Raw genomic sequence first — 72,089 nt, forward strand, 5'->3', positions numbered from 1 at the left:
TTGCCAGGAACTTGGATGGAAGAGAAGATTGAAGCCAGGTTGAAGACTGAATGAGGTTCTTTAGAATGGTGAAAATATTCAGTGTGGCACTACAATGGTGGATATATGACTATGAATTTGTCAAAACCTATAGAACTTCACAGCACAAAGCATGAACTATTATGTATGCAAATCTAAAAAAAATCATTTAGGAGGTCTGAGATCCCAGGAATGCAATACAGATTGTGAAAAAAAAATCTAACTCTAGCTCTAACTCTATTATAAATGTATGAAGGGGATGGAGAAGACACTTTAGAAATGTGTGGAGGGGTGCCCAGGTGGCTGAGTTGACTGAATGTCCAACTCTTGGTTTCAGCTCAGGTCATGATCTCAGGGTTGTGGGATCAAACCCCTCATAGAGCCCTGCACTCACTGTGAAGTCTGCTTGAGATTCTCTCTCTCCCTCTTCCCCTCCCTATGACATCTCAAAAGTAAATAAATAAAATCTTAAAAGAAAAAAAAAAAAAGAAATGAGTGGTCTATAAGGCCAAAAGCAAAGGCAACTGTACATGTGTGCTATACTCTGGCTGATAAAGTTATTTCCCATGTGATACTGGTTAATAACTCTGAAACTATTCTACATATATTCTGGAATTATACAATGAAGCAAATGGATGACGGAGGGTAGAAATCAGACAAGAGGTACAGACATGTTAGAGGAGACTAGAATGATCCATGTAGCAATGGACTGGAGCCAATATGAGCTCCTCTTTAGCTTAATACAGATTGCAATGGATACATATTTATAGATATGTGTATATACCTAAATATATGCATATGCATATTCTTGCTCTGTCAGCTGGGAGGGCCTAGAAGCAACAAAACCCAGTAAGAACAAGCACACCTAAGCAACCCAGATCTAGTACCGTTCTCCAGTAAAAGACACCAAGGATCCCCGAAGAAATGGCTGATTCTAGGACTAAGACAGAAAACACATAGCATGTGCCAAAAAGTAATTCTCAAAAAAAACAAACAAAAAATGTTGACATAGGGATCCCTGGTGGCACAGCGGTTTGGCGCCTGCCTTTGGCCCAGGGCGCGATCCTGGAGACCCGGGATCGAATCCCACATCGGACTCCCGGTGCATGGAGCCTGCTTCTCCCTCTGCCTATGTCTCTGCCTCTCTCTCTGTGTGACTATCATAAAAAAAAAAAATGTCGACATACAGGAGCCAATTGAAAGAGCTTCCGGGATCCCTGGGTGGCGCAGCGGTTTGGCGCCTGCCTTTGGCCCAGGGCGTGATCCTGGAGACCCGGGATCGAATCCCACGTCGGGCTCCCGGTGCATAGAGCCTGCTTCTCCCTCTGCCTGTGTCTCTGCCTCTCTCTCTCTCTCTGTGACTATCATAAATAAATAAAAATTTAAAAAAATAAAAAAATAAAAAAAAAAAAAGAAAGAGCTTCCAACAGCCAAAGTCATGGCACTTTGAGCAACAAAATAAGTAACATAGTATTGGATTACAATCCAAAGTACAAGGTAACTATTCATGAGACCCTACTGACATAAATACATGATTGAATTAATTAAATGATTGATTAATGAGGGAAGAATAGACAAAATTTCCTATGTGAAAGGATTCCAAATAATCCAGGCAGCTATTCCCCACTGCAGCATGTTCACACAGCATAACTCCCATTTCTTTTTGTAAGATTTTATTTGAGAGAGAGAGAGAGAGTGTGTGTGTGTGTGTGTGTGTGTGTGTGTGCATGAGTGGAGGGAGGGGCAGAAGGAGAGGGAGACAGAGAATCCCAAGTAGACCCTGCACACAGTGCTGCATACAGAGCCAGATGTGGGGGGTCAATTCCACAGCCCATGAGATCATGACCTGAATCAAAACCAAGAGGCTGCTGCTCAACCGACTGTGCTACCCAGGTGCCCCTCATAATTCCCCACTTCTTAAGTGTTTGCTGAACATTGTGACTTCCTTCCCAAGAGGACAGTATGCACAGGGGAAAACAGAGTAACTTTACAGTAACCTAATAGACACTACCCCAGCCAAGAGATCAAGGTCAACATTAATATTGGTATGTCATCTTGACAGCATGTACCCTTGATCTGATGTGATGAGAATGTCACCTCTATCTCTGTGGTCTTCCTCTCAAACACCCATCACCCCACCTAGTTATGAGACAAACACCATACAAATCCCAGTTGAAGTCTACAAAAATATCTGACTAGTACTCTTTCAAACTGTCAAGGTCACCAAAACAAGAAATGTCTGGCGAATTATCACAGCCAAGAGAAGCCTAAGGAGACATGACTGAATGTAATATGGTATTTTGGATGGGATCCTAGAACAGAAAAAGGACATGGGTAAAAAGTAAGGAAATCCAAATAAAATACAGATTTTGAACAATGTATGAACATTAGTTCAACAGTGTTGATAAATGCACCCAATGCATCAGTGTTAACAATGCACCAAAATGGTAACAGTAGGAGAACCTCAGGATGGGGAAGTATACGTGTGGCTTAAGAGCAAGAAAAGGAAATCTTGTAAGAGAAGTGGAAAAGAAATCCACAGTAGTGCACAGGAGCTGACGACGTGCGCCCAAAGTGATGCCCAGGATTGACCACAGCAGTCAGTGTGCCTTAGGAATACCAACCACAAGGAGCCAGAACTGGGCTCCCCACGTGACCTGGAACTCAGAAATTATAAGTTCATAAATAAAAACACAGATACCCTTATCCTTCAGAGTGGAAATCAGCTTCTTGCCTTAGGTAATGATGTGAAATGGGTCACTTGTGTGAGCTCAGATCGCTAAGGCTATGTGTGACCAGATGCAGAGCCTAAATTTGAACTCTCAGTGCAACTAAGCCCATGAAAACATACTTGCCTAAAAATTGACGTGGAGCCAGTGAGATCCACAACAGATCTTACCAAGAACAGGCAAGGCTGAAAAAAACACATTAGGAGCTCCTCATATCCCAAGGTGCAAGGTCCCAGGTGAACCCACAATCAAAAATGACAAAGCTTGTGAGAAAGCTCAGTATCATGACGTAGCCAGAATCAACCAGTGGGGGAATTCGCATTTTAGGAGTTACAGATAATGGAACAATGTAAACGGGACTCAAATGGTGAGTGTTTAAAACTGTCCTACGGAAGGAATGTCATCTGCAAACCAAGAACAGCGGTTATGAAATAAATCTAGTGTATTAAAAAAAAAAGAATTAGAAATCTTGGGTGTGAGAAATAAAACCAAGAAAAAAATAAAAAAAAATTTAAAAAAAGTTTTCCTTGATGGTTTTTAACTCTGGTTACAAATCATAATCACCCTCAGGCTTTAAAAAAATACTGATGTCCATGTCCTGACCCACACCAATTAAACTAGTAACTCTGGGAGCAGGACCAGGCATTGACATATTTTTTAATCCTCAGGATGATTATAAGATGATTCAATACTCAGAAGTACTTTGTTAAATACTTTACTAGAAACAGCTGAAGAGAGAAATAACTAATGATAATAACAAAAACTCTAGAAGACACAGCTGGAAACAGAGAAGTAGAAAAAGAAGAGAGGATGAAATAGTTAAGTCTCCACGAGGAGTTAAGGAGTTAATAGTTAGGTCTTCCTTCCAGTTAAGGAACACGAGGGCATAATGAGAGAAGTCCCGTGTGTATCTCCTAAGTGTGCCCGAAGGAGAGACAGGAGAGGACGGTGGAGACGAAAGGGTCGACCAGAAAGTGGTTAAATATTTTCTCCAAAGAGGAAGTATTTGAAAAGCCTTCTTGGGTGAGTAGATAAACAAAAAGAACCCAGACCTAGACACATCACAGGGAAAGGTACAGGGAAAATGCCAGAAGTGGATGTGGGCGGAGGGGAATGACACATCCCTAGCGCTGTTGTGTTTGTTATAAGAAAAAGTTTAAATGCCTGTTCCTGGTATGGTTGTGCTCAAACAAATACAAGGTCACTGACCTGCGATGCTGTCCTCGGACTGGCAGGCAGTGGGAGGAACAAGGCACCGTGAAAGAGCCCCAGGGAAGAGGCGACAGGCACCTGCTGGCGCCGCTGCGGTCGCTGTTGGGTAGTTTCAATAGTGCCGGGCTCCTTGTATCTGTGCCTTTTGTCTTGTCACTTTATAGGTCTTTTTAGAGTCCACTGGGGAATAGATTTATTTCCTTAAAATCAGGGTGACCTTGAGGCTTTCCTTGGCCACTAGAATTCACTGGACCTGAGGGTGGGCCGGTTCTAAGCCTAGGCCTCAGGAGGCCGAGCTTTCCTCCTGCATTTGTGCCTCTACTTTGCTAAAACACCCAGGCCACCGTGCTGGGGGTGAAGAGGTGCGGGGGGCAGAGCTGGCCACCCCAGCCAAGACTGAGAGTGACCCCAGCAGCGCTGACCCCTCTAGAGGCAGGAGGCGGTCAGGCCTGTAGGCCGCACAGGTGCCTTCCTGCTGGGACAGAGGCGGCCCACGGGGGCAGGACAGCTCCAAGCTCCAGAGCTCTCTCCTGTACCCTAGGAACCCGCTTGCTGCGCTGCCCGGAGCTCCAGAGGGTTCCTGTGGCAACCGCGTTGGTGGCACAAGCCGGGCAGGGTGGCGCAGCTGAAATCTCTTGCCCTTGAATAGTTGTCAGCTGCAGACTGAGCAGCGAAGGCCGCGAAGCCCGCCTCGCCCGCGGCCCAAGGGCGCGGCTCCTAAGCCAAGGGCGCACCCACGGCCCGGGCGGCTGCGGTGGCGGCTGAGGTGGCGGCTGCGGTGGCGGCTGCGGTGGCGGCGCCCCTAGGGGCCGGGCATCCCGCGTTCGCAGGCCCCCAGGAGCGTCCTGCAAAGGCGAGCTCGGGGTGCAGCCCCCGCGGGGTGCAGGGGGCCCGGGGCTTCCCGGGGCTTGAGGCCGCGCAGGTGAATCGCCCCCCGCCCTCGCCCTCGCACCGGGGCTTCGGGAGAGCAGAGCAAGGAAGGGCTCCGCAGGCCGCTCCCCGGGTGGGGGGGCCGTGGTTTGGGGTGCCCGGCGGCGGGGCCAGTCCTCACTGCGCAACGGGGCGGGGGCGCCCCGGGGAGCAGGTCGCGGGGCCGGTGGGGGGGTCAGTGGGCTGGGGGAAAGGGGGGTCGGGTGAGTGGGGGGGAGGTGGAGGGGTGGGGGGATTTAGGGGTAGGAGGTTTAGGAGTGGAGGGGTGGGGGGTGGAGGGTGGAGGGGGGGTTAGGGGTAGGGGGGTGGGGGGTGGAGGGCTGGAAGGGGTAGAGAAGGTGGAGGGGTAGGGGGGGTAGAGGGGTGGAGGGGTGGAGGGCTGGAAGGGGTAGAGAAGGTGGAAGGGTAGGGGGGTGGAGGGGGTGGACAAGGTGGAGGGGTGGGGGGCTTTCGGAGTGAGGGGTGGAGGGGTGGGGGGTTTAGGGGTAGGGGCTTAGGGGTGGAGGAGTGGAGGGGTGGGGGGTGGAGGGGTGGGGGGTTTAGGGGTAGGGGGGTGGAGGGATAGGGTGGGGGGTGAAGGGGTGGGGGGTTTAGGGGTGGGGGGTGGAGTGGAGAAGGTGGAGGGGTGGAGGAGTAGAGGGGTGGGGGGGGTGGGGGGTGGGGGGGGGGTGGAGTGGAGAAGGTGGAGGGGTGGAGGGGTAGAGGGGTGGGGGGTGAAGGGATGGAGGAGTGGAGGGGTGGGGGGGTGGGGGTGGGGGTTTAGGGGTAGAGGGGTTTACGGGCGGAGGGGACCCCGCATTCCCCCGGCCAGGGGTGGCCCGTGTGCTCTCCCAGGACCGACCCTCCCGACGGGACGGGCTCCCCGGACCGGCTGCCCCCGAAGCCCCGGGGTGGGGTGGGGGGCGCCCCGAGGGCCGCCCTTCGTGGAAAGGGCGCTGGCGCCTGGGCCCCGGGCCGGCCCGCGGAGCCCGCACGGCCGCGTGTCCCCCCCCGCGCAGGGCCGGGCGCCGGGCCAGGTAGGTCCCCTGTGGCCGCGCCCGCGCATCCTGGCCTCCGCGGGCCCCGACGCCACGCATCGGCTCCCCTGCTGCTCGGCGTCCCCCGAGCTGCTCTCGGGCACCTGCGGGGACCAGGTGCGGGTGCAGGTGCGCGGGGCTTGCCCCCCGGGGAACCGCCCAGGTGCGTCCCCAGCGCCCACCCACCTGGGCGCCTGCAGCTCACTCGCAGGCGAGGTTAACAGAACACAGTTCCTGGTGCGACACGGTCCCACTTCTCCCTAAGATGCCCCAAGACCCTGCAGGGAAGGCTCCCATTGTGTTAAGGCGCTGACAGCCCGAGCGGGCCCTGGGCCTGCAGGTGGGACGCTGCTGCCGCTCCCCGCCCTTGGGCGCTCCGGGCCGCAGTTTTCCCACCCAGGCAATGGGACTATTCATACTCCTTGCCTTCGCAGTACCTGCTTTTCCTTTAAAAACATAATAATAATAATCCAGATTAAGTCCTTAGCTCAAGGCTTGGCACATAATATATAGTCAATGTTGGTCAGCTATTTTTGTGATTATTTCTCCTATAAATAGCAAGGCAAGTATTACAGTCTTTGAGTTAAGTCTTAATTGGGCTACACAAAACCTTTTCAGAAGTAAAGTGTCTTCTAAGCAGAGCCTTTTGGTTTTCCGATTTCCTATCCAGAGTCCCGGGTTTTCCCTATTTTCCTGGGGAAATACAAGAGAACCTGACAAAGACAAACTGATGAATTAAAGCAAAGATACTCAGTAACAGAAAAACAAAGGCAGGATGATCAATTTTAATGTCAAAGAGATGGCACAGATATTAAGGGAAGACACAGTCCTTTTTGTGTTCATTAAAGACAACATCTAAATTGAAGTGTAACAGTAGGAAACAGAGATGCTAACAATTTTAGGTTCCTAGTTTTGTAGGCGTTTTCTTAAAAGTGACTCTCAAAATTGTACAAAATTCCAGCCTCACAGACCAGAGTGTGTCCCTGAAAACATATAAAGTAAAAACGGTTACAAGTATAAGGAAATTAAATAAACTAAGCTTTCGTATATTTGACTACAAATAGGTGTGAGCGAATATTTAACAACACAGGAAGACGGTCATGATACAGGACAAGGAAGAAAGAACAAAAACAAAACAAAAACACAGTTTCTAACAGAAGGGTATGTCCTGAGGTCAAATAAATTTGAAAAACACTCAAACCAGTTCCCCTTGGACATTCACTTTTAAAATCTTAATAACCATATTAAATAAAGGCTCTGAGAAACCCAAACCCAATCTAGTGTTTTCCACCACTTTTATTTGAGCATGGAATACTCCTCTTATCACCCATATTAAATTTCTATCGAACAATCTTTTATAGACACATTTCGGGATATGCTAACCTAAAAGTATTCCCATTAAAATCAGATAAACGAAAAAGGAAGGATAATATCAGCCACAGAATATACATTCCATATCTATGTAGATAGTATGTAAAAGGCTACTGGAAAGAACATCAAGTATTTTCACAGATGGCATTTTCCTTTTTAGATTACTAAAGAGAATCATTGGAAAAAATTTGAACTATGTAATATTTTAGCATCTATTAAAATATATTAAAAATCAACATTTCATATGATGTCTATAACATTTTAGAAAATATCATGAATGGGGATGCCTGAGTGGCTCAGTGGTTGAGCATCTGCCTTCGGCTCAGGCCATGATTCTGGAGTCCCGGGATGGAGTCCCACAGGGAGCCTGCTTCTCCTCCCTCTGCCTATGTCTCTTCCTCTCTCTGTGTCTCTTGTGAATAAATAAATAAAATCTTTTTTTAAAAAAAAATATTATGAATAAAAATATTTCATTCACAGTAATGAAAGACTTCACTATTTAAAAAATGACCTACCTTTCCACTTGGTTCACACTACCTCCTCTGGAAGACTTTGCCTGACCTGCTTTTCCCTGTCCCCCTGTCACCTTCCATGCTGTTCCTCTCTCTCTCTAACAGGACTCACCTCACTGGACCACAGTTATCTATCTGCTTGTCGCTTCCCCCTACCCCCACACACATACCTCAGCCCTGCCTGAACAGGGAATATGTTTATTAATTTAGCGTCACTGATCTAGAGCCCAGTGGCTGGTTAAGAGGTGCTCAACAGATGTTAATCTATTTAATTCATGAGCCAATTACTTGAGCCTCACAAAAAATGTAAATATCCATGTCTTTCAGGTCAATGTCTTTGACAATCTTTTTATCTGTTACCTGTCTACACTGCTCAGATTTTTACATTTAAATGTCTCCCCCATGGGGCACCTGGGTGGCTCAGTGGGTTAAGCTGTTAAGTGTCTGCCTTCGGTTCAGGTCATGATTCCAGGGTTCTGGAATCGAGCCCCATGTGGAACTCTAGGCTCAGAGGAGTGTGTTTCTCCCTCTGCTCCTCCCCCTGCTCATGCTTTCTCTCTCTCTCTCAAATAAAATCTTTAAAAAAATTAAAAAATAATAAAATCTCCTCCTCCAAAGCCATGAAGGGTTGGATTTTAGATTGAATGGAAATTACCACCTTATTTCTTGAAAGTTAGAAACTAAAAAATCAAAGAATCAGCAGTGTGAATGTATCTGGTAAGACGAGCATCCCTCAAAATTGTATGCATCACAGCGGAGCAGGGCTCAGCCAGGTTGCCTGGAAATGCCCCGGTCTCCTGGTCTACCAGGGGAAGGGCTGCATCAGTTCAGTTTCCATCAGGCCTTGGGTCTTTCAGGGCTCCAGGCTTGGTCTGTTGGCATTTCTCAGCCTCCCCTGAAGCTGCTGGCATATGGATTCAGACGGCCTGATGTCCGGGCCCCAGTGTTAATCTCCTGCCCCCCCCACCCAGGTCATGCCCACGGTCATTCTAATTCAAAGAGAAAGCAGCCAGGGAAGCTGGGTCCCTCTTCTGAAACAGAGCCCCAGGGGCTGGAACCCACACACCTGATGACAGGGATGTGTGACCTGCTTGGGCCTTCAGCCTGAGTCCCAGCCTGTCCAAGTGACCCTGTCTGGTTCTGCCATAGGCTTTGGCTCAACAGGCACAAACTATCAGCAGACCTGTGTCTGTTGGTTGCTGATGGAGTGGTACTCTGAAAATAAGTTAATTTTAATTCAGCAAAATTGTTTACATTATTTAATAGATGAGGCTATCCCCTCAAAAATTAAACTTTGCTTCTGAGGTATACTGAACTCAAAGGTTTGTCTTGTTTTGCTTTATTTTGTTTTGGGGGATAGGTATTTTGCACTAATTGTGTTTTATCTGAGAATTTAAAAGGGCTTTAAAAATGATGGAAACCATATTGTTCCCATTTTGTAGAAGGGAAAGTAGACTCGCTTCGGGGCACTGAGTTCAGACATTAATCACCATTAACTAAGCTAGATGCCTCTCTGTTGTGCATTCTTTTTTTTTTTAAATAAATTTATTTTTATTGGTGTTCAATTTGCCAACATACAGAATAACACCCAGTGCTCATCCTGTTAAGTGCCCCCTCAGTGTCCGTCACCCATTCACCCCCACCCCCCGCCCTCCTCCCCTTCCACCACCCCTAGTTCGTTTCCCAGAGTTAGGAGTCTTTATGTTCTGTCTGCCTTCCTGATATTTCCCACACATTTCTTCTCCCTTCCCTTCTATTCCCTTTCACTATTATTTATATTCCCCAAATGAATGAGAACATATAATGTTTGTCCTTCTCCAACTGACTTACTTCACTCAGCATAATACCCTCCAGTTCCATCCACATTGAAGCAAATGGTGGGTATTTGCCGTTTCTAATGGCTGAGGAATATTCCATTGTATACATAAACCACATCTTCTTTATCCATCATCTTTCGATGGACACCGAGGCTCCTTCCACAGTTTGGCTATTGTGGACATTGCTGCTAGAAACATCGGGGTGCAGGTGTCCCGGTGTTTCATTGCATCTGTATCTTTGAGGTACATCCCCAGCAGTGCAGTTGCTGGGTCGTAGGGCAGGTCTATTTTTAACTCTTTGAGGAACCTCCACACAGTTTTCCAGAGTGGCTGCACCAGTTCACATTCCCACCAACAGTGCAGGAGGGTTCCCCTTTCTCCGCAACTTCTCCAACATTTGTGGTTTCCTGCCTTGTTAATTTTCCCCATTCTCACTGGTGTGCATTCTATAGTCTCTCTTGTAATTTGCTTCGTAGGTGAACAAGGTGCAGAGCACTAGGCCAGAGTCTCCCTTGATAAATCACTGAGTGGACAATATTAAGAAATTATCTTTCTCCCAAAGGTAATGCCTTGTATTCTTACGATGAGCATCAATCTATAATAAATATACAATTAAAGGCAAAAAAAATTTAAGGTTTTTTGAAAGGCTTTTTTTGTGGGATAATTCACTCACAGGTAGTCATTTCTTAAGCACCATGTTTAGGAAGCTCATATATTCATTTTGACTCTAAGTAATTTAGAACTAGTTTGCTTATTCATGTGAATTCAGTGATACTCTACGGACCTTCCAAATATATGTTTTAATCAGATCATAGCAGATGCTTTATGCGTGAAGGGTTGCATATTAACCAAATAGCTCACAATTTTTACATATTCCATCTCACTTGCCTGTTTATTCAAGTTATTTGATTAATTCCTTGAGAATATTTTAGGTGCCTAGTAATAGCTTGTTGAGTGAGTGAAAGATATTAGAAGTTCAGTGAGATCAGAGGATCCAGTTTACAGGGCCAAACATTGCAGTAAGAAGTAGCTTCAAGCACACAACTCGAAGAAAATGAGGGCCCAGTTAGACCAGGCATGTTTCCCTGGCTCGGGCACTGAGAGGGCTTTGGTGGTGAGATATTCAGAGCAGAAAGACATGCTCTTTGCTATCTCTCAGGGGTGAGGCAATGCAGATGCCCCTGGGGCATTTGCCAACTCTCCCCTCACTCACTTCCAGGACATCATAATTGGCCCAGTGGCTACTAGAAAAAGCCCCTGAGAACAGTTAGAATTGATTTTAAAAAAAGTTTCAGGCTGAAGGAACCCTGAATAGCATTTTCTTTTATTCGGCCTTACATTTTGTCATGAAAAAAAAAAAAAAAGAAGAAGAAAAAAAACAGATGATACTATTTCTGGAAAGCCAGGATTTAGCTCATTTTTTTTTTGTTTTGTTGTTGTATTATTATTTTTTTTTTTTAGGCAAGTAATTATCAAGAGAGCATAGCCTTTTTTATTGTTCTAAATCCAATGAAGCAGATGCCCCTAATATGACCTCTGGAGGCCCGGCCAGCTGAGGCTCAGCGTGGCAAATCCCAGTGAATCCTCCATTGTCATAACCTCTGCCTGTCCCTGGGTCCCTCTCCCACTTCCTGGCCCCTTACCCTCTCGCACACATGCACACTCTCAAAACAGCTTCTTACACAGCCCCCGCCACTGAACAGGATGCTTGTCCAAACTAAGAAACCAAGATGTGGTCTGGCATTCCTTCCCGGCAAAAAAGTTCCAAACCTTTTTTAGGAAGGCAGAGCGTGTAGTGTATCCAGACATACATGCTAGTCTAGAGAGATGGATACCAGGCACTTGTTACCTCGTGCCTTGCCAGGACTTTCTATAATGTTTTTCCTTTCTATTTTTTTTCTCTTTGAATCTGTGTTTGATGAAAATGTTTGCTTAATCCCTTAATATTCCTGCCAAACAAATACTTGAGAAATAATGAAAGATTCTTGAGATTATCTACCTCATATATAAAGCACATATATATACACACACACTTACACACACACACATAAAAGCTTAAAATTACATATAAAACTTTAAAAATAATTATTTGGAGATGCTTTTTTTGTTTGAGGAATGTTTCATACAAGAGCACACCATTGTACAGAGAATCTACCCAGCAGAATCACTGAAGAATTTGGTGGATAGAGTAGATGGAGACAAAGTTGACATTTACTACTTAGAATTCCCACCCCAAGTACACTCAGGACACCCTCACTGTCCTATTCAGTCTCCAACTGTCATTTGAAGGGACTTCAACAAAGGACCATTCTGTGGAGAATGTCCAAGAGTAGAAAAGAAGGGCATCCCATAGCTCTTGTATTATTGATTTCAAACTTAAGCCTGGGGGGAATGGGGCAGGAACAAGATAATGTCCATCGACCATCTTGGCAGGTAGGGTTTATAGTGGCAAACCGAGTTGGGGGGATCCAGGCGGGTGAAGAGTCATTCCAGTAGGATCCCAGGGCTCAGGTCAACCAGGTCGAAAAAGCCAAGAATGTAAGGAACCAGAAGGTGAGTGCAAGGTGTGTCCTAAGGAGCACTGAGGGTAGCTGCTTCTGCCATCACGTCCAAAGGCAAAGTGTGGGGTGCAGAAGGATGACGAGACCAAGAGGCCAGGACACTAGGCAGAGGGAAAGCAGGAGGTGAGGTACAAATGAGAGACTGAAGAGAGAATCGAACACAGCAGCCTGAATAGGGAGGAGTCTGAAGCCAATGCTTGGCACTGGAGTCATTTGGTCTGGTTTAAAGTCATGGTGTCATGGAGAAAAGGTGGTCTATCAATCCCCCCCAGAATTCTCAATTTTCAACTGTTCTTGCCCAACTGTTATCAAACAGGAGGGTGGTGCCTTTCTCAAGTTAAGGGTGACTTTAGAATTTTAAAGGGGAACCAGGCTTTGGGTTGTGGTCAAGAACCTGATGTCAGCAAGGAAGCTGCTAGCGTAAAGTCTGAGCAAGTGAGAGAGGAAAAAACAAAGGTCCAGAGTTCCAAACCAGCATGAGATGTGGAAAAAATGAGGGAAAGAGGCCTAGGACAGAGTCATATGGTTCACACTGCAGGTGCTCTGGGTTCTGAATTAGGGTGAGGACACCTCCCTCTCCCTTATATTGTTCACTACCCTTTCCTCTTGAACTCGCTCTTTGGGTTAGCATGTGACACTCTCTTGGGCTGGTGCTGCCTTTCACATGTTCTTTATGACTTTGCTTTGTGGATCCCAGTTTCTCTACCTGAGCCTTGCATTGGACTTTCTTCAGAGCTTACTCCTAGGCCTACTACTCTTCTCACTCTGTATACTCTAGTGGGTGCTTTCATCCATGCACCGACTTTTAATTCCTAGTGATTTCCACACTTGTGTCTTCAGCCAGACTGCTGTACCCAATTCTGCACTCACACATCAATCTTCTATGGACTCAGAGTTACATATTCACAATTGAGCCCATCGCCTCTACTCTGCAACTTTATCCCTTTACATCCCCCATCTCAGGTGACCACATCCCAACCATACATGTGTTAAATCAGATATCTAGCACTTGTTCTTCGTTTCTCCCCACCTCCCTAACTCCTAGATCCAACCACCATTTGTCTGCTTCCATTGTTTCTATGTCCATTCACCTTCATCCCATGTCTCTAGAAATTCCCTCTACTATCATTCAGTTTCTGTTCCTAAGGAATTCTTACCAGTCCACCAACCTCTTAGGCGGACCTTCTATAATTTATCTCCACTCTATTACATAAATGACCTTGCAGGTATGAAAAAATGTCATCTTGCTACTCATCTGGTCAAAATTTTGAATGCTTTTGTATTACCCATGGGATAAAAGAAACCCATGGGATTCTTTTCAACATACCCAGACCCTTCAGGATCCAAGTCCTATAACTTGCTTTACCTTGTCTTCAAATACATCTCCTCCCCCACCCCAACGTGTAATTTTGTCAAATGGTATGAGACTCTACGTTTCCCATTCCTTCAGATTCATGTCTTTTACTATGCTACTGCATTGGCTTAGCATACCTTCCCTCATTTCGCACCTGACAAAACCCTCAGCCAGGACCAGCTACATAATTTGCAAGGCCCAGTGTAAACAAAAAGGGCTTCTTGTTTAAAAATTATCAAGAATTTAAAAATGGGGGCAGCCTGGTGGCTCAGCAGTTTAGTGCCGCCTTCAGTCCAGGGCCTGATCCTGGAGACCCTGGATCGAGTCCCACATCAGGCTCCCTGCATGGAGCCTGCTTCTCCTCTGCCTGTGCTCTGCCTCTCTCTCTCCCTCTCTGTGTCTCTCAGGAATAAATAAATAAAATCTTTTTTTAAAAAAAAATATTATGAATAAAAATATTTCATTCACAGTAATGAAAGACTTCACTATTTAAAAAATGACCTACCTTTCCACTTGGTTCACACTACCTCCTCTGGAAGACTTTGCCTGACCTGCTTTTCCCTGTCCCCCTGTCACCTTCCATGCTGTTCCTCTCTCTCTCTAACAGGACTCACCTCACTGGACCACAGTTATCTATCTGCTTGTCGCTTCCCCCTACCCCCACACACATACCTCAGCCCTGCCTGAACAGGGAATATGTTTATTAATTTAGCGTCACTGATCTAGAGCCCAGTGGCTGGTTAAGAGGTGCTCAACAGATGTTAATCTATTTAATTCATGAGCCAATTACTTGAGCCTCACAAAAAATGTAAATATCCATGTCTTTCAGGTCAATGTCTTTGACAATCTTTTTATCTGTTACCTGTCTACACTGCTCAGATTTTTACATTTAAATGTCTCCCCCATGGGGCACCTGGGTGGCTCAGTGGGTTAAGCTGTTAAGTGTCTGCCTTCGGTTCAGGTCATGATTCCAGGGTTCTGGAATCGAGCCCCATGTGGAACTCTAGGCTCAGAGGAGTGTGTTTCTCCCTCTGCTCCTCCCCCTGCTCATGCTTTCTCTCTCTCTCAAATAAAATCTTTAAAAAAATTAAAAAATAATAAAAGTCTCCTCCTCCAAAGCCATGAAGGGTTGGATTTTAGATTGAATGGAAATTACCACCTTATTTCTTGAAAGTTAGAAACTAAAAAATCAAAGAATCAGCAGTGTGAATGTATCTGGTAAGACGAGCATCCCTCAAAATTGTATGCATCACAGCGGAGCAGGGCTCAGCCAGGTTGCCTGGAAATGCCCCGGTCTCCTGGTCTACCAGGGGAAGGGCTGCATCCAGTTCAGTTTCCATCAGGCCTTGGGTCTTTCAGGGCTCCAGGCTTGGTCTGTTGGCATTTCTCAGCCTCCCCTGAAGCTGCTGGCATATGGATTCAGACGGCCTGATGTCCGGGCCCCAGTATTAATCTCCTGCCCCCCCACCCAGGTCATGCCCACGGTCGTTCTAATTCAAAGAGAAAGCAGCCAGGGAAGCTGGGTCCCTCTTCTGAAACAGAGCCCCAGGGGCTGGAACCCACACACCTGATGACAGGGATGTGTGACCTGCTTGGGCCTTCAGCCTGAGTCCCAGCCTGTCCAAGTGACCCTGTCTGGTTCTGCCATAGGCTTTGGCTCAACAGGCACAAACTATCAGCAGACCTGTGTCTGTTGGTTGCTGATGGAGTGGGACTCTGAAAATAAGTTAATTTTAATTCAGCAAAATTGTTTACATTATTTAATAGATGAGGCTATCCCCTCAAAAATTAAACTTTGCTTCTGAGGTATACTGAACTCAAAGGTTTGTCTTGTTTTGCTTTATTTTGTTTTGGGGGATAGGTATTTTGCACTAATTGTGTTTTATCTGAGAATTTAAAAGGGCTTTAAAAATGATGGAAACCATATTGTTCCCATTTTGTAGAAGGGAAAGTAGACTCGCTTCGGGGCACTGAGTTCAGACATTAATCACCATTAACTAAGCTAGATGCCTCTCTGTTGTGCATTCTTTTTTTTTTTAAATAAATTTATTTTTTATTGGTGTTCAATTTGCCAACATACAGAATAACACCCAGTGCTCATCCTGTTAAGTGCCCCCCTCAGTGTCCGTCACCCATTCACCCCCACCCCCCGCCCTCCTCCCCTTCCACCACCCCTAGTTCGTTTCCCAGAGTTAGGAGTCTTTATGTTCTGTCTCCCTTCCTGATATTTCCCACACATTTCTTCTCCCTTCCCTTCTATTCCCTTTCACTATTATTTATATTCCCCAAATGAATGAGAACATATAATGTTTGTCCTTCTCCAACTGACTTACTTCACTCAGCATAATACCCTCCAGTTCCATCCACATTGAAGCAAATGGTGGGTATTTGCCGTTTCTAATGGCTGAGGAATATTCCATTGTATACATAAACCACATCTTCTTTATCCATCATCTTTCGATGGACACCGAGGCTCCTTCCACAGTTTGGCTATTGTGGACATTGCTGCTAGAAACATCGGGGTGCAGGTGTCCCGGTGTTTCATTGCATCTGTATCTTTGAGGTACATCCCCAGCAGTGCAGTTGCTGGGTCGTAGGGCAGGTCTATTTTTAACTCTTTGAGGAACCTCCACACAGTTTTCCAGAGTGGCTGCACCAGTTCACATTCCCACCAACAGTGCAGGAGGGTTCCCCTTTCTCCGCAACCTCTCCAACATTTGTGGTTTCCTGCCTTGTTAATTTTCCCCATTCTCACTGGTGTGCATTCTATAGTCTCTCTTGTAATTTGCTTCGTAGGTGAACAAGGTGCAGAGCACTAGGCCAGAGTCTCCCTTGATAAATCACTGAGTGGACAATATTAAGAAATTATCTTTCTCCCAAAGGTAATGCCTTGTATTCTTACGATGAGCATCAATCTATAATAAATATACAATTAAAGGCAAAAAAAATTTAAGGTTTTTTGAAAGGCTTTTTTTGTGGGATAATTCACTCACAGGTAGTCATTTCTTAAGCACCATGTTTAGGAAGCTCATATATTCATTTTGACTCTAAGTAATTTAGAACTAGTTTGCTTATTCATGTGAATTCAGTGATACTCTACGGACCTTCCAAATATATGTTTTAATCAGATCATAGCAGATGCTTTATGCGTGAAGGGTTGCATATTAACCAAATAGCTCACAATTTTTACATATTCCATCTCACTTGCCTGTTTATTCAAGTTATTTGATTAATTCCTTGAGAATATTTTAGGTGCCTAGTAATAGCTTGTTGAGTGAGTGAAAGATATTAGAAGTTCAGTGAGATCAGAGGATCCAGTTTACAGGGCCAAACATTGCAGTAAGAAGTAGCTTCAAGCACACAACTCGAAGAAAATGAGGGCCCAGTTAGACCAGGCATGTTTCCCTGGCTCGGGCACTGAGAGGGCTTTGGTGGTGAGATATTCAGAGCAGAAAGACATGCTCTTTGCTATCTCTCAGGGGTGAGGCAATGCAGATGCCCCTGGGGCATTTGCCAACTCTCCCCTCACTCACTTCCAGGACATCATAATTGGCCCAGTGGCTACTAGAAAAAGCCCCTGAGAACAGTTAGAATTGATTTAAAAAAAGTTTCAGGCTGAAGGAACCCTGAATAGCATTTTCTTTTATTCGGCCTTACATTTTGTCATGAAAAAAAAAAAAGAAGAAGAAGAAAAAAAACAGATGATACTATTTCTGGAAAGCCAGGATTTAGCTCATTTTTTTTTTGTTTTGTTGTTGTATTATTATTTTTTTTTTTTAGGCAAGTAATTATCAAGAGAGCATAGCCTTTTTTATTGTTCTAAATCCAATGAAGCAGATGCCCCTAATATGACCTCTGGAGGCCCGGCCAGCTGAGGCTCAGCGTGGCAAATCCCAGTGAATCCTCCATTGTCATAACCTCTGCCTGTCCCTGGGTCCCTCTCCCACTTCCTGGCCCCTTACCCTCTCGCACACATGCACACTCTCAAAACAGCTTCTTACACAGCCCCCGCCACTGAACAGGATGCTTGTCCAAACTAAGAAACCAAGATGTGGTCTGGCATTCCTTCCCGGCAAAAAAGTTCCAAACCTTTTTTAGGAAGGCAGAGCGTGTAGTGTATCCAGACATACATGCTAGTCTAGAGAGATGGATACCAGGCACTTGTTACCTCGTGCCTTGCCAGGACTTTCTATAATGTTTTTCCTTTCTATTTTTTTTCTCTTTGAATCTGTGTTTGATGAAAATGTTTGCTTAATCCCTTAATATTCCTGCCAAACAAATACTTGAGAAATAATGAAAGATTCTTGAGATTATCTACCTCATATATAAAGCACATATATATACACACACACTTACACACACACACATAAAAGCTTAAAATTACATATAAAACTTTAAAAATAATTATTTGGAGATGCTTTTTTTGTTTGAGGAATGTTTCATACAAGAGCACACCATTGTACAGAGAATCTACCCAGCAGAATCACTGAAGAATTTGGTGGATAGAGTAGATGGAGACAAAGTTGACATTTACTACTTAGAATTCCCACCCCAAGTACACTCAGGACACCCTCACTGTCCTATTCAGTCTCCAACTGTCATTTGAAGGGACTTCAACAAAGGACCATTCTGTGGAGAATGTCCAAGAGTAGAAAAGAAGGGCATCCCATAGCTCTTGTATTATTGATTTCAAACTTAAGCCTGGGGGGAATGGGGCAGGAACAAGATAATGTCCATCGACCATCTTGGCAGGTAGGGTTTATAGTGGCAAACCGAGTTGGGGGGATCCAGGCGGGTGAAGAGTCATTCCAGTAGGATCCCAGGGCTCAGGTCAACCAGGTCGAAAAAGCCAAGAATGTAAGGAACCAGAAGGTGAGTGCAAGGTGTGTCCTAAGGAGCACTGAGGGTAGCTGCTTCTGCCATCACGTCCAAAGGCAAAGTGTGGGGTGCAGAAGGATGACGAGACCAAGAGGCCAGGACACTAGGCAGAGGGAAAGCAGGAGGTGAGGTACAAATGAGAGACTGAAGAGAGAATCGAACACAGCAGCCTGAATAGGGAGGAGTCTGAAGCCAATGCTTGGCACTGGAGTCATTTGGTCTGGTTTAAAGTCATGGTGTCATGGAGAAAAGGTGGTCTATCAATCCCCCCCAGAATTCTCAATTTTCAACTGTTCTTGCCCAACTGTTATCAAACAGGAGGGTGGTGCCTTTCTCAAGTTAAGGGTGACTTTAGAATTTTAAAGGGGAACCAGGCTTTGGGTTGTGGTCAAGAACCTGATGTCAGCAAGGAAGCTGCTAGCGTAAAGTCTGAGCAAGTGAGAGAGGAAAAAACAAAGGTCCAGAGTTCCAAACCAGCATGAGATGTGGAAAAAATGAGGGAAAGAGGCCTAGGACAGAGTCATATGGTTCACACTGCAGGTGCTCTGGGTTCTGAATTAGGGTGAGGACACCTCCCTCTCCCTTATATTGTTCACTACCCTTTCCTCTTGAACTCGCTCTTTGGGTTAGCATGTGACACTCTCTTGGGCTGGTGCTGCCTTTCACATGTTCTTTATGACTTTGCTTTGTGGATCCCAGTTTCTCTACCTGAGCCTTGCATTGGACTTTCTTCAGAGCTTACTCCTAGGCCTACTACTCTTCTCACTCTGTATACTCTAGTGGGTGCTTTCATCCATGCACCGACTTTTAATTCCTAGTGATTTCCACACTTGTGTCTTCAGCCAGACTGCTGTACCCAATTCTGCACTCACACATCAATCTTCTATGGACTCAGAGTTACATATTCACAATTGAGCCCATCGCCTCTACTCTGCAACTTTATCCCTTTACATCCCCCATCTCAGGTGACCACATCCCAACCATACATGTGTTAAATCAGATATCTAGCACTTGTTCTTCGTTTCTCCCCACCTCCCTAACTCCTAGATCCAACCACCATTTGTCTGCTTCCATTGTTTCTATGTCCATTCACCTTCATCCCATGTCTCTAGAAATTCCCTCTACTATCATTCAGTTTCTGTTCCTAAGGAATTCTTACCAGTCCACCAACCTCTTAGGCGGACCTTCTATAATTTATCTCCACTCTATTACATAAATGACCTTGCAGGTATGAAAAAATGTCATCTTGCTACTCATCTGGTCAAAATTTTGAATGCTTTTGTATTACCCATGGGATAAAAGAAACCCATGGGATTCTTTTCAACATACCCAGACCCTTCAGGATCCAAGTCCTATAACTTGCTTTACCTTGTCTTCAAATACATCTCCTCCCCCACCCCAACGTGTAATTTTGTCAAATGGTATGAGACTCTACGTTTCCCATTCCTTCAGATTCATGTCTTTTACTATGCTACTGCATTGGCTTAGCATACCTTCCCTCATTTCGCACCTGACAAAACCCTCAGCCAGGACCAGCTACATAATTTGCAAGGCCCAGTGTAAACAAAAAGGGGCTTCTTGTTTAAAAATTATCAAGAATTTAAAAATGGGGGCAGCCCTGGTGGCTTAGCAGTTTAGTGCCGCCTTCAGTCCAGGGCCTGATCCTGGAGACCCTGGATCGAGTCCCACATCAGGCTCCCTGCATGGAGCCTGCTTCTCACTCTGCCTGTGTCTCTGCCTCCCTCTCTCTGTGTCTCTCATGAATAAATAAATAAAATCTTATAAAAAAAAAAAGAATTTCAAAATGGCAACAGTAGAGTATCAAACCAACCACAGAGCCTGGATTCTAAGCGAGGGGCCTGGATCATATCCTCATGCCCATAAAGGTAGCCCAGTCCTCAGCTTCATTTTCTCTTCCTCTGAATTTCTTCCTATTTTCTCCATAAGATTTGGACCTCTCTTCTCTTTTCTCACTACACTGCACAGATATGTCCATTCTACCGTTCATCCTGTGGTATCTTCATTTTTGGTGTGCATCTTTCCTCATTAGGCTGTAACTTCCTGACGCAGAAACTGGGCCTTAGTTAAAGTTGTATATTCAGCGTCTAGCACAGGACATGGTAGAGTTGGTCCTCATGATAGATTTGTTGACTGATCGCACTCACTGGTCACTGAGCAATCCCACTTTCTACAACTTCTTTTTTGTGGGATGGTGTTGTCATCTCTTTGCTTTGTTTCATTTTATATTCACTGATTGGTCGGTCAGTTGCTCACTTGATTGGTCTTAGGAACAGTTCTAAAAGACCTATGTTCTAGGAACAGTTTTAAAGTTCTTAGGAACAGTTCTACGTTCTTAGGAACAGTTCTAAAAGATGACTACCACAATGGCTCAGTGTCTCTGGAATTTCTAGAGATATATACTTAAAAGAGCCCCTATCTGTAACACGGAATAGTTTTTGCCATGGGCATCGGAAACAAAATTGAATGACAGATAACACATCATCTTTCATTTATATTTCCCTTTAGGGATTTTGACACATGCATTATAAGTTATATTTTTCAAGTAATCTGAAAATGTACTGTGCTTCCAAGTTATCCTACTGCATTAAAACTCAGAAAAAGGCTAAACTTCTTCAGCTTCTCTATTGTAAACTTATCCTTAAGAGTGACACTTGTGATTTCTTCCCTCTCCCACCCTCCAAGTATCATTCTTCAAAAGATAGTTCATCCAGAGGGCAAACATACAGAAGATAGATGCAGAGCCTCTTGTTGAAGCAGAGGTGGAGTTGGGGCAGGCAAAGCATTTGCTTCTCCATCCTGGCTCTCCCCATCTTCTGCCAAGCAAGTAGTCTTGAAGAAAGAAAGAAGAGAGTATTTTATATATATATTTACTTATATATATTTATTATTTATAAATTTGTATATTTATTATATAAAAATTTATTTATATATTTATTATTTATATTATTTATTATATATATTTATTTTGTATTATTTATATATATAATACTCCCTTCTTTAATATATATGTATATATACCCATAAATACATATAAAAATAGTATATATACACACAAATTTTATTTATATAAATATATACGTAAAAATAAAATATACACACATACACATATATACATGATACTTTTTTCTTTTTCTTTTACTTTTAATAACAATCCATCCAGGACCCAATACAACAGTCTAAACCACCAACTTGAGTTTAGCTAAGTCTACTCATCTAGGCAGACTTCCTGAGTAGAAAATTGGGTTATTACTGTGTGACATTTCTAAATTGCAGCGTTGGGCATGGAAGCGGGCTTAGTCATCAGGGGATCTGACATCCAGGTGTCATATCTATGCAGCTATTGAATCTTCATGATAGTTGATAGAGTCCATAGAGGACGGGCTGTTTAATCTCAAAAGTTTCTAAGTTTGAAAAAGGCCTTTAAAGGGTCTTACAAATGCCAAAGCAAACTCTTTCCCAGTGATTGCACATTCAGAAATCCATCTGAAAACAATCATCCAAAACATGGACTAAATATCCATTACATAATTATTTATATTCGCCTAATATTGTAAACAAGTGTTCAACACTGTGGAATTATTAGCTGTACTGCAAGTGATGAAATCACATTTGATGGGCTATCGCGCAGCTATTAAAACTGATGTTTATAAAGAGCTTTTTAAAACTTGGGAAGATGTTTACATTACAATGCTAAGTGAATTATGCAGCTTCCACAACGTATGTGCCATATGATCTCAATTATTTCTTACATGTACAAAGAAATGAAGATAAAACATATATAAATTTTAACTCTGATCTTTTTTTTTTTTTCTCTGAGATTATAGGTGATTTTTTTTTTTTTTTTTTACTCTTCTGCTGTCTCTATTTTTTCTGGTAAGCACATCGTTTTCCTAATAAGAAAAATATAAGACCTTTCTTTTAAACATGGCATCTCAAGCCAGCCCATGACTTCGCCTTAGCCCTCCCAGGCATGAACCAACATGACATTGAGAACAGAAGGGCACAAAGCCATCTAACAAGATGGGTGGGTCAGCTAGAACCTGAGCTAACAAAATTCACGGAGAAACTTGAAACCACAAAGCCCAATTTGCAGAAGAATGGCAAAATGGAGCTTACTCTTCAAGAAAAGTGAAAAAACTCTTAGTAGATTACCAGTTACAATTTTGTTATGCTACTTTCTAGAAGCCAGGAGAAGCATCCTTCTTTGTTTAACAAGACGGGGTGAGGAGAGCTCAGAGGCTAAATCTGTGATAAAATGCAACATTTCAATGTGGCAAACATAGCAAAGAACTAAAAAATGGTCAACTTATTTGGTTGTAAGTTTCAGAGATTCATTAGTTGAACTAAAAGGACTATTTATTAGGGACACATATGGAGTGATAAGGGATACAGCATCTCATGGAGAGTGAAAGAGGAAGAGCGGGTAGCAAGGATCTATAATTAGAGCAAATTTCAAGGACACTAGATCAGAAGGGGACTTTGGGTCTGAGGCTGTTCTAAAGACTGCAGCAGCAAGAGTCCACATCTCGGTGCTGGTGCTCCTGTATTCACACAACTCAGAACCCCTGGGCATCTGTTTTTTTTCCTATTCTGGTATCATACCTTATCTCATATGTTTTCCGAACCACGTATCTTCTGCTTCCATCCCTGGTCAGTTGATTTTACATATGGCTCACAATGGCCATCCCAAATTTCCACAACTACATGGCATTCTGTGAGCCTTGACTCTCATTGAAGAGAAGCCAAGCACCTTAGTGTGTCTGTTTTACTAGATCAAGAAGGAGTTGCAGTGCCTCAGCCCTTCTACTTACAGTAAACCACTTTATAAGCCTCTGATACACCTACGGGTTCACGTGTTGTCTCCTTGTCCATGAGACATATCTTCTACCTGAAACTGCCCCCTGGGAAGGACTCTTGGGCTGAGCAGATTCGCTCAGAAGGGAGTGGAAGAGAAAGGATATAACATAGAGAAGGTGCCTAAGACTTTATGCCTAAAAACTCTGTGAACAGCCATTGAATGAGGAAGGATTCAGTTTGCCTGATGAACATTTAGGGTAAAGAATACTGTTTCTGGAAGGTTGGCATGTCTGCCTAGAGTTAAATCAGTATCGTCAAGCCTACAGAACAGAATGGCTATATAAGCTAGTTTGTACCTATTCGTTAATAAAGGCTTAGGAATATTTTTATGCACAGAAGAAAAAAGATACACAATTTACATATTTAGCTGGGAAGCAGACCACACTCCTGATCCTTTATTGTATTTCACACAGACATACTCTTCCTTCTGTTATCAGGCTATGAAAGGGAACGGTAACATCTCACCCGCGACAAATTTCTTAAGTAGAATTTTGCCTAAACACAAGTTACATTAGTTACTCAAGACATTGATGCTACTTGTTCAGAACCTAAATAAAATAATGAGCTTCCTCCTTCTCCCCCTGACTACTATGTAGATTGCTTTGGGCAAAGTTATAAGCAAAAAAAGCGTAGAAATCTTGCCTTTGGCATCTGGATGTCTGTGTTGAACTGAGAGTCTGGAATGAAAACAGTTGAAAGGAAAATATGGCCTTAATGGGAAAGCCAATGCAAATTTCGCAAAAGAAATATTCTCTAATGGCCCTTTTCATGGCAGGATCAGCTGCCTCAATGCCCTGTAGACTCTATGATTCCATTAATCTCATGGCTTGACAAGAAATATTCGTATCACAGTTTGATGTTTGAAGACTGGAGGAAGGATATAACATTTATCGAGCGCATGCTACAATAGTGGGTCTCAATCATTATCTCATCTAAACCTCATAAAAATGCTAGGGGTTGGGTGTGATGATGGCAATGTCTCAGGAAACGCAGCCTTAAACCTCGCCTTAAAAAAGCCTAGTCGGGCAAATTGGAATTACTGTTCCTTGCCTCAACTTGATCACCGCAGGTTCATTGTAATTATCTGGATTAATACTAAATACTACAATTCTCATGAACTCACAATAGAGTTGGCATCAAGCTGTTCAGAATACTGTGGTGTGTGGATTATATGCTGATAGGACTGGACCTACCTAGTGAAGGGAAGAAGGGCAGGAGCCTGATGAGGAGCTGGGAAGAGGACATTCAACACCACAGGTGATCAGAGCAGGGATTTTCACAGACGGCACCACGTTCAAACAGCGACAGGCCCTGCTCTGCGGCAGGTGATCCAAGGGTCCTGTTCTCGCTACCCTCTCTTGTAAAGGCCTCAATCTATTTCTGGCCCTGATTGCCAGTTTTATTTTGGTCATCGATGCCTATTTGTTCAGAACCCCAAATAAAGTGATGGGCCTCCTCATATATTTGAGCAATGCATGAACAGTGGGGAATGTCATTCTCTCCCATTGTGGCTATTCTCTGTCAAATGTCTGCGGAGGAGAAGAAAATGAAGCCTCTTCTTTGCACTTGCGTGGTAGGAGAGGTCTCATACATATCCTTGGTTTGGGGCAGGAAAGAGCTGACTTCAAGGTTGAGTGCTACTTGACTTTTCCCCATTTTTCAGGAACTCTTCATTCGCCCATTGTTTCCTGCACCCGTAGCAAAATGCCCCATGCCAGGCGAAGGCAAGGCTCATGTTTCCATACTCACTGCCTCGTTGGAATTTTGCTGCTCATTGTTTCACAGACACATACATGGAAGTCCCCCACCTATTTTTACCTCTCAAAGTTCAAAATGACAGGAGTGGTGAGTAACAATAATGTGAGTCAGCAGGGCCACCAGCCAATGAGTTAATGACGAGTGTGTGCAAAGAAATGAAGTATTCACCTGATGTCTTACTAACGTGTGAGCTGAAAGAAGAGAAGTTTCTGGGTCCAGGAAGATATTCAAGGTCGGTGTCCGATCACATGGGCCAAGCAGAAGGGATTCGGAGGAATGGGCCCTCAGTGAGTGAAAAGGAGCAAATGAGGGAACCCTGGGTGGCGCAGCAGTTTGGCGCCTGCCTTTGGCCCAGGGCGCGATCCTGGAGACCCAGGATCGAATCCCACATCCGGCTCCCGGTGCATGGAGCCTGCTTCTCCCTCTGCCTGTGTCTCTGCCTCTCTCTCTCTCTCTCTGTGACTATCATAAATAAATAAAAATTAAAAAAAAATTAAAAAAAAAAAGAAAAGGAGCAAATGAGACTCAGACTGAGCAAGAACGTCCGTGGAGAAATACAACCTGTGCCTTGTATAGCAAAGTTCAAACTGAGCAGAAAGAGTCAAAAGGAAATTTTCTCGGATGGTCTCCACCGGGTGTGACGTGTGGGTAGGCAAGTGGTCGTCAGACTTGAGCGTGCGTCAGAATCAACTAGCTCTGAGAACCATTGGGTTAGCAGATTCACCAAGCCGCATGGTTGGGAGACACAGGTTATCCTGGGACGGTAGCCACGCGTCCTCTGGCTGTGGACACGCTTGTGCCGACAGATGGCCAAGGCCGCCCACTGCAGGACATCACCCCGGCTTCCGATTTGGTGGAGCTGGTTTCTTTAGGTGAGCTCGAGGATCGCAAAATGCATCATGTGGTCGTTTTGTCTTTATGTCTCTGCTGCTTCCCACAAAAAAAACATAAGAAAGCTTATAATAAATGATGTATGTATTTAAAACTTGAAATGGGAAATGAGAGAAAACATGGGAAAAAAAAAAAAAAAGGAAGCAACATCTCAACCCCAAACTGCTAGGGAATCTAAGAACAAGTATTCATCTTAGCCCTGAATTTGTAAGTAGTGGAGGTCAGAATGGGGACTCTGATGGGTCACATAATTCTCAATGCCCATCTGTAAAACAACTCCTCAGAAAAGCCCATTTGTTTGGCATTTTAAATAATGAGGAAGAAAGAAAGGGGCAGCTTGGGTGGGTGGTGTCACATGAACAATTTTTTTTAAGTATGTGAGGTGGAGGTAGGAGGCGTACGTGAGGGATGGTGAAGAGCCTGGCCGAGGTGAGGTGAGAGCTAATTTGTGGATGAGTGAGCAAGAGCGTCAACACCCAACAGGTAGCCCTCATGTTCTAGAGGCCCCAGGCTTTCACGCTCTTCGCAGAACCAGACTTGGTTCCAAGAGCCAAGGAGAAAACAAAGGCTCCTGAAATGTTGCCACATCCCAGGGCAAACCAGACCGACTCCTGTGAGGCCTGGCATCAGGCGGCTGTAGGAAAGCAGCAGCTGATTCCAGAACGGGGGCGCAGTCCCAGCTCCAGCTAACGGACAAGCGGGATTCTCCTGGATCTTGCACCAAGTCACCTGCCCTAAAAGGGCACCGAAGCACTTGTAAAACGCCCAAGGAACACAGGCCTCCAACCCTCCTGCTCTGCCCACGGGGTTTCTGAGGTGTCTCATGGCTCCGGTTCAAATTCCTGTCATACCGTCAGAGTTTCCAGACGACCGGGATATTTGGCTAAGGCCGCCCGGTACATCTTCTGTCGAGGGACTCTCCCCTGCCAGGAAGGGTGGGGTGGCTCAAATGAAAGACTCCAACCGAGTCCTTTCCATTCCCACTTCTGTGGTCCCCCCTCAGACTCTCATTGCATCGTCACATGAATCAAAATGATCTGGAGACTCGTGGTCATGCTAATGTCCCAACACGCCTTTTGTCCCTAGTGGCACCTTTCTTGGGGGGGGGGGGAGACATCAAAATAAAGTCCCCCAGATGAACACCATTTGCTTTGGAAGCATCAGGAACGAGAAGGCAGCTGAGGGATTTTTAACTTTCCCCCAACCGTCATGTGGCACTTGGTTTACATTCAACCATTAGGATGAGCATCAAGAGGAAAGGTACGTGACTCGAACTTTTTCGGGCCTGGGCTGGTTGTTTACTCTTGCCTCGCTGTCAGAATCCATCATAAGCTTCTCTTATTATCTTTCCCGTAAATACACCAGACTTGGTGGAAAGGAGAACATTCCTCTGGGCTGCTTAACAAGCAAATTATTTTTCAAGTGCTTCATCCCCTTCCTGCCCGCCCTCTTTGGATAAACATTTGGGAGACACAATCCTGTGGCCTGGCAATTTGCAAAGACTGTCTTTGTCTTCACAGAGGCAAAACAAGATGGACGAGGGTGATGGAGGATATGAGTTATCTTGGGTAATCAGTTGAAATATCCACATCTCTAATTCAAGGCTTCCTTTGATTTATCAATGTCATATTTCACATTAAGGCCCCCAACGTCCATGTTCTTCATTTCCTTTCTAATTATTGCTTTCCAACCCAATAATTTGCTGTCCTACAGTTTCTGAAGTCTTGCATCTAGTTTGTTCAGCATCTTGGAATGTGAGGAGAAAAGTAGGCTCTCTGTTAGAAAGACCATATGGACTTTTTGTTCTTTTCCTGCCTCTCCCCATCCTTTCCCATCAGTAAGTAGATCCCGGCCTGGTGCCTGGGGAGGCAGGACACGCAGAGTAAACAGCCTTTCTGAGATCATCGACGGAAATCGGGGGAAGGCTCAGAGAGAATGGAGGCCCAGGATCTAGTTTTATACCTTTATCGGGGGCAGACACTTGGTACGAGCTCCTTAACCTACAGGATTCACAGGGATGCCCAACTCTCAAAAAGCTTAAAAATTGGGCTGCTGAGAGAATCAGGGAGTGGACGCCATTTCCCTCCCCACTACCGCTTCCGCCCCTTGTATGCCTTCAATGTCATCTCTCACCTGGATCGTGGAAACAGCCTCCACTTCCACCCTTACCCTAACCCAAGTGTGTTACCAGCACGACATAAATCAGACCGTGTTACCTCACATCTCTCGGAGTAAAAGCAGAGTCTTCCCATAGGGCAGCCCCATTGCCTTTCTGACCGTAGCTCCTGTTACTCTCTTCCTAGCTTATTCTGTTCTGCTGCACTGGCCTTCTGGTGTTCCTTGAATGCCTCAGGGATGCTCTCGCCTCAGGGCCTTTGCACTGGCTGTTTGCTCTGCCCGGAATACTCTGCACCGTGCCCCATGCCTTTAGTCCACCTGACTTCCCAGCTCTGATGGACTGCTCCATGTGTGTCACCAGGTACCTGACTTCCCAGCTCTGATGGACTGCTCCATGTGTGTCACCAGGTACCTGACTTCCCAGCTCTGATGGACTGCTCCATGTGTGTCACCAGGTACCTGACTTCCCAGCTCTGATGGACTGCTCCATGTGTGTCACCAGGTACCTGACTTCCCAGCTCTGATGGACTGCTCCATGTGTGTCACCAGGTACCTGACTTCCCAGCTCTGATGGACTGCTCCATGTGTGTCACCAGCCCCTACCTGGTGAGTGTGCCCTTACAACCCCCTGCCTCATTACCGTAGAATCTCCAAAACCACAGAGAGCCCAAGTGGGAAATTCATGGGCCGGAGGTATCCCTAAGGGATTTAGTGAATAAACACCCAACCTCGCATCCTCTGGTTGGATTTTACACGGGTCCTCAGAGGTGCCTTGAAGAATCAAGCCCCTCACGAGTAGCAGTAAGCAGTAAGCAGCCGCGGACGCACCCCGTTGGCTCTCCTCACTTGCGCATCTCTCTTCTCCATCCTGACATTTCTGCTCTCTGGGCTCGTCTTTCCAACCCCCAATCTCAAAGCTCTATTCCTTTCTGATATTCTAAGAGGAAAAGCAGTTGACTACCAGACTAGCCAGGGGGCTTCTGAATTCCCTGAAGTCAGAGAAGTCACCTGCCCCGTCCCCGACGTAGCTAGTCCCGGGAGCGGGCAGCCAGGGATACGTCTTACCAACAGCAGATTTGGAGATGACACACAAGGCACGTGTCCCGGGGTAAGAGACACACCTTTCTAGAAGTATTCATGAAGTTCCTTCCTGCTCCTGATCATTTCAGAACCAGGTCCCCAAGTCAGAACGTGCTTGCCACGGCTCACCGCAGTCACCCCCTTGCTGGGGCCTCGCTCCTTATCCAGGCACCCAGAAGGTTCCATTCACTCTGTGATCTGTCCTAGGCAACGGATGGGTGGAAGGAAAGGGAGAGTGTTGGTCTCATCATTGCCTGGAATAGTGTTTTTGTTTTGTTTTTTGCCCCGAGAAGAAACTCTCCATGAGGCTCTAACGGAGGATGAGGATGGAGGGCCGTGCGAGTTTGCTAGGGCTGCCGGCGCAGAACCGCAGCCTGGTGGCTCACAGAACACACAGGTCTTTCCTCACAGTTCCAGAGGCTGAGGGTCTGCGATTGAGGTGGGGGCAGCTTGCTCTCCTCCCACACCTCTGAGGCCTGCGGACGGCTGCCTTCTCGCGGTGTCCTCACACGGCCTTCCCCTGAGTGCGCATCCCGGGTCTCTGTGCGTCCAGACTTCCTCTTCTCACCAGAACCCAAGTCAGAGGGGGTCAGGGCCCACTTTAATGACCTCGTTTTGCCTTTAACCTCTGTAAAGGCCCCATCTCCAGGTGCGGTCACATGCTGAGGTCCTGGTGGTCAGGGCTTTGGCAGGTGCATTTGGCGGGTACGGTTCAGCTGTAACAAGTGGGGATAGACAGAGCTGTTCAACTAGGTGTGGTCTTGCCCAGCTCACTCTCACTCACCCCTACCTTACACTTTGCCCCAAATCTCAGTCTTTTCTAACAAGGTATCCCGGGATGGCCATTGTCCCTAGAGTAACGTTTCAGCCATGGTGTGGGGTTGTCCAGCCCCTTTGCCTCCTGTTCTGTTCCAGCACCCTCTGGGTCGGGCACGTCAAGGGGTGGCACACGGGCACATTCTCATTGTCCCTGGTGCTGTTTCCTGTGAGCCACCCCTAGAATTGCTCTGTGCCCACAACACTATGCCAAAGCCACTCTGCTGGAGTGCAGATTGCCCTACACTCTGGCATGCTGGCCCTAGCATCTCGCAGACATGCCTCTGGCCTGCTCTCGCCAAGATCCTCTCACAGACCCTGGAGACAGACATCAGACTATCTCCAGAACCCCTTCCCTCAAGACCATAAAGTCCCCTTCACCAAACAATCCCTTCCCTTCTCTCTCCTTCCACCACCCACAGAACCCCTGCGGTTCTATAATCCACCCACCTTGAAATTTCTTCTCACCTCAGAGAGCCATGATTTCCAAGGTCCAGATCAAGGAGTATTTCAAGGGTGACTCCTTCACGTAGCTTCCAATATAATCCTTTTGAAAACTAAAAATATATATATAATTCAATAACCTCTTACATTTACGTGGCATTTCCAAGTTCAGTAACAGTGAACCTGGAAATGCCATGAGTGAACTTAATGACTCATTAAGTCATTTGATTTTCCGACAGCCCGGGAAGGAGGGCATCTCCTCCTCCCCACCAGGTACGCTCCGCGTGGAAGTCTAGCCTGACCGGGCCAGCGCCAACGGCCAATGAGCGGAAGGCCTCAGCTAGAACTGAGATGCCTATTTCAGTGCTCTTCCAAAACTGCTGTCAGTCTTCCCAAACCCCCTTCAACATACTGCAAAATACCTACATGAATTTTTCTCTAAGATGTATGAGAAGCACCTGTGTAACGGGACACCACGTGACGAGGAATGAAAGCCATGCTTCCTACCTTCCTTCCTTCCAACATCAGCTGTAAGGCGCCGATGTGCTACTATAACAACACAGTTGACTCTTGGCAACCCCGTGAGCTCCTGCATTGGTTTCTGAGGGCTGCCGTAACACAGTACGACAAACCGAGGGGCTCGAGACGACAGGAATGTATTCTCTCACAGCTGTGGAGGGTAGAGTCCGAAATCAAGGCGTCAGCAGGGCCATGCTCCCTCTGGAGGCTTCCAGAAAGGATCTTGCCTTGTCTCTTCTAGCGTGTGGTCCTTGCAGACGATACTTGGCAATCCGTGGCTCGTAGGCCTATCACTCCGATTTCTGCTTCCAACGCCATGTGGCCGCCTTCCAAGGATATTGCTTCACCCCTTCTCTCTCTCTCTCTCTTTTTAAAGATTTTATTTATCTGTTTGAGAGAGAGAGAGAAAGAGCACAAACAGGGGTCGGGGGTGGGGAGGAGAAAGGTAAGAGGAGAGGAAGAGGAAGAAGCAGACTTTCCACCGAGCAGGGACCTCGATGTGGGGCTCAATCCCAGGACCCCAGGATCATGACCTGGGCTGACGGCAGACGCTTAACCCACTGAGTCACCGGGTGCCCCTTCCTCCTTCTTATAAGGACACTAGTCATTGTATTTGGGCCAATTCTAATCCAGTGTGAATTCCCCTTAACTTGCTTGTATCTACAATGATTCTTTTCAAACCAGGTTACATTCACTGATACCAGGACTTCAGACTGGACCGTATCTTTTGGGGGGAGGCAATTCACCACAACAGGTATGGACCTGTGTTCCATAGATGAAGACCTCGTAAGGCTCAGAACAAGTAGGTCAGTATTTCTCTAAGTTTGGCCCAACAAACAGTGATGACATGGGAACACCTGGGGGTTTGTTATAGTGCAAGGGCCTCACCACAGATCCGCAGAATCAGTCCAGACTGTGTTTAACGAGGACTGTTGGTGGCTTGTAGGTACACTTGATTTGGGGAAAATAGATTAGTAAGAACCACCAAGGGTTTTTGTCAATGAGCCCAAGAGCTGACTTCAGAACTTTAATTTTTTAGCAGACTACGTTATCCTTCATTTTCTGATCCAAGAATCTGCTTGATTATTTGCCCCAAATTCCCATGAATGTTTGTCTTTCTTGCTTGGTGTCCATGGCCTTTCCAGGACCCCTGTGCAATTGTCCTACATGGTGGTGCTGCACGGCCGCACGCAGAAGCCCCATCCTGTCACCAACTCCTCGTCCCGCCCTCCCTGACCGTGTGTCACCCCTCCCTGTCACCGATTGCTCCTCAGCTGTCCCCTCCACGTGGGGGGAAAGCTAGTGTGCACTCGGGCCAGAGTCTTACAGCATTTTACACCATTTCTAAGGATTGTATCAACTTTCTGTTAGGGAACATTGGGCAATTGCACATCCAAAGTCTCTTTGTAAGAGATGATATCGACGGTGTCATGCTCAACCTCTACACGGGGAACAAATACCACTATTTACAAACACAATAATCACATTATATAACAAGAGGAATAATGGCATATGTTTACTGAGTCTCCCGTGTGCTGGGCATCCTGCCGTTCATATAGTTTTTCATTAGCTCCTCCTTTGGGGGGATACTGTTAGACCTATTCTGTGGATGGGCAAACTAGGTCTTTCCAAGCAAGGTCAGAACCAGGATTACAACCCAAGTAATTTGACTCTACCTTATGCTAATCTGCCTCCGTACCTCGCCTGGGCAGTCTGGTCCCAGCTCCTCAGCCTGGGCTCCTGTGTCACCCCACCGTCGGGTGCTGTCTGCAACCACCATCCAGTCTTCCCTCCTCTGCTGGCCTCCCCACTACGTCCTCCCACTCCCAACATCCATCATCCTCTTCCCCATCTCCCAGATACGTTCCATTGGGCTCTGAGCATCCACTGTTGTTGCATGTTGTCATCATTTATGAGCCAGGCCGAGGCTCCCACCCCCAGTCCTAGTGGGAGGGCAGCAAGAGCAGAGAGTAGCCGTACTTGAGAGGAAATGAAGGCAGCCCCTCCTGAGGGAATGGCCCCTCTGCACACAGTAACGACCCCGTATTGACAGTCAGGAGCCTCACTTTCCATTCTTGACTCTGTTAGTCCTTAGAATTATGCTTGGACATGTCAGCTCATCTCCCTGGCCTGTACCGAGAAGGGCTGGGCTACATAATTTCTGAAATTCCATCCAGGTCTAACACTCTCTAAATCTAAGTACTAATTCTTCCGGGAAGACACTCCTATAACTTTAGCCAATACTGATCGCTTCTGTTCTTAATCAAGTCCATATTTCAGTCCCAAAACTCAGAACACAATTTGACAGGAATATTTCATACTACTCCTGGGTATGGGAAACAATGAAATTGGAGCTGGAGTGCCAAAAATACTGCCATTCTTGGGATATTTTGGTGGGAACAAAGGGGTAGAGTATTTCTGAAAGCAAGAATATATCCCTGAAATAACAGAGTATGTGTTTAGTCCTCGCAGCATATACGTGTTTGCTTCTTACTGAATACCTTTTTTTTTTTTTTTTGATACTTTTTCATACTTTTCTGTATTTTTCTGTGTGGCATTTATGGATCTTAGCTCCTTCCCAGAGAGAAATTCCTTGAGATGAGAAACTCTCTGGTGCACTTCAGGTATTCTCACAGCTTTTCCCCAGTACAGCCTCATGGCGGGGGCACATCACATACACGTATTCTTTTAAAAACAACAAAGCTAAAAATACAGCACGAAGGACGTGGATTAAGCATAAAATATTTCCCACAGGCAGTAGGCTAGCACTTCACCGAAAGGGCTCATTTCAGTCTGGTTGCCTGGAAAGGCGTCAGCACAACAGGAGAGCAAATGTGTCACGGTAGGTTTTCCACACACAGTCATTGATTCATTCATCGCCGCTGCGAGCTGGCTGTGACTTTGCCCACATCATCAGATCTAACCAAAATTTTGTAATTAAATCCATTTTTTTTTCTTTCGTGGTAACCGCAACAGGTTTGTATCCAAACCAAAAGGAATTAGAGGCTGTGGGAGAGTTACCTTGTCTCTCACCATAGATTCACATGGTCCGACAACCTCCTCCTGTGTTAAGGGGCAGTAGAGACAATCAGGTTCTTGAATTTGAAAATTAAAAGGACCCCGAGAAATTGCCAGGTTTACTCCCCTCCTTTTGTTGATTGAGGAAGTGGGGGGCTGGATGTTAAGGCAAAGTGCCTAAGGTCCCAGAGTAAGTCAGAAGTGGAGGCAGAGGTGGAAGTCAGTCCCTCTGGCTTTGAGGCTGCTGTCTTCTCTACAGGATCCATGAGAACTTCCTCGTCGATAATGCCGTAAGGATCTTTGGTTGACTGGAGTCATTTTTCCTCTGACCCTTAGCATCCTGTTTGGGTTTAGGATGAAGGTGGGGCCCCCTAAAGAAAGTTGTTTATTGCACAGTAGGGTGGTTGGCATGTCCTGGTTTGCCCAGCACTTTCTGGGTCTAGCACCGAAATTCTCATATTCCAGGAGTTTCTTCAAGTCCCCGACAATCCGGGACATGGGCACCCATTCCTGAGAGCATGTCCTTCAAGCAGTACAGGTTCCCACGTGTGGTTTGTGGGGGATCCGTTGGGCTCTGTTTGAGTCCGTTTGACAAGCAGGTCTTCAGCAGGTGGATGTCACCCGGACATCTGCTCCTGCCACACACAGCTGGGGGCTCGTGGGCCCGCACTTTCACGCACCTCGCGGAAACACGAGGATACTAATAATACTTAACCCAGGTAGTTGGGACGATTGGCAAGGTACGTAAGCAGTCACTACTCGATAGAAATGTTAGCTCTTCCCTCTGCCTGCGGACTCAGTTTCTCCCCTGCGGCAGATCCTGCTGGTTGCTTACCCTGTGCCTATCCTCCCTTTCTCCTCACTTACAGAATCTTTTTTGTTCAGGACCCCAGTGAGTCTGGTCACACATATTCAGGGTCCCAGAGTCCCCTGTGGCCAAGGACGGTCGTGTGGCCCTCGCGTGGCCAACGGTGTGTGAGCTGAGCCCCCGGCTAGACCCGCGGAAGCTCGGTGCAGGGGGTGGGCTCAGCTCTGTATCTTTTCAGGTCTTTGCCTTCCGCTTTCCACTGGGGCTGCCAGAGAAGACACAGGATTTGTACTAGAAGATTATTCATTGTCTACCTGGAATCCAGATTCGACCGGGTGTCCTGTACTTTTATTAACCTGGCAACTTCTTCCTTCCGGCCTAGAGTGTCGACACTATGCCTGGACGTGCAAGGAACATCGTGAGACCATTCGCCGCAAGCTGAGGGCGGTGATGGAGGGGACCTGGACCACGGGGCGTCGTGGAGCCTCTCCAGCAGCCTGGGCTCCTTAGGGTAACTGCTGGAGGTCCCTGAACACAGGCCCTACCTGACGCTCTTCACGTGGCCGCAGACTTTGTCCTCCTGCCCTCCTTGATTTTCTGTATCCTTCTCTGGGAATGCTCAGTTTGGTTGTAATCACTTTCAGGGTAAGGCCCCACAAAAACTACATTTCTCCACCCACTTCTGTCTTTTTTTTTTTCTATCACTATAATATGCTGTAACCTGAGTGTATTATATCTCCTGATTCCATGCAAAATTCACCGACCTGCCCACCCTCCAAGGGGGTTGGGGTGTGGGACCCTCAACAGGTTTTCAGCACATCTCTAGAAATAGAGCCACGCACTTATCTTTAGTAAAGAAAGATGAAGTCTTTGATCACGAGTAACATGAAAACTACAATGATAATTTTCAACAGGTTCACTTTGTATTTGGTGCGGTTCACTTAGGAAATTCCTTGTCTTGAACCTAAGAGATTTTTACGATTTCAGAAAAATCAGCTTATTTCTCCTGCCCTCCTCCCCACGCTAATGAAATGCGAAACCAAACGTAAAGCATTAGTGTGAAGGGATGCTAAACTCTCAGCACACCCAGGGCTTCCACCTTTGTAGGCTAGTTTCCAACCCACGTCCTGATCACCGCACTTAACTTCCAGAGATTTCCTTCCACGAGTGTGGTCTACACTGTGCATCAAGGAGGATTTGAAGAAGACTCATGTCAGGAGACTGTTGTCTGGCTCAGAAACCTCCCTGGTTCTCCCACGGGCCCCCGACATTTGGCTTCCCAACTCCTGAGCAGCAGCTCCAAGATTTGGCCGTAACCAGGAAGGAGCCCCTGTGGCCCACACCGAGGGGGGCTCCAGCCACTCTCACGTTCTCTCTCACCGGGTCAGGCTCATTCCGATGTCTTGCCCGTGCCCGTGTGCGAATTCCTCATAGAACACCCTCTCCCCTCCCTCTGCTGCCTTGCATTCTGCTCTCTACCCCGGATCGAGTCCCGTATCAGGCTCTCTGTGAGGAGCCTGCTTCTCCCTCTGCCTGTGTCTGCCTCTCTCTCTGTGTCTCTTTCATGAATACATAAATTTAAATAAATTTAAATTTAAGTTCAATTAGCCAACATATGTACATCATTCGTCTCAGATGTAGTGTTTAACACCCAGCGCTTCTGCTGTTAAATCTTATTCAGCCCGGACTTGACACACAACCTACCAGTGCTCTTCGTATTTGTCGCATTTCCACCTAGTTGGCAGGGAGGCTAGACGTAACCCAGCGTGATAGGCAGGGGGCACGCTCGTGAAGCTCTTATTCAGGGATAACCTTTGAGCCCGAGATCCATGTGATGCATGGAGAACAGAGAGTGCCTATTTGTCGAGTCATACTTTTATTCGCAGAAGCTCTTACTCTCATTTTTAGGAAAAAAAAAAAAAACTTTATCCATTGTCTATTCCAAAAATCTTCGGTTCCCCACTTGGAGCAGATGCCCAGCGCTGTAGGACACAGCAACACCCCTCGGTCTTACCTTCCAGAACCACAGGGCATCCCAGTCGTCGCGTGGAACTGCACGGACGGTCTCATGTCACCACTGCAGCAGGTGCACACCCCTCACCCGTCTTTCATCGATCACGGAGGGGCACATGGAATACTCACTCAGCTCCCTGCTTTAGGATCTTTCCTTTAGGTCAAGGGCGCCACATGACAGTCTATGGACCAAATCCAGTCTTGTCAGCTGTTTTTGCAAATAAAGTTCCACTGGCACTCAGCCATACTCATTTGTTTACACATCGTCTCCGACTTCTCTCAGGCTACAATGGCCAAAGTGAGTAGTTGTGACCGAGAGCACATGACCTGCAAAGCCTAAAATAGCTACTATCTGAGCTCTTTATGCAACAAATTTGCTGACCTCTGAGCTAGACTACCAGGGTCATGGATAAAATACCCATCGCTAGAGGGATAGTCTATGACCATCACTAAATATATGAACATGGCTTTTAAATGTATAATTCTTGCTTTATCATTCTCGCCAGCAACATTGGGATGCATAAATCGGCCTATGTGCCTACTTTTTGGTAAGAAAGCTAGAAGAGTTTTGTTTTTGTTTTTGTTTTTTTAATTAAGTCGAGGGTCTAACAGAAAATGAGAGGCAAAAGGAGAATTGAGATTTCTGGTTAGCACTTCTGCAGAAAGCAATCCTTCGTGGTCAGGGCTGGAGGAGGTGACAAGACACAGGAAAGAATAGCCACAAGGTTATTCGCAGCTTACGTAGAACCAGTAGACTGGTCATCGCCAACAAAACAGCCCGGCTGACCCCCACCACCCCCCAGGCTGGAGTAAAATGTTTAAGTTGGTTGTAGTCAGATGCAGTCAATATCCTAAGAGATTACAGACTGAGCACCCACAGGCACCTGAGTCTTTTACAGGGCCGGGTGGCATATGGAATAGAAAACAATACATTGGGATCCCTGGGTGGCGCAGCAGTTTGGCGCCTGCCTTTGGCCCAGGGCGCGATCCTGGAGACCCGGGATCGAATCCCACATCGGGCTCCCGGTGCATGGAGCCTGCTTCTCCCTCTGCCTGTGTCTCTGCCTCTCTCTCTCTCTCACTGTGTGCCTATCATAAATAAATTAAAAAAAAAAAAAAAGAAAAAGAAAACAATACATTAAGGAAAAATCCATGGCTCAAATAAAATAAACATTATTTATTTCACTCTCATGCAAAAGTCCAAATGAAGGACTTTGGTTTGGTGGTATCATGGCCCCAGACCCCTGTGTTCAGCTTTATCAACCCCAACTGTCTTGCAGCCTCAAAGGCCCAAGATAGACGCGGTCACTTCATTGCGTCCCACCTGCAGGCTAAAAGGAGAAGAAAAGCTCACTTGCTCCCCCGTCGCCCACTCCCTGAGGAAGCTTCTGGGGTAGACGTCAGTTTAGGTCTTGTGGGGCAGGACTGAGGGGGCCGAGCCCCGTTGCAGGGGCCGAGACGACAGCTGCAATTCTGCAGGAAAGACAAAAGGGAAGGATGGAGCAGTCTCTGCTCTCCGCTTGCATGTGAAACTGAGGACAAAGGTCACCGTCCTCGATTTACTCTCAGGAAAAGTTTACTCTGATGTGTGTCCTTTGTCCGCAGAGAATGCAGTAGCTCAAAATAGCAGCATGTGCCAGCAGAGAGCCTCCGTCTTGCCACAGTTTTCCCAGGGGCCTGGCACTGAGGGAGTTTAATGGATGCCAGGGCCCGGAGCCCGGGGAGGCAGGCCTCCCTTGTTTGCAGGCTCCGGAGGGAGGGAAGCCTGCAAGGCCAGGGCAGACATGTAGGTGCAGCCTCGGCCCTCTGCATTATACTTGCACCCGCCGCTGAAACCCGCCCCCCCCCCCCGGGAGGGAGGGGAGCATCTCCCGCCAGGCCCCAGGCCCGGGGCTTTCCCGAGGCTCTGCTGCACGCCCCGGGGAGGAGCCCCTTTGGCTGCCCCCAGCCCTGCAAAGAGCCACCTGATACGCTGCAGAGGACCCTGCTCCCCATTCTCCCGAGGACCAGACCCTGGCCCCGGTGTGAATAAGGAGCTCAAACAGGTCCCCCGCCGGGATCCCTGGCCCAGGTTCCAAGGGGAGGAGCCGGGAAGGAAGGGCCACCTGTTACCCAGGGAACGGGAGAGGGGTGTTCAGGTGCTATTCCTAGGGCTGCCCCCTCCCCCCTTTAGGGACAGCACTGGGTCACTTTTACCCCAACTTCCCCCCCAAAGTGGTTAAGCACGTGCAAGGCCCTCTCGGCTCCCCGCCTCCTCCCAGGAAGCCAGACCGGCCTGCCCGGTGAGGCCCCATCGCTTCTGGAGGCTGCGAGCTCCGAGCTCCGGGGCGAGGCTCAGCAGGGGCTCACCCCACCCCTCACCCACCCCCTGCGTCTTCCACTCCCATCCCTCCGACTGCGGTTGGGGACAGGGCGAGGGCTGACCGCAGCCATGGTGCAGGGGGAGCCGGGTGGAAACCCTCACGGGGCTGGGATGGCAGCCTGGCCAGAGTCGCCCCAAGCCCCCGGCCGGCGCCTTCCATCCCTGCCCCGCGTGATCCCGCTTCCCTGCCCGCCTGATGACACTTGGAACAAATCCAGCATCGGGAGAGCGGTCCAGAGTGGTCCCCAGCCATGCCACAGGCCACTTGCAGGGGAAGCTGAGCGCCTGCCCCTTGCGGGGGGGCCGTCCCCCGGGTGAGGCTGCGTCCCACACGTTCACAGGAAACGCTACCTCCAGGCCTTGGGGGTCCCCAGCCCAAAGCCTTGCGGGACGTGAAGCTGTTTTTCTGATGGGGGTCATATTTTGCCAAATGTGTCCCTCTGTCTGCAGAAGCTAGAGTCCTGGTGTCCCCAAGGCCCCCGGGGGCTGGCCTCCTCCAGGGAGCATGGATGCAGGAGCCACACCCTCCAGGGGCCCAGCCCTGGTGTCCCCAGGGTCCCCGGGGGCTGGCCTCCTCCAGGGAGCATGGATGCAGGAGCCACACCCTCCCGGGGCCACACTCGGCTCCAGGAGGCCGGATGCGTCCCACCTGGAGGAGCACAAAGGGCACATCTGCACGGAGCCTGTCCTCCGGGGTGCAAGGCCTCAGCAGCAGTGAGGGGCTGCTCCCTGCTGGGCCGTCGGGCCCTAATGGCTCAGTCCTTGGAAGGGAACAGTCCCAACCCCTCCAGCAGCGCTGCCGGCCTCATCCTCCTGACCCACCTGAGGGCACCGGTCCTACGGGCAAGTCGATTGCCTGCATTTGGTTGTGATTGAACTGTTGCTGCGCGCACCGCCCTGGGAGACAGGGTTCTCCTGCAGGACGAGCCTGAAAGAGTTAATTTACCTCTAAAGGGAACATAGTTCCCTTCTTCCTCCCCGGAAGCATCAGATCAAGGGGTAATTATGAGACCGATAATCTTATTTATATTTTTATTGGGCTATAATTAAACAGTGTAGTAGTCATCCTCGTTACTGTAGCCGGCCCACGTGGGAGGATGGGATGTGTCTTCAGAGAGACAATCTGGACGGCAAAGACCAGAATCTTCTCCCTTAGGCAGCTCAGCATCTTTTTAAGGATAAGTTCTATTTCTGAGAGACAAAAATTCTATCTCAATTATCTCAGATTTTATCTCAGTTAACAACCCCAGAGGCCAGTCATTGCTTGCTGATCCCCAAGAGCCTGGAAGGGTCGGGGGGTGGGGGGAGCTCTCAGCGGCCCTGGTGGCCAGGAGCCCAGAGCCGCCTACGGGGCCTTAGCTCTGTCCCCAGGAGGTAACAGAAAGCAGATCTAGACAAAAGAGGGAAGAATATTTAGGTTCACACTGAAGAACTTCCAAACAATGAGGATCTACGGAAAAAGTGCTGAGTGTTCGCTGGTACATAAAACAGATCTACGCTTCGCCCTTGTATAGCTCACAGGCTGGGGAGAGGAGAATGATAAATACGTTTATAAAACACAGAAATCATGTTTTCCAGTAATGGCAAGTGGCACCAGTGAGGGAACGTGGCGTGAGATTGGGACGTCTGGGGGGCTCAGCGGTTGAGCATCTGCCTTTGGCCCAGGGTGTGATCCCGGAGATCCGGGATCGAGTCCCACATCGGGCTCCCTGCGTGGAGCCTGCTTCTCCCTCTGCCTGTGTCTCTGCAGCGCCCCCCCCCCCCCCCCCGCCACAAGTCTCTTGTGAATAAATAAATAAAATCTTTTAAAAAAATAAAAGCGAGAGAAAGAGAATGGAGAACAAAGAGTGATGGTGAACATGCCGGGAGAGGTAGTCAAGGACAGCTTCCGTGGTGGGGGGACTGTGCCCCCAGGCCCCAGGGTTGCAGGGAGGGGACCCAGCAGGTGAAGGCCAGGCCAGACACAGGGCTTCCTTCTGCAGCCCCTGAACCCTCCATGGGACACTGCTTGGGGCAGACAGTCCAGGTGGGAGAAAGACACTTTTAAGCAGCTGCTGGTCAACCACGTGTTGGAGAGGAGTGTGGAGTGTGAGGCCAGAAGTAACCTTTCTGGAACTTTCCAATTTGGGGCTGCCGATTTTGCCATGTCAGGGAGCTTACCCGACGGCAGGTCATGCTCCGACCCAGGCGAGAAGAATGAGGAAGCCTGCTGTGTGTTTGCTGGCGGGGAAGAGAGCCTGAGTTGGGGATATCCCCCCCCCAAATTCTACCCCATCTCTCCATTCTCTACCCACCACCCTCACCCCCAAAGGGGTCTGTGCAAAACCAGATCTCATCCTATCCCAAGAATTGCCTATTCCCGGCAGAAACAAAAAGAAGTGAATGAACAGATTCTTGTTATTCATACCTCGCTCACCTCTTTCTTAATTTTTTTTTATTATTTATTTATGATAGTCACAGAGAGAGAGAGAGGCAGAGACACAGGCAGAGAGAGAAGCAGGCTCCATGCACCGGGAGCCCGACGTGGGATTCGATCCCGGGTCTCCAGGATCGAGCCCTGGGCCAAAGGCAGGCGCCAAACCGCTGCGCCACCCAGGGATCCCTTTCTTGACCTCACTTCTTGCTCGTTTGTGCTCCAATAACCTACACGACTCATAATTTTCTACATGCCGTTGCACCCAGCTCTGTCTGCTTCACCACTTTTTGTGGACACACTCAGCTGCAGACTGAGCTCTATGGCCCTCAAAAGGTGCCCACCACCTGGCCTGCATCGGACTGTCCAGACCCTTCCCCAGCTCCCCCCTCCCTCCACAGTGAGATGATCCTACCCTACTTTCTCAGTCACTCTCCTCAGAGATAGGAACTCTGTTCCTAAGGGCTCCAGGGCTCACAGGCTGCGAGCCCACCACTTCCCTCACCGGCACTCTCAGGCAGCACAGGGCTCTGGGGCGATGTTTTTAATATTTGCACACAGACATCCACTTTAGAACGTTAACATTTATCTTAAAAATAAGATTGATTCAGAGGATGCCTGGGGAGCTCAGTCGGTCAGGCACCTGCCCTTGGGTCAGGTCCTGATCCTGGGATCGAACCCCGCATTGGGGTTCTTGCTCCTAGGGGAGTCTGCTTCTCTCTCTCTCCCTCTTACCCTCCTCCCCTGCTCATGCTCTCTATCTCTGTCTCTCTCAAATAAATAAATAAAATCTCTCAAATAAATAAAATAAAAGATTGATTCAATTAAAGTGATTTTATTCAAATAAACGAAGATGACAAACACTCTCACGTATCCCTAAAACAACCACTGGCTGTTCAGTTCACATCAGGGTTTGCTCAGCCTACGAGGATTATGTTGAACAAGACAGAAATAAGCATAGAATATGCTGAACATAAAAAAATGGCAGAAATCACTGCATACCACAATAATATTAATAATGACTGACATTTCGACTTGTGTAGGACTTTTTGTCTAAGCTGATTACATCATAGGTGCAAATAACCGTATAATTGCTCTAATGTGAGTCTAGTTTTAATCACAATACCCAGGTTTGATCTTGAACAATTCAGCACACCATTATCCAAGAGAGGACTTATAAAATGGTAAATGGGACCAGAGGAACCCATTTACCCTCGCTCATGGGCAATAAAAGTCGGGTTTCACTTGATGAGACACGAAGAAGCCTGGAAATCCTGCCTACGCTGAGTTTCATCGGCCTCACGTCCCGGATACAGAATACTGTGTGTATCAAAGAAAATGGTTTACACCTTTGATTTTGGTCTAAAAGACCGTGGCCATTAACTGGGGGAGAAAGGAAGCAGGGGTTCTGTTGTGGCAATGGAACAAATCGTTTCCTTGAAACTCGGCTGTTTTCTAAGCACACCCTGCAAAAGTTCCCCATCTCTGTTTTATTTTTATTTTCATTTTTATGTATCACTATTTCCTTTTTTTCATTACCCATTCTGGACCTATGTCTGTCTATATTTGAGCATAATCCACTTACATTCATTGTACTTAAAAATGTGGAGTATTTCTGGGCGCCCGGCTGGCTCAGTTGAATTGAGCGTCTGCCTTCGGCTCAGGTCGTGATCCCAGGGTCCTAGGATCGAGCCCTACATTGGGCTCCTTGCTCGGCAGGGAGTTTGCTTCTCCCTTTCTCTCTCCCTCTGCCTCTCTCCTTGCTCATGCTCACTCTGTCTCTCAAATAAATAAAATCTTCCAAAAAAAATAATGTGGAGTATTTCTTCCATTATCTCATTTTGTCCTTTATATGATTTGTAATTCGTGACTATTTCCCTTTTGTTTTTCAGTCTTTTCCTATGTAGCACATATTTTCTAATCTTTTTGCAATCTGGTAATTTTCAAGATGCATGTTCTGGTTTTACATACACTGGTAGTTTATTCAAGTGTAAATTTTAAAATGCTCCAGTGTACGTTCTTCTCTCAGGAAGGAAGACGATTTCTGACCCTTTGCGCTTAATAAATCAGATGGCAAAATGAGCATTAATTTACTATCCGTCTTTTTTGCCATCTCCCTGGTTCCCCTGAAATAGAGCACGACTCTGATGATTAGGATGATGCTTATAAGTATCACTGTTATGTACAATATTTATATTCTTTCTTTTTTAAACATTTCCATTCCATTTTCTATGTACAACGACAGTTATTTAGACTTCACTTCATAATCACCTGGCTCCTGTAATACCACTACTTGCCTGCTTTTAGCCATTTAATTTCAATCCATTTATGGGTCAGTTGCCATACATCCTCGAGTATTTTTCAGAATGAGTATATAGGTGATGGACTTGACAAACTTTTCGTATAGTAGATCTTTATTAGAATTCCATCTGTCTTCTGCAACTTGACATTAATAATACATCTCTTTTATTTTTCCATTTGCCCTAGGGGGGATTTTCCCCCCCTGTTTACTCGTTCTTGAAGGATACTCCCCATGCCTGACATTTGCCAATATTTACAAATGCAAGGAGTCACCTGGTTCCAACAATAATTATACGAACACCACTGGGACCTTCTTCCCAGCATTCCCAAACTGGAAGGCTGCTTTATTGCAGAACTCCACATAAATGTACAGTCTTTAAAAATCAATGATACATAATATGGCCCTTTTGAATTGTTGTGGGATCTGCTTCCCCAGCCTGATCGTCTTATACCAGGAAACCCAACTTATTCATGGGTAATTTGATAGTCTTTATGTATTTCCTTTTCAGATGCAGGCTTGGACTGCAATCCCTCTTGTATTTTCCTGTCCCCTCCATTCATCATTGTCAGTGCCCCATTTCTGCATCCGACTATTTCTGACCTGACCTTCTTATATTACCAAATGGTATCTCCCAAATAGGTATCAAAAGAGAAGAGCCAATGACAGAGTTTGGTCGGATAAAATGGCATTAGCTAATACAGAAAGCAGTTGCTTCATTATTTAATTGGTGAAGTCTCCAGAGTTCTAGGATACCTAACTCAGTGGGTTGGGGTGGAAATTTCTCAATATCTTTCTGCTTGATCCAGCTTGTCTACCTCAGGCACCATCTAAGCTTTAGTTGGTAGAAATTCGCCCCCGGCATCGAGCAAATCATTAGTCTGTATTCCTAATTTCCAGTACTGTGGAAGCTTTTATCTCTCACTCAATTTCCATAATTATTTCAATGAGAATTTGGGAAGGCAAATAACATGCCCCTAACTATCTGCCATCTTATCTGGGAAGTTCATCTTCATAGGGATTTTAATGGGAACGGAAGAAGGAATGGCAACCCGACAACACCATAAAAGAAAGTTTGCTCCCTTGTCTTCCTTTACAGTGGAGACAGCCTGTGTAAAAGTAAAATAAAAAATGTTGGACAAAAATAGAACACTGATTCTATGATCTTGACCCTTTCCATTGACCATCAAAGTAGGCAAGTGTCAGTGCTTAGAGAAAGCAATCATCTTACATGGCATTTCTCAAGAGAGAAGAATTAACCAGAGCAGCAGCTGGTCTAACAAACCCAGGCCGCTGAGGACAAAGCAGAGGGGCTGCTGGAAGAGATCTTTGTCTAAGAAGTTGTGCCACATGCTGATGCAAGGTAGTAGAGCAGAGCTGAAGACACAGGCTAGGCTTATTTTCAAATCCTTGCTCTACCGGCCAGATCGCTGTAGGTCCTCAGGTGAGGTACCCTAGCTACACTTCTGGGTCTTTATTACAAAGATGGTACCTACCTCAATGGGTAGCTGAAAGAAAAAAATGGCATTATTTATGCAAAATGCTTAGCATGGTACCTGGCCCAAAGTGAGGGCTCACTGAGGTTCACTATTGTTATTATCCTTGCTTTCATTTCTTAAACGGAGAGATAAGAACAAGATAGAACGAAAGAGCTGGCTAGTAGACATGTCCTCGCCGGTACAGATGAGAGACAGATTCGTTCTAGAACATCCTAGTGGCTGGAGGGGAGGGGCTGAGTGCTGAGGTGCGGAGAAAGCAAACCCCCGTCAGAAGTCGCTGGCCCATGTACTCCCTGAAGACAGGAACAGGGCCTTATTTTCCTTGAAATAGCCATATTCTCTGTAACTAGCTTAGAGACCCGTACATAACAGACATTTAATAAATATTTGATAGAGGAATGAATTTGTTCATTGAATGCAGTAGGATCAGGGCAAGCTGAGCCCAGTCAGAGCAGACCAGAGGCAGCATGGAAGCAGATACAAAGTCTGAGTAGATACAACGAGTGTCTAAAATGACAGATTGGGTAATTCATTCACCAACTCAAATGGTCCAGGTGAGGCCCTTTATATATATTACTTCACTTTGAATTCTTATCAATATTTCCATTTTTGAAATGAAGGACCTGAGGACTATACGAGGTAATAACTTGTTCAGTCTCTCTGCTTTTCTAGGTCCCTCCCATGTCATGGACTGGGTGGCCTGTGATCCTTCCCTGACCACAGGATGGCTCAAGTCCCTGGCAGGAGTGCCCTTGGCCCTGGGAATAGCATGTGTGGAGGCCAGTGCTCACTTCAGAGCTTGTCCTTGAGGTACAGGGAGAGGAAGAACACAGAAGGGTCTGCTCCTGAAGGTTCATCCCAGGGGCATGAGAAAGAACAAATGGCAGCTTGAGGGTTGGCTGAATCAATGTGGGATCTGGCTGGGCCAAGCCTCATGCTCTTTAGCTCATATCTCAACACTTACTAGGAGTTGCAACAATAAAATATTCAAATACTCTTATTAGCTTGCTGCAGCCTCCAAAGGGGCAATTCATGATGACAGTCACCAGGAAAAACATAACTTTGGATGCTGCAGGGTCACTGCAAGGAAGGAGATGAGAGACGATCTGAATGGGGCTATTATTATATGATTTTAATTCGTCCCAGATGGAAAGTCATATATTTAAAAAGAAAAAAAAAACCACATGTGAATGTTGCATTGAACACGCATTACACATCCTAAATTAATAATCTCCTGTTTCCACCTCCAAAATGACCATGAGTCAGCTGCTGTATGTGTCTGTGAAGAGATGCATATTTGAAGGAAATCTTGCAACGTTGGGAATGTCCTGGAAGCTCTCTAAGAGGATAGAGATAAACAGAGGAGCACTGTCCTGTGGGTCCTCACAACCCTTCCCTGCACTGGCCCTCTAGTGTCAACATGTTCCAGATGGACCACAAGTACAAGTAAGTGGGGACCCCTTGGCCAGTGGAGTTATCTGTGCTCTAGGGCCACCAGAATTCCCACAATAGCCCCACAGAAGGAGAGACTTGTCACTGGCCAGAGCCCCTGGAAGGGTCGCCCTGCATGCCATATCTGCAAACCTGTATACAGCCACCCATTTTGGGAAAAATCTTGCTGGCTCACTAGGACTTGCCCCACTTCCCTCCAGAGAACATAGGAGCAGAGCTGGTGATGCCTAGGCCACAGAGCTAGAGGCAGCACCTAGCTCCCCATCTGTCCCTTGGTGGATGGGAATGGTGTCTTCCTCTGGTTAAGGGTTGGAAATAGCTAGGATCTCACCCGCCGCCCAGTGGGTGGCAAGCAGGAGGACTAAGAGAAGGCTTAGGGAAGAATAGATCCTACTCTACTTACCTAGACCCATTGCCTTTCATAGGACATGGGGGGCCTGGAGCAACCTGGAAATAGCATTTCACAAAGCCAGGGTCTGGAGCCAAAGATTCACGCTTGCAGGGACAGAGGATGCATGCACAACACGCATGGCACATCAGCCTTAGGTTTCTGGAGTCCTCTGGATCAAACACCCAGGCTCGAGGGGCTCTCAGCATGTCAGAGGCCAGAGGGAGCCCTCCAGCAAGGTGGCCCCTGGGCCAAAGCTCCTGGACATGAGGCCGAGGACAAGCCAGCTGGGGAGAGAGGGTACCAGGGAGAGTGGACAACAGCTAGCTCACATCAGAGTCCGGCCTCAGAAAATACCAACGTGTCATCCAAGAACCAGTACAACAGCAAGAATTGCCTGAGATTCGTGTTAGAAATGCAGGTTCCTGTGTCCAACCTAGACCTGTGAGCACAGTCTTTGGAAGCTGGCCTGCCTCGAGGGGCGAGAGCCAGAGGAAGGAGGAGAAGCTTGTCCTATTTTCCCAGCTTCTGCCCAGCCTCCTGCCCCGAAGACTCTCCCCAGGGCCAAGAGGACACGGGACGGAATGACTTCAAAACGGAGCACTCAGCCAGTCTAACCAAGGCTCATTACCCCTGGGGCTAATCCGCGGCCCCCCGCCCGCTGTGCCAAGGGGCCCTCATCATTAGTCCGTCCCCCCAGGGTCACAAGCTCGGGGCGGGAGCTCCGACCAGGGACCCGTGCCAGGCCCCCGGCTCCTGCCTCAGCGCAGCCCTTCCTGGCTCTCCGGAGCCAAGGCTGCCGCGAGGCCCGAGTGCTTCAGGCAACGCGCACAGGCCAGGCCAGCTCAGTGCTCGGGCGTCCTGACCGGATCACAGTTACCCGCAGCACAAACCCAGTGTGGCCCGGGGTCAGGATCCTCTGCGAGATGCTCGGGATCTCCTGGCTGTGGGGCCTGCAGGCCCAGGCCCCTTGCAAACGTCACTGCAACGGCCACACGTCACTGCGAGGAGCAACGACTGGGATATTCCAAGTCACAGGCCGCAGGCCCCCCGCCTGCTGTGACCCCGACGTCGTGGAGGTGAAGCCCCGTAAGATGCTGGTCAGGCGGACGAGCCGTGGCCTGGATGGGCGCACAGCCGGCGCCGGCCAGCCCCGGCCCAGAGGTTGAAGGGGAGCCTTGAAGGGCAGAGGGTGGGCTCCAAGCCTGAGCTCCAAACCGTCTGCTGTCCACGCAGCCTTAGGCAGATTTCTGGACTTTTCCAAGACGTGTGGCTGGGCTTGACCTCAGGCTGGCCTTCCGGACTGTCCTCATCCAGGTGCTTCCAGCAGGTGCCTGCCGCCCGCCCTGCCGCCCGCCCTGCTGCCCGCCCTGTCGCCCGAGGGACCCGTGTGCTACCCCTGCCCATGCCTGGCTCTGCCAGGCTTATTTTCAAATCCTTGTTCTACCGGCCAGTTTGCTGTAGGTCCTCAGGTCCTCTGAACCGTGTTGTCTCAAATTTTCCCAGCTGCCAAGAGGGGAGCCTTGGACCCCTCCTCTGCACTCCTTGCGCAGGGCTCCTCCCAGCTCCCCACATCCTCCACCTGCCCCTGGGGGTCCCCATGGAACCTCAAGCAGCGGCCTCTGCACTTCCTGGGGAGCCCCTGGGACAGGAGGGGCCTGCACCAGCCGCGCTTGCCCGCAGTGTTTGGGCACTAGCCACTCCGGGGGACAGACGCTCCGTCCAAGAACCTGCCCCAGTTGGGTGCTGGGAACAGCAGGGACAAAGACCATTGAAAAGCATCTGCTTCCTTCCAAACGTGCCAGGGCCTGTCCCAAGCTAAGGTGCGGTGTTCATGTTCCGGAGGGGACTCCCGCAAGCAGGCCGCAGCCCGTTAGCGACTGACTCCAGTCTGGAACCGTCCTCGGGGGCCCGGGCACACAGCTCTGGGGGAAGGAGCTGCGGGGAAGGCCCGCGGAGCTCTGGCAAAGGCCTGCAGAGTGCGCAGGGTGGCGAAGTCTTTAAAATCCTTCCTGTTTGTTTTACTTGTCGTCCTTTCTCATCACGGCCTGCCGGGTGCGGGGCTGTTGTGTGGGTGCCCCCCCGCACCCCCCGCAGCCAGGAGGTGGACTCTCCGAGCATCCGGGCCTGCTCCCTCTGTCAGCCAGACCTGCTGGATCTATAAAGAATTCTCTGAGCTCCTGAAACCCAATGCCCCTTCCTTCCTGAGGACACCCCAGTCACCTCCCGCGGTCTGTGCCTTAACCAAATGTTCTCCTCCTTGACTCTTAAAACAAGTTCAAAGTGGCCCACAATTCATGTCAAACGGACCGGCCTGCGCTTTCCTAGTTTGTCTCCATGGACTCCTTTATCAAAAACCTCGGCTTTATTGGCCTTAGTCATCCCCCTCCCTCCTCTGGGGCCTTTCCTGAGCTCAGCGAGATGGTTTCAACATCCTGGACCCTCTCCGGTTTCCTGCTGCCTCCGTCCTGCGCTGGCCCGAGGAGGTGCTGGGCCAACGCTGAGTCCCTCTAGCAATTTCCCTGCGCATCCCTCACCCCGACCCGTGCCCGCACGGTCGGGGGCAGCCTCAGCCCTGCTGTCCGGGCCCCAGCCACCCCTCGCTTGGTCTGGGGTGGCGGAACGAGGCCCTTATTCCGCAGAGGCACCCCGTCCCTGCTGCTGAGCTCATACCGGTTCATGGACAAGAGACTCCACTTTTACTCTTCATTTTCTCTACGGCACATCACTGGTAAAAGGGTTTACAATCAACCAGTGCCTGGGAAGTACCTTGAAGTCTGCTGATGAAAGGTGCGACGGAGGGACTACATATTATTATTTCGGCAGACGAGGGCCATAATAGCTTGTTGCTTCATCTAATTCCCCTGAGTGGGCCCAGGCTCTGTAATTACCCGGGTTATGGGGCGCTGCCTCAGAGGCTACGTCCGCAGGCACAGGTGGCCACCTGGCCCAATGGGGTTTCACCACGTGCCCCCCGCACCCTCATCGCCGGCGCGCGCTGTGAGCCCAGCTTTGCAGGGGAGGGTTCAGCTGGGCTTGCCGTATGTGGAAATCGACTTTAATAGAAGAATCTACAAACCCGTGAGGCAGGTTTGTGCCAGTTCCTCCCTGAGGCCCCGGCGCCCGTGCGGAGGGAGCAGACCCCTCCCTTTCCCAGGCGGGGGGTTCCGGGGTCCCAGCGGGCCCCCAGCGTGTGTCCCTTCTTCCCTTTGCCTGGCAAAGCTGCTTCAGCCTCGTCATTTTCAAAATGAAAGGGTTGATGAAGTCTGTGGTTTCCAGAGCATTCCTCCCAGGCATCAGGTTCTGCAGGGGACGTTTGTGGCCACTCGTAGGCCGGGAGGCCCTCTCCTGCCAGGCCAGGAGGCTTGGACGGGACGGAAAGTCAGGTCCACTCTGCTACTTTCCGTGTGTGCTTCCCCATGAGATTTCTTTTGAGGGGAATGGGAGCTTTCTCCTGCCCGAAAACCATCAGCTAAAACCTCGCTAGTCTTTGGTCCTCAAGGTCCTTTTTACTCACAATGTTCTTTGATCCCCATTCCAAGCACCTCCCATTTGGAAGCTCACCCATGTTCCTCTCATCTCTACCCAACTTCCAGTGAAAATTATCAGGACATCTTTGTGGGCATAAAATAAAGGTATGCTGGTTTGGTTTGGGGTTTCTTTTTTTTTTTTTTTTTTTTAATCCTGTTATCTGGTGGAAATAGAATCCCACCTTCCCTGGTGTGGGCTGTGAGGGGGATTGGCTGAAACATTTTTCCACGTGCTGTTTTCCTCCATCCCTCTGCCCTTCCAGGCCAGTCCCTGCAGCCCAGCCAGGATTTGGACACCTCGTCTAGCATCCAGCCGAAATCACCAGCCTCGCAGGCCCTCCCCGCCTGCTCTCAAAGCCTACCCATGTGATTCCACCTTCCACGGCACGCACAGCCCGTGGGGAGCAGCCACTCTGCCTCCTTCCTTCTCCGCCAGATACGCAGGGGAGGAAGCGTGAGCCTCCCCAGGGCCCACGCTCTGGTGTGCACCAGCTTCTCGGGGGGCTCATTCCCTGGCTCGAATTCACGTCCTCGCCTTCCCATTGTTGAACCTCCAGCCCCCTCAATGCCCCTCTAAGCGCTTCGTTCTGAGCATGAGACCTTCAGATCCCCCAGCCTCCTCCTTCCCTCCGGGGGACTGTCCACTGCTGCCAGCCCGACTGCACATCAGAACTGCTGCAGGGACCCCACAGCCCCATCAGGAGGACTCCAGTGATCTGATGGGGGTGTGCTCTGGAAAACGGACAGGAAAGGGACTGAGCAAAGAACTTTGGTGGCCGGCCCCCCCGCCTGCTTTCACCAAGGACTCCCCCTTGCACGTCCATCCTGTATCCCCAACCTAGGAATTCTCTGGCCATGCAATCCCTCAGCCCTGGCCCTTTACTCTGGGGCCTTAAGGAAGCACCAGGGGTGGCATGGATCCTTGCAGCCCCCTCCCTTTCCTCGCTGTACCACGCAGCCCCCAGGCAGGCAGAAGGTGGACGTCCCCCTGGCCTGTCAGGGAGGGACAGAGGATGAGCCGAGGCTGCTCCCCAAGAGGCTCTCTCCCTCTGGCCTCTGTCCGCTGCCTGAAACAGCACTGCTGGCTCCCACCCACCCGCGCCCAGGGGCACCCCCACCCCGACTTCTGTTGGGCCACATCTGACCGGGCCCTTGGAGAATGACGTCCCTTTCCAACGTGCTTCTGCAATCTCACTTGGGCTCTCACCCCCCAGTTCACGGGCTCCTCCCTCCCCGAGGCCCGTACAGGAGGCTCTTAGTGAAGATGTTTCAGTGCCACGGTCTGACCTCACATTTTCTTGCAATTTCCTTGCCTTCCTCTCTTCCCCGCCAGCGCCAGGCCTCCCACACATAGATTTCTCATCAGGGCCGGGGGTCTGAGAGCACAGCTTCGCTCTGATTCCTTTGCTACTACGGCTGCAGAGAGTCTGAGCAGCATCTGGCCTGGGCCAGTCTGGAGAGATCTGGAATCCAAACAGTCTTTAAAGAGTTATGACTCCACGAACCATGGATGGCAACGTCTTCTATTATTAACAGTTCCAGCTTTCCCATCTGGCTGTTTGCAGAAGGAAAGCTGGAGATTACTGTCAGCATTAATTACAATCAGGTGCGCTTTTTTTTTCTCTTCCATTTTGCCCCAATGGTTTCTCACACAGCAAGAAATCCTTAAAATGCATGTCCTCTGCAATGTGGCACATAAATCCTTGCTGCTGGTGAGAGCTGCTGTCAGCCCGCGGGGCTCTCCCTGGGTCCGGTGAACTTGGTGAAGTTCACCAAGCTTCCTCGGGTTTAAAGGTGAGCCTGAGCTCCCTGAATCCCGAGGGCAGGAAATGTCAAGAGAATCGGCTTCCTTGCAAGATTTCTGGCACTTCCTGCTTCTAGTCTAACCAGAGAGCTACCTCGAGAACACTTTGTGGAATGTCTGTCTTCAGGGCCCAGCTGAACCAGAGAAGGCGTAGCTGCAAAGGAGGAAACCCGCTGTCTAGGCATGCCCGGGCATTCCCACCCCACCTGGCTCCTCCTGCCTCATCTGCCAGGTCTCCTTGCACCGACCCCTTGCACTACCCCGACCCCTTGCCCTATTCTGGTCAGCGTTTGGAACACAGGCTCTCATTTGGGAATATTTTCTTTCCCTCCATCTTCGTCTCTGCATGCATATTCAAGCATAGGCTGCATTTCTCATATTTTCTGAAAGCTTTTTTTTAATTTCTCTCCTCTGATTTATTTTCCTCTACACAAATGTTCATCTTCAGGATTATTTTTGTAAAGACATTGGAATTTGGAATTTAATTCAGATGGGCCATTCTAGTATTTTAGCTATTTTCTTTAATAGGTTCGCTATTTGGGCTCCAGCATTCCCAATCGGATGGCCTTGGGGAAGCTGCTTTATTCAAACTTTTTTTTTTTTTAATTTTTCTTTATTTATGATAGTCACACAGAGAGAGAGGGAGAGAGGCAGAGACACAGGCAGAGGGAGAAGCAGGCTCCATGCACGGGGAAGCTGCTTTAAACCTACTGAGCTGTTGTCTTCTTGTCTGAAAAATGGGGATACTATGTCTTCACAGCATTCCTAGGTGGATTAGGAAACATGACAAGTCAGCACTGGCAAGGGGCAGGTGGTAGCTGCTCACCTAGGGCATGCCTCATGGGCTAGGGCTGTGGAGAAGGGACAAGGGCCTGAGTCTTGAATGCTCATGGGAAGGCAACTCTCTTTCCCTTGGAGTGGGGAGAGGAGGCTGTTGTTAGGAGACTACAAATATGGAGGCAGTGGAAAGCACCACTCTTTAATACCACCCAGTTTTTTCATCATGGAACCCAACCTTCATGGGTTCCTTTCGCCACATGTGGCTCATCCCATTTTCTAATGGAATGAACCACCTCACCCAATTGGCTTGTGGTTTTATGCCCCAACAGCTGCAATTTAAAGTTCCAGTGCTTGAAAAAGAAATCCATTAGCTGAGAACCTTTGCCCCATCCCCAACTTCCTCTGACACACCACCCACAAAATAATAATCTCGGGGGGAAAAAATTGAGGGAGAGAGTTGATGACTTTGAACAAGCTGAGTGGAGCATGACTTATTTTCTCAATAAAAACCGAGTAGAGGAATTTACCACAACCACATGGTCGTGCTGCTAATTCGGCCCTGCCGGAGCTTGCCCCAGTTCAGGCCCCAAGCCACTGGCCTCTTGGAGCTCCGCAGTCATGGCAGCAGGCGGCCTGGGTCACATCCATTCAGCTGAGGTTGCCTTCAGCTGCCCGGGGCCCTTCCATGGTCGGTGTCAACCACAACTCCCTCCAAGCTCCTGCAGCCATCTTTCAGACGAATTCCCTGGCTGCATTTCATAATCTCAGGAGAATAAATGAAAGTTTTTGACACTTAATTTATTTCTTTGATGTATTTCAGATGTGTCTTCAGACAAAGCGCTGGGTTAGTCGTGTTGGTTGTCTTGAATCGGATATTAGGTGAGAATACTTCCTTGACACCATTACTGAGATGTGCATTAATTGTATTTGCACACAGTCGTAGCGCTCAATGACCTCCTGAGCTCCTAATTTTTCTACTTCATTACACTCAATGGGTTTGCTGAGATTCATAAATGAGACAGTTATGAATGTGGTCACCACCACGTGGGTCTGCTTAAAATCAGTATCTCATCGCTGTACTCGTGAAGGTACAGAAATCATCCATTATGAGCAAAATTAAGGGAAATATGTTATGTAGACAAATGGTTTAGTCAAACACTCCCTTTTCCAGATTTTAAATGTTTTTGTACAAGTGCTTTTTATTGTCAAAGTGGGCAAGTCCTATTTCTTCCCCTATGATATGAACTTCTGAAGGGGGTGTCTCGTCCTCAGCCCCTTTCTCAGACACAGGCCTTAGGAGATACCCCGAGGCCAGCAGGACTCAGAGGAAAGACGACAGGTTGAAGGAACACAAAATTCTGCATGTGGCTGTTACCCTGCCCTGTCTCCCAAACCCTGCCATAGGTGGCTCATGCACAGTCATCACTGGGAGACTGTTGTTATTGGTGAAGCCCTGGACCACCTCAAGGGCCATGGCCACCTTCACTTCGGGATGGCAGCCTGGCACCAATGATGAGGGTGTAACTTCTGGAGTCAGACCAATATGCGTTTCAGTCCAGGTCCTGGTGCTTACAAAACCCTGGGACATCAGAATGTTGCCTAAACTCTTGGGGCCTCCATTTCTTTACATGTGCAATGGGCTAATAGCTACTTCAAGCATTCAGTGAGGTAGTGAGTACGAAACTTTCGGGACAGTTTTTATGCCTAGTACAGAACATGCTCGATAAATGGTAACTTTACCATGATAGGCTCTAACTGAACGACAGCCATGATCCACTTTGGGACCCTCTGACTCTTCTTCTTACCTTTGTTTAGTCCAGTCTCCGGACTATACTATTGTATTCATTTTCCATGCTGTGTAACAATGACCAAAAACTGAATAGTATTTATTCCCTCACAGTTTATATGGATCAGGACCCTGGGCACAGCTTTACTGGGTCTTCTGCTTAACCTTTTGCCTTCAGGGTGTTGGCTAGGCTGTGTTCTCATCTGGAGGCTCAGTTGGAAACTAATCCATTTCCAAGTTCACTCAGTGTTGGCAGATGTCAATTCCTTACAGCTGAAAGACTGAGGGTCCCGACCCGGTGCTGTATGTCAGCTCCTAGGCCACCCTCAGCTCCTTGCCGTGTAGCCCTCTCCATAAGCCTTCTCACAACGTGGCAACTTCCTTCTGCAAAGGCAGCAACAGAGAAAAGAGCAAATCTGCTAGCAAGACAGTCTATTATAAAAAATCACAGAAGTGACAACCCATCTACTTTGCCATGTTCTCTTGGTTAGGAACAAGATACGAGTCCTACCCACAGTCCATCAGCAGGGATCGTACAAGAGGATACAGGAGGTCGGGATACTGTGGGCAGTCCTAAAGTCTGTCTGCCACAACTAGAAAAGGCCTCAGAAAGTCAGAGGTACAAGTAGAATCTACATCTATGCTTCTCAAAGTCTGATCATGTCCAGCTGCATCGCTGACCACAGCCCAGCCCTACTATATTAGTAACAAAGTACCACAAATTTGGTGGATTAAAAAGCCACAAATTTATTATCTTACAGTCCTGAGGTCAAAAAGTCTGAAATGGGTCTCGCTGGCTAAAATCAAGGGGTCAGTAGGCCTACATTCCTTTTGGAGGTTCTTGGTGAGAATTTGTTTTCTTGATCTTTAAAGCTTCTAGAAGTTGGCCACCACCTTTGGCTCCTGGCCACATCACTCTGTCTTCAAAGCCAGCAACTGTGGGTTGAGTTCTTCCCACATTACATAACTCTGACCTCTTCTGCTTCTCTTTTGACATTTAAGGATCCTTATGGTTGCATTGGGCTACGTAGATAATCCAGGATAATCTCTCTATTTTATTTATGTATTTATTTATATAGACAGGAAGAGAGAGGGGTGAGAGGGACATAGAGAGACAGAGAGAGAGAGAGAGAGAGAGAGAGAGAATCCCAAGCAGGCTCCATATCTAGCACAGGGCCAGATACGGGTCTCAATCTCACAACCCTGAGATCAGGACCTGGGCCGAAATCAAGAGTCAGATGCTTAACTGACTGAGCCAACCAGTAACCCTCCCTATTTTAAGATCAGCTCATTAGTGATCCCCCCACCCACCTCCCCTCTGGTAACCATCAGTTTGTTCTCTATAGTTGACAGTCTGTTTCTTGCTTTGTCTCCTTCTTTTTTCCCTTGCTCATTTGTTTTGTTAAATTCCATGTATGAATGAGACCATATGGTATTTGTCTTTCTCTAACTTATTTTGCTTAGCATTATATTCTCTAGCTTTGTTCATTTTGGTGAAAGGCAAGATTTCATTCTTTTTTGGCTGAATAATGATATATCACATCTTCTTCACCCATTCATCAGTTGATGGACACTTGAACTGCTTCCATAGTCTGGCTATTGTAAATAATAGCACAATAAACATAGGGGTGCATGTATCCCTTTGGATCAATGTTTTTGTATTTTGAGGGTAAATACCCACTAGCATGATTACTGGATCATAAGGTTGTTCTATTTTTAACTTGTTGAGGAACCTCCATACCGTTTTCCACACTGACTGCACCAGTTTGCATTCCCACCATCAATGCACGAGGGTTCCTTTTTCTCCACCTCCTTGCCAACACTAGTTGTTTCTTGTGTTGTTGTTTTAGCTATTTTGACAGGTATGAGGTGATATCTCACTGTGGTTTTGATTTGTAATTCCATGATGGTGAGTGATGTGTCTGTTGGCCATCTGAATATCTTTTGAGAAACATCTGCTCATGTCTTCTGCCCATTGTTAATCGGATTATTTGGTTTTTGGGTGTTGATTTACAAAAATAAGTTCTTTATTTGTTTTGGATACTAACCCTTTATTGGGTATGTCATTTGCAAATATCTTCTCCCATCCAGTAGGTTGCCTTTAGGCACCTTAATTCTATTTGCAAACCTAATCCCTCCTTGCCATGCAAGGTAACATAACCATAAGTTACAGTTGTTAGGATGATGCAGACATCATCAGAAGGGCATTATCGTGCCTACTGCATGTACTGTTTCAGACATGAGTCCAGCTGCCTCTGGCTGGACAAGCTCTCCAGATGATTCTACTACACATCCATGTTTGAGAGCCACTGGTCTACCCCAACAGGGTTTGAAACAGTTTATAAGACACGGGTGTCAACACCTGGTCACTGGTGAGAGGATATAGGGAATTGTTGTCATGATTAAATCGTGTTAAAGTATCATCAGGCATCAGCAACAGGAATTCTTCTGATTACAGTTTCTGAAAACTGTACTCTGTTCACAATAAAGTTAGCAGCAATAAGCCCCCTTTCCCCACGCCAATGAATTACAAAGAAAGTCTCAGAGGGGATGGAGTCAGCAGGTGAGTCACAGCTACTGGTGCTTCTCAGAGACGGTTCAGAGGAAAGCAAACCTTACTGTGCTATTCAGGAGGGTACAAGCCATGAGTCACTGCAGGGGGAACATCTCAGAATCCTTTGCAACTAGTAATAAATCCCACAGGCAGAAATGAGATGATTCCAACTATGTGAATCCAAACAGTGTAAGTCACAGGATGCTGCACTGGATAGAAATGTTCCCCTTGCAGTGCTTAGCCAAATTGTTACCAAGTATGTTCTGACAATGTGACATGAAGGACATAGGTCACATTGTAGGCTGCATATGGCTTGTTGCATATTGTAAGGGCTAAATAGCATGGAAAACGACAAATGTGTTTCCTTTTTTCCTTCCTAAGATTTTGCCTTTCTTACTCTTTGACCCAGGGTAGCTTTGCTTGGGGGAGTGAGCAAGGGTAGTGAGAAGATAAAGGTTAGGATTTGACAGAGCTAATTCAAAATTTGAGCTGTTGCCCTCATAATATAGATTATCCGAGATAGTTTTTTCTCCCCTTTCTCCATGTCAAGGGCTAACCACAGAGGATTCATCATAAATCTCTCTTTATGGGGAAAGGATGACCTGTTTTCTTTTTCAGATTTTTATTTATTTATTTATGAGAGACAGGCAGAGACATAGGCAGAGGGAGAAACAGGCTCCTCGCAGGGAGCCTGATGTGGGACTCGTTTCCAGGACCCTGGGATCACAACTGAGCCAAAGGCAAACACAGCCACTGAGCCACTCAGCGGCTACCTATTTTCTATTAAAGTCTAGTCCTGATGGATTCTGGAAGGAGGTGACCTACATCAGTTTTTCTCAGACTTCAGCTGCATCAGAGTCACCTGGAAAGCTAGTTGAACTATAGATCCCCAGGCCCCACCCCAGAGATTCTGGCTCAGGAGAGTAAAACCTGCTGCTTCTCCTCCCTGCAGTTTTAAGGAAGAAGAAGAAAAGAGCTAGAAAATGATAGTGCAGAGATATCTGTCCCAATATTCCTCTTTACAGATTCAATCCAGAGAAGCTAAAAAGAATTAAACAAATTGAGGTAATTCAGAGGGCAGAGGGAGGCATTTTGTCCCCAGATTCCCCATTTATGATTCTTCAAGATCAGTGCTTAGAGCCTGTGCCAGTGTGGTGCAATCTAGCCCAGATGAGAGAGCAGAACAGCAAGATCAGATAGAGCCCAGATTGGTAGCTTTGAGCTGCCCAGAGCTTGCAGTGGGCCAATATGGGGCCACACCATGGTGGATTGCTGGAGATGGGATTGGATGGTGAACCATAGCTACTAGAAGCAGAAGAGAAGCCATATCAGCCAATGGGAGACAAATGATGACCCATGTAGAGCATCAACTGACACAAAACAGCAGCCACAGACTTCATATTTGGCTGCCAAAAAAGATACAATCACATAAGGCAGCCCACTCCCCCAACAGCCAGACACCCCTTGGAGAGGAGCCAGTGGAGGAAGGAAACAGACAACTAAAGCATCAAGAATCAAGGCTGAGAACTACCAAAAGAGCAACTCAAGTCATTGATTTGCACTACATTTAAAGCAATTAGGACTAAACAGCAAATCTATTGATAGTCATCAAGACTTTATCTTGAATGCATATGATGGTAAAACACGGTCGGTGTGTCAATGCCATTGGGACAGTGGCTGCTTGATGTGCTGTACTGAGGGCTTGGAAGTTTCCAGAGAGCTTGGTCATTCCGGAAGTCTTGATTCTCCTGAGTGACAGTCAGGGGACAGCTCCTGCGGTATGGGGTTGCCATCGCGGGGATATGCTACATTCGGATTTTAGTGAATCCATGTAAGCACAAAGCCACAAAGACGGGCAAAGAATCATCCCTTCTCTGGCCTAAAAATGTATCTTTTAACAACAGAAATAAAGTGAAGCATGTGACTTTAGTCTGAGTCTTTAACGGTTAGGCCAAGTATCTATCCTGATCCTTGGAATTGGGCTAAAGAGGTACCCCTCCTCTTTTTTTTGTTCTGTGCTGCAGTGGACATGGACAGCAGAGTTAGCGAATCTGCAATAGAAGTGTTCTTCATAGGTAAGACTGTGTTGCTAGGATCTACAGGTAACACGAAAACAAGAATGACACGGACATTCTCAAGGGAAGACACTGTTACTCTGAAGAGCGAGCCCTTGAATTGTGGGTGGCTTATGTGCTTGCTAGGTAGGTTAAAATACAAGAGCCATGGCAAAAAGCCTTCTGTTCCCCATTGCAATGGAAATTCAAAATCTCCACCAGAACTGCACCTCCCCTATGCACCCCTTTGCAAAGCAGAGAACAGATATAAGGCAGGGCGCTTCAGGTGCACTGGGCCTCCTGATCCAAAGTGATAACGAACTTCCAACAACTTGCCAGCAGAAATATGATTGGTAATAGTAATTCTTTAAAGGCCACTTATTTAACCTCCTGAATCATCCCAATCATATAGCTTGAACTCCCGGACACGGATGAGGTCTAGGGTGTATAGATGGATAAGGGTGTCCCTGCTGCTCGCACCTGCAGTGTGAACACTGCACAATATTTCTTCCCATTAGTACCGGGTGAAAATGGATTTCTTCTGGTGCACTTCTTCCCCTTGTTGGGAGTTTTTCCAATCTTCCCCAAGCTTCCAGATCTAAAAGAAATCGCCTGAAATATGTTTTCATGAAGGAAGTAGTGTTTGCTGAAATATGCATGGCGTGATATGTGCAGCTAAACTCTTCATATCTCGAACCATAAAAACATCGTTTATGTCTGACTCATTTGTGAAATGTATTCTGGGGCTATTTTTGTCTTTGAGATGCGTACAACATCTATTACTAAATTATGTTGTAAAGAACTTTTAGAGATGGTCACTTACTAATCATTCCGTGAATGCCATGGTTTAATTTAAATATGTGTAACCCTTATGTATCTTTAAACATCTGGTTACAAAGCACTTAAAAAAGTAGTGACAACAGGACTTTAGTTGGCCTTGTGGTATTTGGAAGAGGCTGTTCTTTCTGACTGTGTAGCCCACTTTTGTTGGGTTCCACCTACCATATGTGCATGCTAGGGGACTCAATGAATGCCACATAATTATGATTTTCACTTTAGTGCTAGAACACCAGAATCTAATGACTGTACAGCAGACATCAATTAATCAAAATGCTGGGGAGCAGGATGTTCCTTCCAGTTAATTGAATTTACTGGTAAATTCAGGCTTCAATGGCAAATCCTTTTATTTTTACTCTTGTGAAAAATCCTCCCCAAATGCATTAGCCCACATTAGTAACCACAATGTCCCGAGGATTGACATCTGATAGTCACAAAAAGATTGGTCCTTTTTGTGCCTCTTTTTATCAGTCTAAACACCAGTTCTGCTTACAGAGTATTGGAAATGTGCTGTGGCTATTGCCCTGAGCCTGGAGTGTGTAATATGCCTCTTTCTCCTCAATAATGAAGTACAGCAGAATTTCTCAATTAATTGGGTGCCTTCATTAATCGGGATTCCCTTTAATGTCTTTCACTAAAATAGCTCCTGCAAGTTCAAAATTGCAAAACAGGTATCTCTTTTTTTAACAAAAAGGAAATTTTCAGGTGGAAGCATTGCGCCTTATGAACTTCAAAACAGGCACGTCTGTCAGGAGAGAGCCTCATTCTTTAGGCTTTATGGCCAAGGCTAGGGTTACACCCAGTGAGAATGTGAGCCTCAGATGAGGGCAGGTGTTTCCATTCTTTTCAGATGCTTATCTTAACATGGAGTGAAGTTGAGTCTATAAAACTGGGGTGGGAATTTCACTGGGGCAGATCGAGGCTGGACCATAAAATGCCCCAGCTCCGTGCCTGCTCTCTGCCTGGGCTTTAGCCCTCTAAAGAACCTTCTAGAAACGTAACCAAGGGCTTCAGTCTCCCTGCTCTGTGTGAATGTGACATGTGTGGATATGCATGTTTTTAATATGTTGTAATGAGTTAAAATTCATGAAGAATTATTGAATGCCCATCTTAAGGATGTCAGGGCAGTTGTAAAAGATAGTCCTTGTACCCAGAGACATTACAGTCTTTGGGGTTAAAGTGAATGCGTGATGTAAAATCCCTAAGGAGCATGTAACTGCTGGAACTGCACCTCTAGGAGAAGTGCTCCCAGATTTATAGAAGCAGAGGCTAGGAGATTTACTCACCGTCTCTGTAGCTAACTAAGAAAAGTGATGTTTTAAAATGCACGTTGGCTCACGTACCTCCCCTGCCCAACACCTTCTGGAGCCCCTTCTTCCATTTCAGATCATCTCTGGATTCTCTATGGTTCCATGTGTTCTTCCAAGGATCACCCAGCCCCCCTGTTACCTGACTCCTGCCCCAGTGGCCTTTTAAAAAAATTCTCCCAAAAGCTTGTTTATCCCTGCTTTAGAAACTTCTCAAGCGCCCTTCACCAGCAGTGTCTCCACCCTACTTGCCTTGTTAACTTCTCCGTTCAAGTGTTACATAAAAGGCCTCCTTTCCCCCGAATCCTGCCTCAACTGCCCACTTCTCCCATCCAATTATGTCATCAATTTGATTCCTAAACTTTCTCTTCATTAAGCATCTAAGAATTTGTAAATAAATATATGTTTGAATATTTAGGGCTTTTTATTCCCATGAGATTATATAATCGATGAAGAGAAGAACAGCATCTTTTTTATTTCTATATTTTTCGTGTCTAGCACAGTTTCCAAATATGGGAAACAACTGATAAATATCTTCAAACGAACAAACAAACAAATGAAGGAACACACAGAATAATGTGAAATATATATATACTACATATACAGGGCACCTGGGTGGCTCAGTGTTTGAGCATCTGCCTTTGGCTCAGGGCGTGATCCTGGGGTCCTGGGATCGAGTCCCACATCGGGCTCTCTGCATGGAGCCTGCTTCTCCCTCTGCCGGTGTCTCTGCCTCTCTCTCTGTGTCTCTCATGAATAAATAAATAAAATCTCTTTAAAAAAAAAAGAACACTAGGCCAAGAGTGAGCCAACCTATGCTTTAGTTCTCCTTAGATCAGATGTTCAGAGGGGGGCTTAGTTTCCTCATCTGCACCCTGGGGAGCATACACCTGCCATAGCTAACTCCTTGGGTTGTCAGTGAGATCACGTAAACACAGTGCTAGTACAAACTATTCTTAGGAAACTTCTTTATTCCGCTTGGCTTGTATAAAAAACTTGAGTGTTCTGATATCATTCATTCTTTCCCAGTGCTCATTCTACTTTACTTGATGGTTTTATACTTCATATGTTATACTGGAGCCCTTTCCATCTTCTTCTAATATTTGTTTTTCATTTTCTGTGTGAATCGAAACAAGAATTGATATTCTATCTGTACTATTAAGCATTACAATATTTTGAGCTGAGCTTGAAATAAGAGAGCTGAGCTAGATTTTTAATAAAGTATGTCTGTTTTCTCAGCATATGTTAAACAGGTGTACTATTATTGATAATAATAGCAGTCTTCTTTTCTAAAATTGTGAAATATGAACATATTTCCAAGCTCTTGGGCAGAGTTTTCAAGGAAAATAGATTTCTGATACCTATTTTTCAAATACATTAAAATTTGGAAGCCTGTATTATCCCACATAGATCAGGGGGAAAATGCGATTTCCCAGGAGGGTGCAGAAGGTGGGAGAGGGGTGGTATTGGAGTAAAGCTTCTCATTTCCTAGATCCCATTTGACGTATTCCTTCTGGAGTTTATACTATGTACCCCACTTCACCTGTCACACTGTCTTTTCTTTTCTTTCTTTTCTTTTTTCTTTTCTTCTTTCTTTTCTTTTCTTTTCTTTTCTTTTCTTTTCTTTTCTTTTCTTTCTTGCATTTCTCTCATATCGTTGCAATGTAAGAAATTTAGATACGTGATAAGCTAATGTGATAGTTTTAAAACTTCCTGCCCTTTGGCTTTAGTGGACAGAGTCCTGAGGCACTGAGCAATACCACACAGTTTTGTTGGACTATTCATCATTTATTTCCTTACCTTCTATATGAAAATCTCTAGGTGCATTTTTAAGGATTCTGGCCTATAAAGTAGTCATGCCTGCCCAAAAAAGCAGAAATCTGTTGTTATGTTATTGGCATCATTGTTATTATTTATAATCATCATCTTAGGAAAGGACTTGCCATTTCTGGATAGTCTATAATCCCCAAATAATAATCATAGCAACCACCATAATAATGAGCAATATAATCACCATTCATTAAGACAGTGATTCATAATCCTAACTATTATCATATTATGTTTAATTATGATGACAGTGGTGAAAATTACTATTTCCTATTGAGTATATGAAGAATTTCAGAACTCAAGGGAGGAAAAATGGAAACAAAAAGTTGGTGAGCTTTTTTTTCCTTTAAAAAGAATGAAGAATGCCTATTTAAAACTAAAGTTAAAAACTTGAAATTTATCTCTATTTAACTCACATTCATTTACCTTAAATTGGATAGGCAGATACACATGTTTTCAAGTTGTTAGAAGCTTATTTGTGTGACTTCCTCCTAAATTTCTACCAAAACATTTTTGTTCCATTTCAGACTATAAGAATCAGGAGAAGTCCTGACATGAGGTTATGCTTGATTTTTGAAAGTCACAGAGAGTGGGACAAGATTGGAGAGTTGCCTTTTATCTGCCTATTCTAGGCAACGAGTCATCGTGACATGGCCGTGGCACAAGGGGAAGGGATGGGATTTTGGCTCCTTGGCTTCTTGTTGTATTTCTGCACTATTGAGCTGGATGCACTCAACAGCCTTGTCTGTGAAGAAAGCAGGTGAACGTTTCACAGTCTTGGATGCTGAGCCTTTTTAAGCATGAGGTGAAAAGCACAATCATAAAGGAAAATATTGATAGGTTTGACTATTTGAAAACTTTACATTTCTGTAACAGGAGGACATGATAAATTAAGCTAAAAACTATTTTTTAAACTAATGAAAATATTTGAAAAATGTAACAGACAGTGGGTTGTTTTACATAATATATAACTTTTCAATTACTGTGGAAAACCAAGAGGCCGATGCAAAAGGACATATACCACTAGGGTATGAACAAGCAATGCAGGTAGAAAAATGTAGATGACAAAGATATTACGAGATAGTCAGACTACTGATACCTAAATAAATGAAAAAGAATGTTATAAAAAACATTTTTTACTTATGTTTGAGATTTTTTTAATTGATGATACAGTATAGAGAAATAGACATTGTCATATACTCTTGGTGAAGTGTATATTAATCCAGCTTTTTCGGAGTGCACTTTGGGCAGTCTCACTTCTGGGAACTTAATCTGTAGAAATATTCACATAACACAAAGATACGTGCATAAAAATGTTCACTGCTGCTTTACTTGTAATAGTTCACCAGAAATTATCTACAAATACGTCAGTAGACAACTAGTTGATTTATAAATACAATGAAATAAAGTCAAAGGAATACTGGACAGTTCTTTTTTAAAAAGATAATCAATGTCACTGGCATAAAAAAAGTCACAGATACATTATTGTGTGAAAAGCAAACTTCAGAACACCATATATCATGACTGCATTATTTAAAATATGCAACTGCCATATGTATGTAATGCATGTATCTACTGCTGTATTTACAATTAGTATCTATTACTTATTTAATAATGATAAATATCCCAGAAATTGTAGAATCTAAGTGATACATTCCTGCTCCTAGCCCAGGCTCCAATACCAACTTCCTCATCCAGGTAGATCGTGAAAGGAGCCAGGTTTCCCTCTGGGCCAAGCATTTTGAAAGGCAGTGGGAATACAGCAGTGAACGAGAGACATCCTTGCCTCCATAAACTCACAGAGCAATGAAGAAAATGATGCTTAAACATGAAATCAGAAGCCCCTGTGAAATTTGCCACAACCCCAGCACAGAGCACTGGAGGGCCCGATCAGACTGGAGATGCCAGAGAAGCCACCAAAGGCGGCACCTGGACGGTGGAAAGGAGTTATTTAAGCAAAAAAGTATCACCAGGTAGGGCCAGAGCAGACATCTCAAGAGAAGAAAGCAAGAGGGATGCTTAGAGGGGGCTCAGGAACCCCTTAAACAACCTTCAGGCCATGCAGAGAAGTGTTCATTTTATCCTCAATGCAATAGAAATCCAAAAAGAATTCACACAGGTTTTCACAAGGGAGAGATATGATCAGATTTGTGTTTCCGAGGATACACAACTCTGGCTGTAGTGAAAAATGAAGCAGAGACTTCCTTTTCAGGTAGAAGGGCTGACTGAAGACTTTGGAGGCAAAAAGAGGAGATCTTGCATTAAAAATAGGTGTGTATGTGTGCATGTTGTTTTGTTTTAATTGCTGAGCTTTCAGAAAATGTGTGAAAGGGAAGACAAGACTCATAGGATTTCACCTCGGTGGTCCTCCAAACATGGCCTTGGGCTTCTAGGATTCCCCAAGAACCTTGCAGGGGGTCTGAGAGGCCAAAACCATTTTCAGAGTAAGCTGTTATTTATTCTTTTCACTGCATTCACATTTGCTTGGTGCCCAAGGAGTGGTGATGAAACTGTGTCCAAAGTGGCACAAACCAGTCATCCCTTCCCCTCACAATTTTTAAAAATTCCAGTTTCACAGAAGACCATCCTTTATGGGGCAGTAGAAATGATTGACGTCATTAATCTCAGCCCTGGAGAATCAATGTTTTTAATATTCTCTCTAATGATGAGGGAAGGATGCATAAAGCACTCCCACTGCCCACAGAAGCTGGAAGATTGTCTCGAGGAAAAACATCCGTGTAATTGTTTCAGCAGGGAGCTTTTTCCATGAAACACCATTTTTACTTGAAAGAACAATTTAAAAACTCTAATTATCCAGTTTGGGGGATTTGTCAGACATCTCCTTGAAAATGAATGAGGTGAGACTGTCACTTTGAGAAAAAAAATGGACAATACTTGTTGCCCATGATTTAACTGAAGCGTTCAAACAAAAATTAAAATTTTGGATAACTTGTACCCCACCACAAGGAAAGCTTCCTAATACTTAAAGATTTTTCTGATGCAATCCATGGATTTTTAACAAATGTCCTTTTTGATACCATATAATGAAATGTGCCAATACTTGGAAGATCTGCATAACTCAGTGAATCAATATTGCCCAAGTGACCAATCTGCGACCTAAAATAAATAACACGTGGGTAAAAGACCGATCCGAATTGTAAGATAGACCACATAGATTTTAATGTAACAGAGAACAAAAAATTCATTGAAAATAGAGCAGATTCCGCAATTACAACTCGCCTTGAAGAAACCCCCACTTGCCAAGTTTTGCTGTTATATCAAAGAAGAATATTGACAGTTATCTGAAAAAAAAGCTATTAAATACCCTTCCCTTTTCCAATTACATATCCTCTGTGAGGCTGGCTGTTTTTCAAATACCTGAACTAAAACAATGTATCACGAAGACTGAACTCCGTGAGTTCGTGACAGCAGCCACAGGCTCTAGCTGTCATTTCTTTACTTAGATATTAAAGGGATGCGAAAAACATGAAACGATGCCCCTCTTCTTACCAGTTTTTAATTTTGTTTTGAAAGATGTAGTTTCTTCTTTATGAAAAATGTTATTTATATTAGCGTGGGGTAGATTTGTTAATGTTATTTTTCATGGATTAATAAAGAAAAGTAAAAATTTCAAGTTTTCAGTAGATCAGTAGATATAACCCCCATTAAACAGCCCTTGTTAAGAGCACAGAGGAGTAAAAAAGTTTTTAAGAGTAAAAAAGGGGTCCTCAAACCAAAAAGCTTGAGAACTGCTGTATTGTGCAAAGGTTCAAGTTGTGGCTTAGTCTGAAAGCAGAGCCCAGAGTCAGGACGTGTGTGCAGGTAGTTTACTTGGCGATGAGAGCTCAGGACCTCAAGCGCTCCTGCGGGCCTGTTGAGCGGAGCAGAGTACTTCTCAGAACTACACCCCAGGCCACAACAGGCAGAAAGTGTCGTGGGACAGCTTGCTTCCCTTGCAGGTCAAGGTCGCCTCCACTCCCTTTCCCCCCTGCGTTTCCTGGTTGCCAGATCACACACACTACTCTAGTTTCCCAGACTATTCCGCACTACGGAGACTGAGAAGCCCCACGATGGGAAGCAAGAGGTACAGGGCAGGTATCCCAAGGCATGGGGTTGAGTTTGCACCTGGGCCAGGCTGGTGAGAGCCTGTCTAGGTCTGGTGGTTGCAGAGGTGGCTACAGTTAGTGGACAGGGGCAGGAGGATATGAAGCAATGCACCAAGCATGTACCATATCCACCCACTCCCTTGCATTCCTCAGATCTCTTCATGCCTTCCAGGACATTCATTCAATTATGAAATCCCCTTCAGGGCGGAGGCCCAGTTTATTCTTTCAAAACCCGATTCCAGTGGCTAGTGGGTAAGCTATGGGCTGCAGTCCATCTGCTGCATCTGGTCCCAAGGCCACAATTGCCATTCACCCTCTCCCTCATCTACTTCCTACTCTACTTTTCTCTCATCCTTGGCCAGCGATTGAGCCCGTCTAGGAAGCTAATCAGATAGGACCACCCAGACCTTCATCACTGATAAATCTGGGCCCTGAGTTGCCTTGATTTGCCCACCTATGGTTGCTGTGAGTGCTCCCTCAATGGGATAACTGGGAATGAGAGCGACAAAAACACATCCCAGTGAATATCCCTGCTCCATTGTAGCAGAAACCCTAGCTCCTGGTCAGGATCAACTACTCCCAGCAAAGAGAGACCCAATGGTAGGCTTAGCTTCAAGTTCCAAAGAGCCCCAAGTTTTGTGTCCTGGTGGAAGCGTCCATCCCACCCCACATCCCCGACCGAGGGGTCTAGGATATCTAACGTCGCAATATAATATTCCGCAAGTGGGTAGAACCAATTCCACTTCCACTTCTTGGTTCCTGGACTTGGTATTCTAACCCATAGGGTTATAACCCCTTAGATCAGCCATTGGTTTACTGAGCATGAACTGCAGCCTGGACAACAGTGTCTGATCTCCAGGGTACTGTCCTCAAGCAGACCCATTGGCTGGACCTTTAACAGGCTGCTCCAACATTCTGATAGTCTTGTTGTGTCTGGGGATACAATGAAGGGATCCATCCTATGGTCCTATAATGGCTTTTACAGCTTCTTTACCATAAAATCAGTCTCCGGGTCCAGGGCATTGTGTGGGATCCCATACTGATATGCTGTGTTCTGTGTTGTATTATGGCCCTCTGTAAGCCGCTGGATCGCAGTGATGGCAGAGGCAAAGGAAACACATCCACACCCCCGGTAAAAGGGATCTCATGGAATCAACCTGCCACTAAGAGGCTGACTGAGCTCTTTAAGGGACTGCAAGTCCTCTGCCTCAGGTGAGGTCTTTGCAAGGTGAAAGGGGTTATTTCCAGCAAGGGGAAAGACATCTGCCGGCTAGAAGGGTTCATGGGCAACTTTGGGATTCAAGGTTCTCAGACTCATCCACTCAGATGGTTCCATGCTAGGTCTCCAGGTCCTGCTCATTTCTTATCAGGGTCCTGATTCTGACAAAGAAACCTATGAGGAAAAAAAAATAAAGAAAAAAAAATTTTTAATTAAAAAAAAAACAAAGAAACTTATGGAACTACACAATTTTGTTGTTGTGCTTAATTGTGGCATTTAAACAAATAAGACTTGCTATTAGAACTCTTGTGCTTAAATTGTGTCTTTTATTAAAACATATTTTAGCCTTCTCTATTTGTTCCATTTATCCTATATATTAGGGTTTTTGTTATTTGTGAGTATAGATTCTCTATTTTAATGGTGGTAGTAATCTTTTTAAGAATATATATGGATTTATATTTATCTAATTTGCCAAGGGGAAAACTAATACATATTTTCATTCCCTCCTTAGGATGATAAATAAATTTATGACACCCTTAATTCCTTATTCATCCACTTTATGGTGCTTGTCGACATCATTTAAGATATCAGGAACAAAAATCTTATTAGTTCTGGTATTTCCGTCATGACAGTCACTTATCAACATCAATTTGTATTTAATTGTTTGTCAATTTAAAATCAATATTTAAACTTATTTATATGTCTGACTGATTTTGGTGCTCATTTTGGTGTCCATTATCTGTATATGATTTGTGCATTTTGAATTCTTAACAGCACTTTGCTTCTCAATTAAATCGAGATTGTTTCTAAGAAGCAATGTCTCTGCTTGTTTCTTTGTTCCTTTAAAAATTTTTTTTTTATTGGAGTTCAATTAGCCAACATTTAGCATGACACCCAGTGCTCATCCCGCCAAGTGCCCCCTCATTGCCCATCACCCAGTCACCCCAACCCCCCGCCCACCTCCCTTTCCATTACCCCTTTTTCTTTTCCCAGTTAGGTGTCTCTCATGTTTTGTCACCCTCACTGATATTTTCATTCATTCTCTCTCCTTTCCCTTTATTCCCTTTCACTAATTTTTATATTCCCCAAATGAATGAGACCATATAATGTTTGTCCTTTTCCGATTAACTTATTTCACTCAGCATAATACCCTCCAGTTCCATCCACGTCGAAGCAAATGGTGGGTATTTGTCGTTTCTAATGGCTCAGTCATAGATGTATTTTACACTTCCTAAAACTGCTAATTTGAGTTATCTTGTCCCCTTCAAACATAGCAAGGCTTGGATTGAATACACAGTTTGGGGGGGGTGCACATTCTCTCCTAATACACTATAATCATTGTTTCTGTATGTTCTGGCACTGAGTTACAAATTAAGTCTAACATCAGCCTATTGCTTCTTTTTTTTTTTTATGATAGTCACAGAGAGAGAGAGAGAGAGAGAGAGAGAGAGGCGCAGAGACACAGGCAGAGGGAGAAGCAGGCTCCATGCACCGGGAGCCCGATGTGGGATTCGATCCCAGGTCTCCAGGATCGCGCCCTGGGCCAAAGGCAGCCGCCAAACCGCTGCGCCACCCAGGGATCCCAAGCCTATTGTTTCTATATGAAAAAAGTAAACCACTTTCTATTTTGCCAATATTTGTCCAAATGCAAGTCCCTTTTTATCAGCTTTGCCTTGTAAGGAAAGCATTTGAAATCTCCATAAGTAGCTCTTAATAAAGCTAAGAAAATTTTCTTCTATGATGTATATAATTTTCTATTATCTGTATAATTATTTCTAAAATTTTCTTCTATTATGTGTACATGTATATAATTACTACATCGTCCTTAGATATTTCCTAGTTTCTTAAGGAATTACTACTATTCATATATCACATGTCACAGACAGGAAAACTAAAAGCATTCTCTTTCCTTTTGCTTCTACGACCTGAGGGAACTCCAGTTTATCCTCCAAAATTGTTTCGTCTTGCTTTGTTTTTGCAATGTTCATTCTTTTCTCTATTGCTTCCAATCTTAATCTTCATTTGGCTACATCATTTTTGTTTTCCCAGAAGACTTTCCTCTTCCCCACCACCACCCCTCCCATTTTAGACTTAAATTTTAGCCTGTTGCCTTTCTAACTCATCCTGTTCTTTTGGAATCTCTTTCCTATTTTGTACATTAAACAATTTTTAGTGATCTACCATTCCTCTGAATCTTCAGGATAATTCTTCCTGTCTTCTTTACTTCGATATTTTTACTCAGGACTCATCCTGGGTATAATAGCAACATGCCACAAATAGTGCATGAGTACAGAGAGGGGGGAACCAACAGCTACGAGGGGCTGTGCAGGGCCTGAAGGTGTGAGGGTCTGTGATGAGCCATGAACAGTGAACATCAGTGACCCTGGGGAAGACATAAGTATTTTAAGAAAGAGCCTATTTGTTCTCACTTAAGTTTCCAATGGCTAACTCAGGCAGTTATGTGTAGGAAATGCTCAGATCAGGAAGCTGCTGAAATAGGCATCAGAGCAGGGATGAAGCCCTCAGCAAGGCAGTGGAAGCATGCATGGGAAGACCACAGCTTCCAAAATCATGCTAAAGGTTTGAGTCACAAACTTTGATGTCTGATTATGTGTCATGGAGGAAGAGAGAAGACTCTAGATGACCAGAAGAGGAGCAGAGTCTTAGGGAAGATGACATACTCAGGTTTTATATATTGCATATACTGTTGCATGGGCTTTCCAGGTGAAAAGGTCAATGTCAAGCCTGACGTCAAGGAGGGGCAGGCCTAATGAAACAAACTGGGAAGTACTTTGGACTACTCAGGATAAATGTCTTCCATCTGTAAAATGAACCTAAACGTGCTTCACTCACGGTGTTACTCCAACGGTTCCATGAGGTGGTTATGCCAACCCCAGACCAACTCTGCCCATGACCTTCTAGACATGATGCCTTCAGCTCTTCTTCCTCCATTCATGTTAGAATGTGAAGTGGTTAAAGCCTGATTGTTAGTGAATAGCTGCTTCATATGCAATCACATAGTGCAAGTGCCCTTTGATGACACTGGGGGCATTTCCCAAAATAGCCACATGTGATTCTGACATTTGACCTGTATATTTAGAAGAAAACTTGGGTATTTTCCATTGCATCAT

At 46.3% G+C, this 72,089-nt stretch overlaps 1 long non-coding RNA gene across 1 annotated transcript; it reads left to right on the forward strand.

The window, feature by feature from the left end:
* The first annotated feature begins 3,639 nt into the window (after nt 1–3,639).
* On the forward strand, nt 3,640–36,266 carry LOC121471832. Its single transcript, XR_005982712.1, has 3 exons — nt 3,640–3,770; nt 28,405–28,649; nt 35,111–36,266. It is a non-coding gene; the product is annotated as an uncharacterized LOC121471832 (long non-coding RNA).
* The last annotated feature ends 35,823 nt before the right edge of the window (nt 36,267–72,089 follow it).

This window comes from Vulpes lagopus, chromosome 11 (assembly GCF_018345385.1).
Source record: "Vulpes lagopus strain Blue_001 chromosome 11, ASM1834538v1, whole genome shotgun sequence".
In the NCBI taxonomy this organism is placed as follows: Eukaryota; Metazoa; Chordata; class Mammalia; order Carnivora; family Canidae; genus Vulpes; species Vulpes lagopus.